The sequence below is a fragment of the Salvia miltiorrhiza genome, chromosome 3, assembly GCF_028751815.1.
Source record: "Salvia miltiorrhiza cultivar Shanhuang (shh) chromosome 3, IMPLAD_Smil_shh, whole genome shotgun sequence".
NCBI lineage: Eukaryota > Viridiplantae > Streptophyta > Magnoliopsida > Lamiales > Lamiaceae > Salvia > Salvia miltiorrhiza.
The window spans coordinates 14140726-14212135 of record NC_080389.1 but is presented as its reverse complement, the minus strand read 5'-3'; the positions used below and the strand labels follow the sequence as shown (position 1 = coordinate 14212135).

At 42.2% G+C, this 71410-nt stretch overlaps 5 protein-coding genes and 1 non-coding gene across 7 annotated transcripts; all 6 read right to left on the bottom strand.

Annotated features, from left to right (window-relative positions):
- Nucleotides 1-11349: 11349 nt before the first annotated feature.
- LOC131019282 (small nucleolar RNA R71) lies at nucleotides 11350-11456 on the bottom strand. The gene has a single exon (XR_009100201.1). It is a non-coding gene; the product is annotated as a small nucleolar RNA R71 (small nucleolar RNA).
- A 26958-nt stretch (nucleotides 11457-38414) lies between these two features.
- LOC131017745 (putative disease resistance protein At1g50180) lies at nucleotides 38415-42719 on the bottom strand. 2 transcript variants are annotated; one of them, XM_057946464.1, is made up of 3 exons: nucleotides 41479-42719; nucleotides 39263-41039; nucleotides 38415-38955 (listed from the first exon to the last, which is right to left on the bottom strand). In XM_057946464.1, the coding sequence occupies exons 1-2, from the start codon at nucleotides 42515-42517 to the stop codon at nucleotides 39274-39276; spliced, it is 2805 nt and encodes a 934-aa protein (XP_057802447.1). In that variant the 5' UTR covers nucleotides 42518-42719; the 3' UTR covers nucleotides 38415-38955; nucleotides 39263-39273. The 2 variants fall into 2 exon arrangements, with proteins under 2 accessions (XP_057802447.1, XP_057802446.1); XM_057946463.1 differs by having other exon boundaries at nucleotides 38415-38821.
- Nucleotides 42720-45585: 2866 nt separating this feature from the next.
- Nucleotides 45586-46710, bottom strand: LOC131017743 (F-box/kelch-repeat protein At3g23880-like). The gene has a single exon (XM_057946462.1). It carries the CDS (start codon nucleotides 46493-46495, stop codon nucleotides 45728-45730), a length of 768 nt encoding a protein of 255 aa, XP_057802445.1. The 5' UTR covers nucleotides 46496-46710; the 3' UTR covers nucleotides 45586-45727.
- A 3216-nt stretch (nucleotides 46711-49926) lies between these two features.
- Nucleotides 49927-51330, bottom strand: LOC131018413 (putative late blight resistance protein homolog R1B-17). Its single transcript, XM_057947137.1, has one exon. The coding sequence runs from the start codon at nucleotides 51328-51330 to the stop codon at nucleotides 49927-49929; it is 1404 nt and encodes a 467-aa protein (XP_057803120.1).
- Nucleotides 51331-59932: 8602 nt separating this feature from the next.
- Nucleotides 59933-63216, bottom strand: LOC131018411 (uncharacterized). Its single transcript, XM_057947136.1, has 3 exons — nucleotides 62284-63216; nucleotides 61284-62193; nucleotides 59933-61224 (listed from the first exon to the last, which is right to left on the bottom strand). Exons 1-3 carry the CDS (start codon nucleotides 63214-63216, stop codon nucleotides 59933-59935), a joined length of 3135 nt encoding a protein of 1044 aa, XP_057803119.1.
- Nucleotides 63217-63318: 102 nt separating this feature from the next.
- On the bottom strand, nucleotides 63319-64437 carry LOC131018410 (uncharacterized). Its single transcript, XM_057947135.1, has one exon. It carries the CDS (start codon nucleotides 64435-64437, stop codon nucleotides 63319-63321), a length of 1119 nt encoding a protein of 372 aa, XP_057803118.1.
- Nucleotides 64438-71410: the final 6973 nt, after the last annotated feature.

Genomic DNA, 71410 nt, shown 5'->3' with positions numbered 1-71410 from the left:
GGACCAGCTCAGTTGTGGTTTGGGACGCTTGCCCCGAATTCTATTCACTCCTTTGAGGATTTGCAGATTCGTTTCCTACGTCAGTTCGCAAGCTCGCGAAGGGTAGGGAAGTCAGCCCTTTCGCTGATGGATATCAAACAAGACCAAAATGAAACACTGAGGGAATACACCGCCAGGTTCAATCTCGCTGCTCTGGAGGTGCCAGAGGCGGAATCACAGATCAAAAATTGCGCCTATGTCAGAGGGCTCAAGCCGGGGCTCTTCTTTGACGAGCTACAGATCCGTCCTGCAAAGGATTTTGATGATATTATGGCAAGGTTGCCAGGCTACTTGCAGTTGGAGGACGCCAAGATGGCGAGAAAAGCGGAAAATGATAAACACAAGGCCAAGAGGGCTGAGGAAGCACCAGAAAGACAGCGACACCAGGATAGGGCCCCGTTCAGGGGGTTGCCTCCGAGAGTACTCCCACCCCAGGGAGAAATGTCGCCCCGGCAACAACGTACGGTGAACGAAGTCACGCGATTTACTGAATACACGCCTTTGAATAAACCACAAGAAGAAATTTTTCAGTTGATAAAAGATCAACTATTCTTTCGGGCACCAGGAACTTATCGGGTGGGGCCACCACAGGAGGGGCCCAACAACAAGCTTTGCGAATATCACAACTCTTATGGACATTACACCAAATATTGTGGACACCTCAAGCACCAGTTGGAACTACTAGTGCGTCAGGGAAATCTTGACCAGTTCATTGACAGAGGAAACGAGGGCCAGAGACGGAATGATCAGAGGGATCATAGGGATTAGAGGGATCATCGTGATCAGAGGGATCAGAGAAATAACCGGGATCAGCGACAAGAGTAGGGGAATAATAGGGATCGCAGACCCGATGAGAATCGGGATAACCGCAGAGAGGGGCCGGACAGACAAGCACCTCCTTTCCCGTATAGGAGGGAAGTTCATATGATCTGTGGAGAAAATGGGTTGCCCACGTCGAATAGGGCCAAGAAACAAGTTGTGCGGGCAGTCAAGTCGGGGTACTACCCTAAACGGGTCATGGAGATTACAAGCGTGGCAGAGGAGCCGGCTATCACTTTTGGGGCAGAGGATCTACGCACATTAATGTACCCACATGATGATGCGCTGGTTATTATGGCAGACATTGCTGGCTGCATTATTCACCGTGTCTTCATAGACTCGGGCAGCGCGATGAATATCTTGTATTGGGAGTGCCTTCAAAACATGGGAATCGAGGTACATATCGAGCCGACGAATGCCCCTTTATTTGGGTTCGGGGGAGAAATGGTCATGCCGTTGGGTTATGTGGAATTGCCATTAACTCTCGGCACTGCAGCTGCCAACAGCAAGACTAGAATGGTGCGATTCTTGGTGGTGGATATGCCAAAGCCATCCTACAATGTAATACTCGGATGGCCCGCTTTGATGGCGTTCCGGGCAGTAATCTCCATGTTCCATTTGAAGATGAAATTCTCCATCGACGGGGGAAGAGTGGGAGAAGTCTATGGGGACCAAACGACATCAAAAACATGCCATGTACAAATACTTACACACTCAGCAGGGCAGAAAAGGGAAAGAAAGACAGAGGGATTAGATGCACGAAAGAAAGGGAAAGTGGGCGAAATACATGCCCCGGCAGAGGAACGTCAGGAATTAGCGGACTTACTAAAAGACAGGGACAGTACAGAGAAGACCGCTCTGGTTTCTACAAGCGATGTGTGCAACATGATCGAATTGTTTCCGGGGAAGGAGGGTTTTCAGACCAAAGTCGGGTCTTCTATTAGCGACCAGGTCAGAGAGGAGCTCATAAGCTGCTTGCGAAGAAATGCGGATGTGTTCGCATTCAGCACGGCCGACTTAAAGGGAATTGACAGAGGGTTAGCAGAGTATTGCCTTAATGTGGATCCTAAAATCAAGCCAGTAAAGCAACGAACGAGGAATTTTGGAGCCGAGAAGGACGCTGCAATCAGGGAGCAAGTCTATGGGTTGTTGGAAGCAGGGCACATTGAGGAAGTGCAATACCCAGAGTGGATCTCAAATGCGGTGATGGTACCCAAGAAAACAAATACTTGGAGGATGTGTGTCGACTTCAAAGATCTGAACGCCGCCTGCCCAAAGGACCACTATCCTCTGCCGAGGATTGATAAGCTGGTGGATTCCACCTCGGGTTGCGCCTTATTATCCATGATGGACGCATATCAGGGATATCACCAGGTCAAAATGAATAAGGGAGACATTGCTAAAACGGCCTTTGCCGTCTGTTGTGGGGTTTATGGCTGGAGGAGTATGCCGTTTGGTTTGAAAAATGCGGGGGCCACGTATCAGCGGATGATGAAAAAAATCTTCAAAGAACAGCTCGCTAAAAATATCTCAGTGTATGTGGATGATATGCTCGTGTGGAGTGTCAGGGTAGAGGATTACGTCTCTGATCTGGAGGAGATCTTCACGGTGGTCAGAAATCACCGGCTCATGCTGAATCCAGCGAAATGCACTTTTGGGGTCACTACATGGAAGTTCTTGGGCTACAAAGTTACGCCCGCAGGGATTGAGGTCAATTCGGAAAAAGTAAAGGCCATCATGGAAATGACGCCACCCAGAGGAATCAAGGAAGTGCAGACTCTGAACGGGCGCATCACTGCTCTGAGCAGGTTTATCTCAAGATCGGCAGAGCGCAACATGCCGTTCTTCAAAATCTTACGAAAGGGAACCAAATTTCTATGGACAGATGAGTGCCGTGCGGCATTTGAGGATCTCAAAGTTTACTTGGTGAAGCTCCCGACTCTGACCAAGCCGGTCCTGGGAGAAACATTGTATCTCTACATAGCCGTGGGGGAGGAATCAGTCAGTTCTGTGCTCATCAGAGAAGAAGGAAGTCATCAGAGGCCAATTTACTTTGTCAGCAGAATCATCCAGGGTCCTGAGCTAAACTACACAGAGATTGAGAAGGCTGCTCTGGCAGTCATGGTCACGACGAGAAAATTAAGGCCATATTTTTTGTCACATCGGGTAGTGGTGCGCACTGCCCTGCCTTTTCGACAAGTGCTGGGGTGCCCGGATTTTTCGGGAAGAATGGTGAAGTGGGCTGTGGAGTTGGGAGAGTACGACGTGGAGTATGAGCCCAGGACAGCGATCAAAGCACAAGCTCTGGCGGATTTCATCCAAGAAACTACTCGCCGCCCTGTACCAGAATTTGGGTTGCTTTTGTGGACGGATCAGTAACGAAAGAAGGGTGCGGAATCGGGGTGTATATCACATCACCAGGGTATGGGACATATCAGTTTGCCATAAAATTCACTTGCCGAATGTCCAACAATGAGGCTGAGTATGAAGTCGTGGTCAGAGGGGCGCACATCCTGGCAGAGCTCAAGGCTGAATGCGTCATCATCAATACAGACTCCCAGTTAGTGGCCCAACAATATTCTGGGGGTTATAGTATCAAGGATCAGCGGATGAAAGCATACCACTGCAAAATCAGCGAAATGAAAGACAAGTTCATGGAATTCAAAATCGAGCAGATTTCTCGGGAGGAGAACACAAAGACAGACTTACTGGCACGCATGGCTAGCGCAGTGGAACAAACGTGGAGCGATGAGATCATTTTACTCTGTGATACCAGAGAAATGGGGACTTCACAGGTCTTCTCAGTGGAAATCAGAGACGACTGGCGGGCTCCGGTTGAACAAGGAATCTAATCAGAGGGCTCGATATGAAAATTATTGCTTGATCAACGACCAGCTCTACAAGAGATCTTTTACCCAACCCTTATTAAAATGCTTATCTCCAGATGAGGCTAATTTTACTTTGAAAGAAATTCATGCAGGTTGCTGTGGTGGGCACACGGGATTCCGGGATCTTGTACGCAAAATCATCCGGGCGGGTTTCTATTGGCCTAACATCAACAAGGATGCCAGGGAATTCGTTCGCAAGTGCGAAGCTTGTCAGAGACATGCCGGGAGAATCAACGTTCCAGGGGAAACTATGGAAGTCATGTACGCGGCATGCCCATTTGATAAGTGGGGCATAGACATCGTTGGGAAGTTGCCCACGGCACCAGGGGGCAAGTGCTTTCTTATTGTAGCGGTGGATTACTTCTCAAAGTGGGTTGAAGCTGAGGCAGTGGCTAAGATTGACGAGGTGACGGTGGAGCGATTTATCTGGCGAAATATATGTTGCCGGTATGGGGTCCCCAGGATTATTGTCTCAGATAATGGAACTCAGTTCACAGGGCAGCGGATTGCGGATTTCTGTGACAGGATGGACATCACCCAACGGTTCGTCTCGGTGGCTCACCCACAGGCAAATGAACAAGTGGAACTGGCTAACAGAACAATATGCGAAGGGATTAAGAAGAGGCTGAACCAGAGCAGAGGCAAATGGGTTGAGGAGCTGGATACTGTACTTTGGGCCTATCGCACTAGCCCAAAGACAGCCACGGGCGAAGCACCATTCACGCTAGTGTATGGATCTAACGCGGTGATACCAGCGGAGGCAAGGTTGGAGTCGTATCGGATTACCACTTACAACACTGAGCACAATGCTGAACTCCGCCGAGCAGAGTTGGATTTGGTGGAAGCACAGAGGGATGAGGCCCGGGTCAGAGCAGCCAAATACAAGAGCATCATCAAGGCAGGGTATGACAAGAGAGTCAGAGCGAGGAAATTAGCTAAAGGGGACCTGGTTCTCAAGCGAGCCGATGCATTAAAGGCAGTGGGCAAGTTCGAAGCTAATTGGGAAGGACCGTTCATCGTCACAGAGGTCTTAGGGGGCGGAGCGTACATATTATCGGATCCAGATGGCAGAGCTCTGCCCAGACCGTGGAATATTAATACCATCAAAAAGTTTTATGTATAACTGTTACTCAGCAGGACTGATGCCAATGTAGACCGGATACTCTTTTTCCCCACAGGGGTTTTAATGAGGTCCGGGGCCATAATATCAATAAGACAGATATGTGGTTCTAGAGAATTCCTTGGTGTTGTTTCATTTACTTTAATTATCGCTTTTTTACATTACACATGCTACTTAACATGTTCATGCAGAGCATTGCACATGTCACCAGAGGGGGGAGTAGGGTGTATACCCCTAGCCCACAATTTATAAATTCAAAATACAAATTGCTTCCTAGCAGGACAAGGGAGAAACAAATACAAAAACTGCTTCTTAGCAGGTCAAAGGGAAAGCAAACATCAGGGAATGATGACTTCTCTTCCATGCGCCAACACTTCGAGCTCTCCTTCTCCGTCGGGACATGCTCATTCCTCAGATCTACTCCAGATCTACCCCACGCCTGCAGAACATAAAAAAAAAACAACAAGTCAAAGTGCCAAAAAGAAAGAGTACAGAAGAAGAACAGGCCAACCAACATCCAGATCTTAGGAAGCTGATGATAATGCTCCCGATTGCCGGAAGCCTGCTCCTTGCAACCACAATACCGGAGATTTACCCCGGAAACACAAAGGGAAGGGCGAAGCCTTTAAAGATGTGAGTGCCCTGAACAGGACTTCCTGCAATTGGGTGCTTTATAACCAAGCTAGGGATGAATCCGGGAGGTCATTGGGAAGGAAGGCAAAACACCAAAATCAGAGGGGAGCAACGAGATGACTATCTTCAAGATTCCGGCGACAAAACACTCAATTGGGGGAAGTCCTGTCTCTAATACTGTGTAATTTCATACAGGACTTCTTCCCCCAATTGAGTGAATTATAACCAAAATAAGGAGGGATTCGAAAGGCAAAGGGTTGAGAGAGTTAGGGTTTGAGAGAAAATCAGATTGGGACGGTGGAAAGAAGATGAGGGATTTTAAGCTAGGTTGTAAAGGATAGAGGGTATATATAGAGAGAGGGGTTGGGCTTGAAAAGGGGTTCAGAGGTGATGGGCTCACGCGAGTTTATGGGCCTGAGCAGGAATAAAGAATATTGGGCCTACATGTTCATGCAAGGCATTGCACATGTTACCAGAGGGGGGAGTAGGGTGTATACCCGTAGTTCCCAATTTTCAAATTCAAAAATTCAAAAATTGCTTCTCAGCAAGTCAAGGAAAAAGCAGAGGAATTATGCTACCGCCAGAGCAGAAGGATTACGCTATCACCGGTGCAGAGGGAAGCTATCGTAAGCCGCGAAAGTTGGTTGCGCCATCCGGGCCCTCCATGCTCCGCGCAGAGGGATGCTATCGTAAGCCGCGAAAGTTGGTTGCACCCCCAGGGTCTTCCATGCTCCGCGCAGAGGGAAGCTATCGTAAGCCGCGAAAGTTGGTTGCACCCCCAAGGTCTTCCATGCTCCGCGCAGAGAGAAGCTATCGTAAGCCGCGAAAGTTGGTTGCGCCATCCGGGCCCTCCATGCTCCGCGCAGAGGTTGCACTTAATCATAAGCCGCGAAAGTTGGTTGCACCCCCCGGGTCCTCCATGCTCCGCGCAGAGGTTGCACTTAACCGTAAGTCACGAAAGCTGGTCGCACCCTCCGGGTTTTCCATGCTCCGTGCAGGGTGTTCGTTTAATCGTAAGCCGCGAAAGTTGGTTGTGCCACCCGGGCCCTCCATGCTCCGCGCAGAGGTTGCACTTAATCATAAGCCGCGAAAGTTGGTTGCACCCCCCGGATCCTCCATGCTCCGCGCAGAGGTTGCACTTAACCGTAAGTCACGAAAGTTGGTCGCACCCTCCGGGTTTTCCATGCTCCGTGCAGGGTGTTCGTTTAATCGTAAGCCGCGAAAGTTGGTTGCGCCACCCGGGCCCTCCATGCTCCGCGCAGAGATTGCACTTAATCATAAGCCGCGAAAGTTGTTTGCACCCCCCGGGTCCTCCATGCTCCGCGCAGAGGTTGCACTTAACCGTAAGTCACGAAAGCTGGTCGCACCCTCCGGGTTTTCCATGCTCCGTGTAGGGTGTTCGTTTAATCGTAAGCCGCGAAAGTTGGTTGCACCCCCCGGGTCCTCCATGCTCCGCGCAGAGGGTTACTATTTAATCGTAAGCCGCGAAAGTTGGTTGCACCCCCCGGGTCCTCCATGCTCCGCGCAGAGGGTTACTATTTAATCGTAAGCCGCAAAAGTTGGTTGCACCCCCCGGGTCTTCCATGCTCCGCGTAGAGTGTTCAAGCTTGGATGTGAAGCAGCAAAGGAATGCTTGGATGGGAAGCAGCAAAGGAATGCTTGGACGGGAAGCAACACCAAAACCCTCGCCAGAGGAGTCAGCAAAATCCTCGCCAGATGAGTCAGCAAAATCCTCGCCAGATGAGTCACCAAAATCCTCGTCAGAGGGGTCACTAAAATCCTCGCCAGAGGAGTTGTGGAAATACCCGAGAGGAAAATCAAAGAAACGAGAAAAGCTAGCACGGAGGGCTTAACTAAAGAAGTGCCCAGCAGATGAGTCACTCAAATTTCAACAAAGACAGACATCAACATCAACATCAAAAACACACATCACAGATCGAGATCTGGGAACGCAAGCTCAACATCAACAAACAACAAAATGACATAAAGCACGAAGGAAGGCAGGACCAGCGCAGAAATCTAAAGGCGAGTCAAGTGGTGAAGTAATTTCATTCAAAAAATACCAAGAGGGCAAGCTATACATCAAAATCCAAAAGTAAGTGCCAAGTTTTTACAAATTAAAAGGTTACAAGAATGTTTGTCAAGATAGAAGAGAGATCAGGGCCATCAAGAGGGCGGAGCAGAGGAAGCGGGAGCAGAGGCAGAGGAAACCAGAGGAGGGACACCACTTGCAGAGACCTGGCCAAAAGGAGCCCCCTCTGTAAACACCGGCAGCATGCCAGTTTCCTTCATCTTCGGGAGACGGGATTCCACGTCCAGCAGCTTCACAGCTTCTTGTACATATATTTTTTCGTCTCTATACAGGGTAAAAAGCTGGTCCACCGCGGAGGAGGAGGAAGCAGAGTCTTCAAAAGCTGAGGTCGCCAGGTCAGAGGGCAGGGGAGGCGCCATGCTATATTGAGAAAATGTCCGGGTGCTGCTGCCAGTGGGATCCCGTAGCCGGTTCACGAAGCCCACCAGGGAAGTAGAGAAGGCAGGCATATACATTGGAGCAGAGGGCAATGAGTCAGACCCGACCCCAAAGGCAAAATAGGGAAGGGCCTTCTCCAGCACAGGATACCACCACCCCGGCCTCCCCGGGGAATTCTCGGTGATCCCCATCACCTTGTTTATGTCCTCATCCTTGAGGTTCTCCATCAAGGCTCGTAAATCCAAGGTAGCAAGCTGCTCTGGGGTCGCCCCCGCCATCTCTAACGTCTTTGTGGCGGACTACTTTATTACGTAAGCGAAGAGGGGCCCGAAGTCCTCCAAATACTCTAGAGTTTGTTTGAAGGCCGCCAAGGTGCCCTCCAACATCACCCCCAGGAAGTGATGGCCTTGTGGAGATAAGAAATACTCCAGACGCTGATCTCGCGCTCCTAGGACATAAGCACGGTCCTGAGCCTCCACAAGTGTTCTCCTCCAGCCACGTCTGGCCTCCTTGTAGTCTCTTTCATACCCCGCCTTGAATCTGGCAAGGCTCACGTGACTCTCCTTAGTCACCCTCGTCAGTTCAGAGGTCAAGGAGTCCTTCTCCACCTCTGCGTGGGCCAGCTGAGCCTTTAGCTCGGCAATCTTCGCTTCAGCTTTACTGAGACGCTCCACCACCCCGGCGACGTCGTCATCACGCTTGGCAATATCCGCCTGCTCTTTCTCTCTCTCTTTCTCCATCACATCATAATCGTGGATACACTGGACGGCTCCCCAGAGCCGAGACTCCACCTGTAAGGAAATAAAATAGGTAATGTCAGAACAGAGAAATAATCCTCTCCAGAGGAAGGGTTTTCTTCAGAGAAATGGGCTCCACCAGAACAGTCAAGAGGTTAGTAATTTAAATTTTTAAAATAAAAATGTAAAATGCAAGGTACCTGAAGAGCCAACTGGCTAAGTGATTTATGCTTAAATTACTCTATTTTTAGGGGTTTGTTTGTGCGTGTTTTAAGATAATCTTCTGGAAATTGGTACGTTTATGGTGTATTTTATGCGTTGCAGGAGATTTAGGCTTTCGAGATGAAAGAATGCAATTTTGGAGAATTTTGGATGACTTAGGCGTTTTCTAAGTGTTCTGGAATGCCAGAGCAGATGAATCAAAAGCCAGTCCAGAGAAATCCGCGGAATATCGGAGAAGCGAAGCCGACATCTCCAGAGCAGAGAAATAACCCTTTCCTCTAGAGTCAGAGAAGTCAAAGTCTAGAGCAGAGAAGCGCCAGCGTCAGAATCATAAGGCGCCAGAGGAGTCGCCATTCCTCTGGTGATAGTCAGAGCAGAGGAGTCGCTGCCAGAGGAGTCCAGCGCAGCGGGATCGAGTCCTCGCTGCCAAGAGAAGTCAAGTCCTCAATTCCAGAGGAGTCACCATTCCTCTGGAGAAGGCCAGAGCGGAACTCATTCCGCTGGCGACCCATTCTGCTGATGAAGTACCAGAGATATCACCCATTCCTCTGGCGATACCATTCCTCGGGCGATAGCAGAGAATTCGTCATTTCTCGGGCGCGACCCGTTTCCCGAGAGATAATCGTTCCTCTGGCGAGAGCTGCGAAGTTGGCAAGAGTGGAAGTATTTTCCAGAAGCGCGCATCCAGCTGGAGAGTTGCCTTATCTCACACGATTCTATTACCTTTAGAATTCTACTTTGCATGGCAACTTCCATGTTGATCCGAAGGAAATCTGAAAACTATATATATAGGTCCTCTTTTGACCTATTGAGCATGACGAACACCATCGAACCCTAGTATTCATACTTTAGTTTTATAGCTTTAGAATTTTATTGCTTTCTAGTTTTTAAGGCTTGGATCAAGATTGAAGATTCAAGTCGCTACTTCAGTTTTATTTGGTTTTTATACAATTTAGTTTTTATAATTGCGTTCACTTTAATTATGCTTTTGTTTTATTTTGCTATGTCTGGCTAGTTTCTTTTAGCTGATTCTAGGGTTTGTAAATAGTTGATTGAATTTATGTGATTTATTTGTTAATACCTTTGTGCCTTCCAGTTTATGATTCATAATTCTTGGTGCTTAATTTCGTGTGAATTATTTGGCCAATAGTTTGCATGTTTAGCTATTCGGTTTGAGACCTAGCGGAGATGACTGTTTAGCGGATTCAGGAATGTATGATATGATTTTAACCTTGAGACCTAGCGGAGATAGGTGGATCATAGGGAGCTATTCTTAGGAGCTTTTGGGAGTTAGTAGATTTTGTTGAGACCTAGCGGAGATAGAGAATTTACTAATCTACAATCGTTGCTGCTCTAGCGAGAGTGATTGATTAATTAAGTGATCTCTCATCATAACTGGATTAAACTAGTACATAGAATTAATAGATTTATTGCGTAGATTTAGTTAATGAATTTACTACCCTAGGATCAGTTGTCTTTAATATTTGATTTTCATACGTATTTAGATTTATCGTTATTTGCGTTTTAGTTTAAGTAAATCAATCTCTACTTTCGTTTGCCCGAATATTACTAGAGTTTAATTAGGATTACTTAGAGTGATTCGTCATAATAGTCCCTGTGGATACGATATTCGGTTACTGATTGTTTGCTACAATTGCATCGTGTTAGTTGCGATATTTGTTGCTAAGAAATTAGTGATCAACTTTTTGGCGCCGTTGCCGGGGACTATTTAGAATTTACTTTAATATTTCTGATTAGAATTAAGCATTATTTCAGGCGTTATAAGTTTTTATTTTATTTTTATTTTTAGTTTTTAAATTTCTGTTTTGTTTGTTGTCTCAGGCGTGTATGAACACGAGATCCAAAGGAAAGGAACATCTTGTACCTTTGAATTTGGACATCGAAAAATAGTTTAAAAGAGACAACCGCGAGAAGAAGAAGCAAGCAATGGCAGAACAATAGAATAACATGGATCTTGAAACTCTTATACGAGCTGTGACACACCTTCAGAGGCAGCTAGACGAAGGGAGAGAGCGTAATCGGACTCCTCCACCAGAGCCACCACTGAATCATATGTATCAGCCTCGGGTTGATCAATTTCAAGGAGGCAGCTGGGGACCAACTGTGCAGGCTAACACGTTCGAGCTGAAGCCGGGATTGATAAACATGGTGCAAGCTGAACAGTTTAGTGGAATGGCTGATGAAAATCCGCATGTTCACATTACTCAGTTTTTAGATATTTGTGACACTATTAAGCAGAATGGAGTGCCACCGGATGCCATCAGAATGAAGATGTTTGGATTCTCTCTCAGGGACAGAGCGAAGGAGTGGTTCAAGAGTTTGGACAGAGGTGCTATTACTGGATGGAAGGATCTGTGTAGAGCTTTCCTAGCAAAATACTTTCCTGCCTCTAAAGCTCAGAAAATCATTGCAGAGATTTCTCACTTTTCCCAGCTAGGAGATGAGACTATTCATGATGCCTGGGAAAGATTTCGTGAACTGCTCAGGAAATGTCCACAACATGGTTTCACCGAGGATCAACAAATCATTCATTTTTACAATGGTTTGACTGGTCTGACAAAAAGTATGGTGGATGCTACTGCAGGTGGATGTCTGCTCCATAGAAATACAAAGGAGGCTTATCGTGTGATAGAAGAGATGGCCTCTAACAGTTACCAATGGCCGAATGACAGAAATTCCACCAGAAGAATTGCAGCTGTGAATGAGGAGAGAGATAATTTTAAGGAGAAATATGAAGCTCTTCAAAAACAGTATGAGTTGGAGAGAAAGGCACTGCTAGCTAAAATTCCTCAGCAGCCGAGTTTACCTGATGTGTCGCAGTTGGAAGATGCTAATTATGTCCAGCGGCAGTACCAATTCAATAGACCAAACTATCAAGGACATCAGGGCGGAAATCCACCGTATCATCCAAATAATAGGAATCATCCAAATTTCTCCTATTCAAATCCCAACAATGCTTTGCAGCCCCCACCTGGATTCTCTGTTTCTAGTGGGGGAGTCATCAATGAGCCAAAGAAAGATTCAATGGAGGAAATGATGAAGCAAGTATTGGTGAAGGTCACCGGAATGGAAACAAACTCGGCAAATTTGGGAACCAAAATGTTCAGCATGGAGCAAAATGTGTCAGCACTTTCTAAGCAGGTACAGATGTTAGAGAATCAAGTTGGTCAAATGGCCAACCAAGCAGCTGCACAGCACAAGCCGGGCCACTTTCCTAGCAACACTGAAATTAATCCTAAAAATCAGTGTAATGCGATTCATCTAAGGAGCGGAACTCAGTATCAAAATCATACAGAGCAGAGGAATCACCATTCCTCTGCAGAGCCGCAGAATGACAAAGAAAAAAGCAAAGTAGTGGAGGACGACGATGATGACTTGGAGGAGCTTGCAGAGAAACAGACACCTCCCCCTAAGCAAGATTCGAGCTCTTCTGCTGTTAAGGAGCCTGTTCCTATCCCGTCATTTCCCAGGCCAGAGTACAAGCCTGTAGCACCCTTCCCGAATAGCCTAGCAAAGCCGAAGATGGATCAGAAGTTAGCCAAGTTTATGGTTTTCAAAGCTTCACATCAACATTCCTTTACTTGATGCTTTGAGAGATATGCCAGGCTACGCCAAGTTCCTCAAGGATGCAGTCTCCAACAAGAGGAAGTTGGGGAAATATGAGATGATTAATCTCTCCGAGGAATGCAGTGCAGTGCTACAAAGGAAGCTACCTCTGAAGCAAAAGGATCCTGGCAGCTTTACTATAGCTTGTGTGATTGGAGGGCAGAATTTCTCCCGTGTTCTTTGCGATTTGGGGGCAATCATCAATTTGATGCCTTTCTCTATTTTCAACCGGTTGGAGATTGGAGAAATCAAGCCTACCTCTATTGCTTTGCAGATGGCAGATCGTTCCATCTCATATCCCAAGGGAGTTGTGGAGGATGTTCTAGTGCAGGTGGAGCAGTTCATCTTTCCTGCAGATTTCGTAGTCTTGGACATGCCGGAGGTCAAGAATACTCCATTAATCTTAGGACGTCCGTTTCTAGCTACGGGACGTGCGTTGATAGACGTGCAAGAGAGAGATCTCACTTTCCGCGTCAATGATGAAAAGATGACGCTATCCATCTATGATGCAATGAAGAAGCCAGCTGAACCACAAATCGAGGATTGCAATTCAATTGATTCTTTAGTGGATTTCCCTGCAGCCGTGAAGGAGCCTTTGGAGGAGTGCATCACACAATCATTATATCTTTACTCCAATCTAGACGAGGCGTGTGATGAGATTCTAGATTATATTGCAGAGTTGGAGGCCGTAGAGAGACATCCCATCGATCCTGTACCTTACATGGATATTCGCAAACCTGTTGATGGGGGAAGGAAGTCGGCGGAAAAAGAATTTCCTGAGCCAGAGGAGTCAGGGCCAGAGGGATCAGCGCAGCGGAACCATCCGGGTCAGAGGAATCATATGCACCAGCGGGATCCGCCAGAGCAGCGAATTCATCCAGAGCTGCAGCCGCACCCAAACTTGAGCTAAAACCGCTTCCTGAGCACTTAAAGTACCAATTCTTGGGTGCGAATGAAACTTTTCCGGTTATTGTATCTGCTTATTTATCTCCGTTGGAGTTGGAAAAGTTGATGCGAGTTTTAAGAAAATACAAGTCTGCTATAGGATGGTCTATTTCCGACATCAAAGGAATTAGTCCTTCTATTTGCATGCATCGTATCTTATTGGAGCAAGAATACAAGCCCAAGGTGCAGCCGCAGCGACGTTTGAATCCGGCGATGTAAGAAGTTGTGAGAAAGGAGGTGCTCAAGTGGTTGGATGCCGGCATTATTTATGCCATCTCTGATAGTGAGTGGGTGAGCCCCACTCAAGTTGTCTCTAAGAATGGAGGCATGACTGTGGTTAAGGATGAGAAAGATGAGCTCATAGCTACGAGGCTGGTCACAGGATGGCGCGTGTGCATTGATTATCGAGCTTTGAATGCAGCCACACGTAAGGATCACTTTCCTTTGCCGTTTATTGATCAGATGCTTGACCGATTGGCAGGATATGAGTACTACTGTTTCTTGGATGGGTACTCGGGCTACAATCAGATTATGATAGCCCCGGAGGATCAGCATAAGACCGCGTTTACTTGCCCCTATGGCATCTTTGCTTTTAGGAGGATTTCTTTTGGTCTTTGCAATGCTCCTGCCACTTTCCAGCGCTACATGATGGCGATTTTCCATGGGTTGATTGAAAACATCATGGAGGTATTTATGGACGATTTCTCCGTCTTTGGATCCTCCTTTGATAATTGTCTGGACAATCTTGCTCAAGTGTTGCAGCGTTGTGAGGAGATGGCACTCGTGCTCAATTGGGAAAAGTGCCACTTCATGGTTCGAGAGGGCATTGTTTTGGGGCATAGGGTCTCTGCCCAAGGATTGGAGGTGGATCGTGCTAAGATCGTGGCCATTGAAAAATTGCCACCGCCTACTTTTGTGAAATCAGTGCGGAGCTTTCTTGGGCATGCAGGATTTTATAGGCGCTTCATAAAAGACTTCTCCAAGCTGTCTAAACCACTCTATGCTTTACTAGAGAAGGATGTGAAGTTTGTCTTCACCGATGAATGCCGCGTTTCCTTTGAGAAGTTGAAAGCCGCGCTGATTTCTACGCCAGTGTTGATCACGCCGGATTGGAGTGCCCCGTTTGAGTTGATGTGCGATGCTAGCGATTGGGCCGTGGGAGCTGTGCTAGGGCAAAAGAGAGATAAGTTATTCAAGGTAATTTACTACACTAGTAAAACTTTGGATTCTGCCCAGAGGAATTACACAACCATGGAGAAGGAGTTGCTAGCGGTGGTATATGCCTTTGATAAGTTCCGTTCTTATTTGATTGGAACGCATTCAATTGTCTACACTGACCATGCCGCCATCCGCTACTTGTTCACGAAGAAGGATTCCAAGCCCCGCTTGATTCGTTGGATTTTATTGCTGCAAGAGTTTGATATGGAGATCCGAGATCGAAAGGGATGTGAGAATGTGGTAGCTGATCACTTGTCTCGATTGGAGAATCCGATCGAGGGAGATAATCCAAAGATGGCCATCAATGAGTCCTTTCCCGATGAGCAGATCTGGGCTCTGTTATTTAAGGATCCTTGGTATGCAAAGTATAGCAATTACTTGGTTATTGGAGCTCTTCCAGAGGGGTTGTCGCACTATCAAAAGAAGAAGTTCCTCCATGATGTCAAGTTTTATTATTGGGAGGATCCTTACCTATACCAGAGGTGCGCCGATGGCTTTATTCGGCGATGCGTTAGAGAGCATGAATGGCAGAAGATCATTGAGGAGTGCCATAACTCACCTAGTGGAGGCCACTTTGCTGCCAACCGCACTGCCATGAAGGTAAATCATAGTGGATTCTATTGGCCTTCAATTTTTGCAGATTGCCATGCCTTCGTGAAATCTTGTGATCGATGCCAGCGCATGGGCAACATTACAAAGAAGGATGAAATGCCACAGAATATCATTGTTGAGGTGGAGCTGTTTGATGTTTGGGGAATTGACTTCATGGGTCCTTTCCCTGCTTCTTGCGGTTTTTCCTACATATTGCTTGCGGTGGAGTATGTGTCTCGATGGGTGGAGGCGATCCCAACTACCACCAATGATTCCAAGGTAGTCATTAAATTCTTGCAAAAGAATATTTTGACTCGGTTCGGAGCACCGAGAGCGTTGCTTAGTGATGGGGGGTCGCACTTCAACAACAAGTTACTAGCAAGCATGTTGGCAAAGTATGGAGTAAAGCACAAGGTGACGACTCCATATCATCCTCAAGCTAATGGACAAGCAGAGTTGGCGAATCGAGAGATCAAACAGATTTTGGAGAAGAGTGTCGCCAACAAGAAGGATTGGGCGAAGCACCTAGATGATGCTCTTTGGGCGTATCGCACGGCCTACAAAACTCCGATTGGTATGTCTCCTTATCAACTTGTCTTCGGCAAGTCATGCCATTTACCTGTTGAGATTGAGCACAAGGCATATTGGGCGACGAGGAGAATCAATTTGGAGTTCAAGGAGGCTGGTCATACAAGGCGAGATATGTTGACAGAGTTGGATGAATGGAGGAATGAGGCCTATGAGAGTTCCCGCATCTACAAAGAGAGGGCCAAGAAATTCCATGATTTGAGCATCCGCACCAAGGAAATCAAGCCAGGGGATGAGGTACTTTTATATAATTCAAAATTACGATTATTTCCTGGCAAGCTGCAATCAAGATGGACAGGGCCATATGTGGTGCATAAGAGCAATTGGAATGGGACGTATGAATTGTTTGCCCATGATGGCACTACCTTCACTGTCAATGGTCATCGTCTCAAACCATACTTCAAGTCAAACGTGGATCGTGGTCTTGAAGTTGTCAAATTCAATGACCCATGAGTTTGAGGTATCGTCGAGCTCTAGACGTTAAATTAAGCACTTGTTGGGAGGTAACCCAATTGTTTTTCTTTGTTTTGTTTCCTTTCGTTCTGTTTTGTTTCGTTTCGTTTGGTTTTTCGTTGTTTCTTTGTTTAGTTTGGGGCAGGTGTTCCTCTGCCAGTTTTCGGGTGGCCTTCATGTTCCAGCACGGCCACTTTAGTCAGATCAGAGGAGTCGCTATTCCTCTGGTGATCTCCCCTCTGCCCAAGGCCACAAACCCACCTTTTCACCGCCTCTCACGATGCTTCAGTTTTTCAATGCCGATAATCAGGGACGTTTTCTCAACTCTTTTTATTTCTTTTGTGCCCTGAGGACATGGCATGCTTCAAGTGTGGGGGGGTGTTTTGTTACTTATTTTTTTTTTCAATTTTGGGCGAGATTAATTTTTCTATGCTTAGTTTTTGGACTCGAATCTTGCTAATTTTTATGAATTTGTGGAAGAGAAAATGGTTTTCGATGTGCATTTCGGGTTGTGTTTGTTTGGTGGTTATTCTTATTTTACTTTTAAATATGTGTTTCTTGATTGTGCAAAGAATTATGAGTTTTGTTGCAACAATTTTGTAAGTTAGTAAAACGTGATTTGTCCAGTAGATGCTAGAAGGAGTGTTGTCATTGTGATTGCCTACGATCGTATCTTATCTGTGAAAAATGTTGGACGAATTGCCAACTTCAAAAATTGCCAGCTCTGAAACATCTGGCCTGTTCTAAAAACGTGGCAGCTCTGAGTCTCTGCTCCTCTAGTTTAACTATGAGCATGGGAAACCACGTGAAAAGACTTTGGATTACATCCAAATGATTTTTATTTCATGAATTATGGCTCAACTGTCGAAATCTCAAGCACACAAAGTGTGAAAAATGGTGATATTGATTATAAAGGCGATCACATTAGAGAATTCACTTCTAGCGGAGAATTGGGTCTGATCGAATTACTTGCTTTACTCTTTTGTTGCTTCTTAAACTTTGAGTTACTTGCATGACCGAGAGATGTGTGTTGATGGTAAAGTTTTGAATTGACTTTGTGAATATTTGGATGGAAATGAACATTGTTGAAATCTATCTCTTCCTAGGATTCATATAGATTTTACTTGAGGACAAGCAAAAGGCTAAGTGTGGGGGAGTTGATTTATGCTTAAATTACTCTATTTTTAGGGGTTTGTTTGTGCGTGTTTTAAGATAATCTTCTGGAAATTGGTACGTTTATGGTGTATTTTATGCTTTGCAGGAGATTTAGGCTTTCGAGATGAAAGAATGCAATTTTGGAGAATTTTGGATGACTTAGGCGTTTTCTTAGTGTTCTGGAATGCCAGAGCAGAGGAATCAAAAGCCAGTCCAAAGAAATCCGCGGAATATCGGAGAAGCGAAGCCGACATCTCCAGAGCAGAGAAATAACCCTTTCCTCTAGAGTCAGAGAAGTCAAAGTCCAGAGCAGAGAAGCGCCAGCGTCAGAATCATAAGGCGCCAGAGGAGTCGCCATTCCTCTGGTGATAGTCAGAGCAGAGGAGTTGCTGCCAGAGGAGTCGCTGTCAGAGGAGTCCAGCGCAGCGGGATCGAGTCCTCGCTGCCAAGAGAAGTCAAGTCCTCAATTCCAGAGGAGTCACCATTCCTCTGGAGAAGGCCAGAGCGGAACTCATTCCGCTGGCGACCCATTCCGCTGACGAAGTACCAGAGATATCACCCATTCCTCTGGCGATACCATTCCTCGGGCGATAGCAGAGAATCCGTCATTTCTCCGGCGCGACCCGTTTCCCGAGAGACAATCGTTCCTCTGGCGAGAGCTGCGAAGTTGGCAAGAGTGGAAGTATTTTCCAGAAGCGCGCATCCAGCTGGAGAGTTGCCTTATCTCACACGATTCTATTACATTTAGAATTCTACTTTGCATGGCAACTTCCATGTTGATCCGAAGGAAATCTGAAAACTATATATATAGGTCATCTTTTGACCTATTGAGCATGACGAACACCATCGAACCCTAGTATTCATACTTTAGTTTTATAGCTTTAGAATTTTATTGCTTTCTAGTTTTTAAGGCTTGGATCAAAATTGAAGATTCAAGTCGCTACTTTAGTTTTATTTGGTTTTTATACAATTTAGTTTTTATAATTGCGTTCACTTTAATTATGCTTTTGTTTTATTTTGCTATGTCTGGCTAGTTTCTTTTAGCTGATTCTAGGGTTTGTAAATAGTTGATTGAATTTATGTGATTTATTTGTTAATACCTTTGTGCCTTCCAGTTTATGATTCATAATTCTTGGTGCTTAATTTCGTGTGAATTATTTGGCCAATAGTTTGCATGTTTAGCTATTCGGTTTGAGACCTAGCGGAGATGACTGTTTAGCGGATTCAGGAATGTATGATATGATTTTAACCTTGAGACCTAGCGGAGATAGGTGGATCATAGGGAGCTATTCTTAGGAGCTTTTGGGAGTTAGTAGATTTTCTTGAGACCAAGCGGAGATAGAGAATTTACTAATCTACAATCGTTGCTGCTCTAGCGAGAGTGATTGATTAATTAAGTGATCTCTCATCATAACTGGATTAAACTGGTACATAGGATTAATAGATTTATTGCGTAGATTTAGTTAATGAATTTACTACCCTAGGATCAGTTGTCTTTAATATTTGATTTTCATACGTATTTAGATTTATCGTTATTTGCGTTTTAGTTTAAGTAAATCAATCTCTACTTTCGTTTGCCCGAATATTACTAGAGTTTAATTAGGATTACTTAGAGTGATTCGTCATAATAGTCCCTGTGGATACGATATTCGGTTACTGATTGTTTGCTACAATTGCATCGTGTTAGTTGCGATATTTGTTGCTAAGAAATTAGTGATCACTAAGCTGACTGGCCAATGTCCCTCGTGACAAGTTCCCTACTTTCTCCTTGTCCTTCGAGTGAACACGGGCAGACAAGGCATCAATAAATCCCTACCCCGATAAACTTGAAATCGGGCCAGGAATTGTATCCTCTAACTCCTCAACAGGAGGGGCCACAGCTTTGCCTTTGCCCTTTCTGGCGGCAGAGCAGAGAGTCTTCGTACTACCAGCAGATTTCCTCGCTGGCTCCACGGACTTGCCGGCCTTCTTTAGGCCCTCTTGCTTCTCCTTCTCACCCACAGAGATCAGAGAGCGCCTCTTCCTCTTCTTCGAGAGCTCGGGAGTGGCGATGTCCTGGGCTGAGTTGGGAGAAGGAACTTCGTCAGTAATGTCCACAATCTGGACATCTTCTGCACCAGCGCCGGATACCCCACCGGTGCCAGAACGTCTGCGCCTATGAACAAGGCCACTGACGTCAACCTCCGGGTCCTCTGAGCTGAATGTGCGCAGGGCTTACACACTCTGCCCTTTGCCAGAAGCCTCTGTCACTGGGCGAGATACCTCCGCCTCGGGCATGGTGGGTTGTTCTGAGGGGCCCGTTCGGGAAGCAGAGCCCCCCGAGCTATGTTCCCCGCTGCGAATGGGAGAAGCAGCGTCATCCAAATTGACCCCACACTTTGCCCTCCAAGACATGTCTGCAGATAAAAAATCTACACCGTTAGAATCAGGGTAACAAAAGTTAATCTATTTTCTAACTCATATTTTTACCTATTGATTTCTTTGGATATAGGGGAAATAAGCCATTGTATGCCAAAGCCGAATTGTTCTCGGCGAGATATCTACAGGATAGGGGCTCGGCCTCATTTATGGCATTGAGTTGGGCTATAACACCCAGGTCAAAGGCAGAAGGAGCAGCCTGAGAGGCTGGTTTATAGGTGGTCCGTGGATTATGCCACTCCAGCTCCAAGGCGCCGTGATCACGCCAGGAACCAACAAGGGTGCGCACGTAACAGTAATTAAATAAAAAGTTTTTGTCAAAGGAATTTAAGGAAGAAAGGAAGGTGGTAGGATATTTCTGAAGACCGGCAAAGCTATACAGGGGACTGCTCTGCATACGAAGGGACTGGGTTTGACAGAACAATTTGGCGGTGTCTCCGACACCGTGAGCGCGGCATAAAATGTGGAAGGCGTATAGTCTCCGGATGGCAGAGGGGGTGATTTGGTAAAAGGGGATGCGGAAATGATTACAAACGTCAACCAGGAGAGCACGAGGAGAAAGCCTTAGGCCAGCATCTATCTGGGCTTGCCAGATGGCCACTGTTTTGTGATCACGAAGTTTTTCGGGGGGCGTGGAGGCTTTAGAGAAGGCCATGAATTTTAAGCCTTCAGGGCTGCAACACTTGCTCCTTATCTTTTCCACCGCCGCGACGCTAAGGCGAGACTCGGGAACAGGCTTAGGGGGTTGGGGGGCTTTTTTAGTTCTCTTTTTAGGACGGGAGGGACTGGGAGTAGCCTGAGAATCATGTGAGGCGGAGGGGGAAGGAAGGTTTTCGAGAACTTGGGGCTGGGGCGAGGAAGATGAAGAATCTCGGGGAGAGGGAGTGGGCGATCGCGAGGGTTGGAGAACGGAAGTGGAGGCCATTGTCGGAAATTTTAATCCTAGGGTTTCTAGCACGCTCAATCAGAGCACCAACAATTACACCACTACGCTACAACTAATTACAAATATTGGGAGAGGAGGGTACGCGAGTTACCTAGGTCAGAGAAAGATTGACTGTAAATACCGAAACGGAAGGGTCGCTGGAAGTACACCGGAATAGAGGGGAGGATCGCCGGAAATCGCAAATGAGGGAATTCGGAAAAACTGAGGAAGATGAATAGTGGAAAGTAAAGATTCGAAACGGCTAAGTAAGGTGTACGCGGGCAACTACCAACGTGCGGGATGAGCAACACGTGGCATACGGAAATTAATCAACGGCTGAAAATTTCTACGGGGAGGCGAAAGGACGCAAAGGCTGAAAAAGTAACCTCGAGATACGGAAAAAGCACTGTAGAAGGGGTGGGCATTTAATGCAGATGACGTCACTTGCGAGGGGCGAGTCCTCTGACTAGTTGCACCTTTCCAGAGCGAACTAGTCAGACCAGAGGGGGGAGTAGCAAAAATGCCAGAGAACAATTTACAAGGCTTACCTTTGTTTTCTTACAATATTAGAACTCTTATGTCTTCATGATTTACAGGGATCGAGGAAAACAACACAGCGCTGGCTTTAACAATACTTTGCTGGTTGAACACGAAAAATACCCGGTTCAACCAGACTAGAGGGGGGAGTGGTTGATGAGGAGTGATATGTGCAGAGTAGGGAAATGATATAAATCAGAGGAATCAGCCCCACCACCTGAATGAACATGCCAGAGAAGTCATCTTCGCCAGAAGAGTCACTCCTGCCAGAGGAATCATCCTTGCCAGAGGAATCACACTCGCCAGAAGAACCAGCTTTACCAGAGGAATGGCTCTTGCCAGAGGAAGCATGTTCGCCAGATAAGCCACCTTTGCCAGAGAGGTCACCTTCGCCAGAGGAGCCACCTTCGCCAGAGAAGTCATCTTCACCAGAGAAGGCGCTTTCGCCAGAGGAACGGTCTTCATCAGCAGAGTCGCCAGAAACGCGGGAGATTTCCCGCGTGAAGGCAAATTTACCGAAATACCCCTCGATCACGCCGAATGCATGCCTTAGCATTGATTTTACTATTTTGCCCTCCTATGTAATCTATAAATAGGCCTCGAGCTCGTGCATTGTATTTTTCACTCTAATTCTTGTTTTTGAATACAACAGCTACTTTTCTCTCTCGTGCTAAGATTTCCGATTATTTACTTTGCCTTCTCCGATCATTCACACTAGGTATAGTTTATGATTTCTGCTTTGTAGTTTAGGTGTTGGTTCCTTGATTCACCAGTTACCATGACGGGAGCTTCAAGAGAGTAGCTTGCGGTTGAATGCTCCTCTCTTCCAATTGCCTAGCTTTGCCTCGCGTGATAATACCAACATCTTTTGAAGTGATTTTTGTGGCAGCACTTGAAGCTTTGTTCTCCATTTGAATTTGCTTGAGTTGTTGTTGGTGAAGAGGAGAGATGAGAGGTAGAGAGGTACCACCGGGCGTGCCAAAATTTGTAAACACAAATTTTATTGTATTCAATAAATAAAATACAAAAATGTGTACAAATCCAAAATATATGGATTGAAATGAATTTGTTGCGGGTTTTGATTCTCTACTTTAATCATCTGATTCTCCTCTTCAAACTTCTTCCAATCCTTGGAGTGAAATATAATTTCTTGATCTCCTCGAACTTGAATGTTGACTTGAATTTGATAACGTCAATCCAGAGGGCTTCCACCTTATTTCTGAATCAAACGTTGACTTGGATGAATTTGATGAAGAACTCTTTGATCTTCTTTGCAGAACGCCTTGATTGTTGGAGATGACTTCGTCGTAGAGAATTACTCCTTCAATGCTTGAGCTCTCAAATGATTTCTGTCCCCCTTGACTCCACAAATGACCCATATTTATAGGTGAAGAATGGAGTGGGCTGTGGGCTTTGGCCTGTCATATTGGGCTTTTAGGGCTGAGGTGGCGCGATTTGATTGGCTCCTCAATATTTGTATTTATCTACATAAAATATTAAATATTTTATGTAGATTTTCCACATGTTAATTTCTGATTGGTCAATAAATCTACTTAATCAAATATGAATTATATATTTGTAGGGGGTGAATCCGACAATTACGGAAGTGACGTCAGTAACGTCTGGATCGATGGGCACTAGCAACCTGAAACCACAAGCAACGTTAGAGCCCTCCGAAGAGCACCGGTGGGGGTGTCGATGGAAGGGCCTCTGACGCTCAAGTCAGTGAATTGATATGAATAATAACGTAAGTAACGTAATGACAATAATTAAACGATGGAGAGAAAATAGAAAAAGGATAGTAATGATGGAGTTCTCCGACTGATCCGGATGATCCAATAGTCAGAGGTAGAGCTAATGAGTGGTATGGATGAAGGGGCGTCGGACGTCGGGGCTAACGGGGCCAGCCGAACGATCGAAACCCTAGAAAGTTGTGAGCGTGGAGACGGAACGGAAGAGCGAGGATAGCAGGCGTAAGAGATCGTAAGTATAAGAATGAGTGTCAATCACGGCGTGCCCCCTTTGTGTTAGTGAAGTAGTATATATAGGTTATGGGCCTGCAGGGAGACGACTAGGGTTAGGGCTCTATGGAATGTTCTTTGAAACCCTAGCGGTTCCGATTTTTTAGGAAACGATCTTCCGCGACTTTCGTTTGACCTAGTCACCCATGTTTGATTAGGTTTTCGTAGGCTTATAATCCAGTTTGTATACTTTCGTGTTGAAATGTTTACTATGGCACTGCTGCCGGAGCAGAGGGATCGCGCCGCTGCCAGAGCAGAGGGATCGCGCCTCTGCCAGAGAAATCATGCCGCTGCCAGAGCGAAGGGATCGCGCCTCTGCCAGAGCAGAGAAATCATTCCGCTGCCAGAGCAGAGGGATCGCGTCTCTGCCAGAGCAGAGAAATCATGCCGCTGCTGGAGCAGAGGGATCGCTGACTCCTCTGGCGAGGATTTCACTGATTCCTCTGGCAAGGGTTTCGCTGATTCCTCTGGCGAGGACTTCGCTGATTCCTCTGGCGAGGGTTTCGCTGATTCCTCTGGCGAGGATTTCGCTGATTCCTCTGGCGAGGACTTCGCTGATTCATCTGGCGAGGGTTTCACTGATTTCTCTGGCGAGGGTTTCGCTGATTCCTCTGGCGAGGATTTCGCTGATTCCTCTGGCGAGGACTTCGCTGATTCCTCTGGCGAGGATTTCGCTGACTCCTCTGGTCAGTCGGATTTTATCCACTACAATATTTATTTAATCTTGAAATAATATTTAATTTAATTCCAAAATATAAAATAAAATATATAATTTCATATTTAATTTATAATTTCCACATGGCAGGATTTAATAGGCTATAAATTTAATTGCCTACAACCTCCATGTATGATAAAATTACGATTGATCATGCTTCTAAAGACAATGTACATTATAGGGGTTAATGCCGCTAAATACCCTAATTTCATTTTCGTGTTTTGCATCAGTTTCAGAAAATCTGCCACAGGATATTTCAACTAAGCCTTGAAGCGATTTTTGCACTCTATGAAAATTTCCGACAAAATTGAAGCTGACTTGGCAACCGGAAATGTCTACATGTAAATAACTTCTGATAGTCAAAACGTCGTCATTTTGCTTTACGTTTCTTTTAAATAATTAAGCACAAAATGACGTTGTTTTGCTGAAATTCAATATTAGAGAATTATATATTTAAATTTTGTACAAGGAAATCTTAATTTCAAAAATTATAAGAATTTAATTTTTATTTGCAAAGGTTTAAAATTGAGGTGGAATTTTAAAAATAAGTATAAATACGTGATTTATTTATTAGTTACCATTATAATGCACTATTTATATGTTTAGAATTATTTTTGTTAAATAAAATATTTTTATTTTATATGGCATGTTTTCTATATCAGAATAATTATCTTGATGGGTATAAATATTAATTTTAAAATTTAATATTATTATATTAAAATAATAATTAAAAAGTGTTTAATATATACTATGTGAAGTATCGTGATAATCCCTTTGTAATTTTTTATAAAAGCAAATGATACTTTGTATAAAAAATAATGATACATTACAAATAATAATTTTTATGCATATTACAAAAAAATTAATATTTTTCTTTAATGCAAATGATACTTTGGAAATTATATTTTTATACAAATAAATGATATTTTGTATAAAAAAATAATGATACATTACAAATGATAATTTTATGCATGCAAATGACCTTTTCTATACATACATACATATGAGAATGAAAGTACCATGCAACCAAAGAAAGACAATACAAATTTAGAATGGATCGAGCTTTATTAAAACCTTAACAAGGTACCAATCTTGTAGAGAAAAATTACAATTGATACAAAAGAATACGGAATTGAGAATGAGAATGGTGCAAGCATTACCTGGGTGAAGACTAGACTACACATCGCCTTGGATGATAATTGAAGGGACATGGCTGACTTTGTGGAAATCCTCTCCGAATGGCGATACCCTTTTCCCCAATTTCGACATTTTAATTATTGTCAGTTTTTGAAGAGTAGCAATGTCAGTCAATCCATCTGGAATCATTCCTAGAGTAGAACAATAATAGAACTCTAATTCTGATATGGGCTCCTGCCTCCACTCTCCACTCCCTCAACTTTGGTAAATGTGATGTACAAAGATTCTTGAGCGAGGAATACTGTTTGATGGACACTTCATCTCCTCGCCGGCAAATGATTTCCTCCCTAAAAATAAATCTCTCGAGCAAGGAAGCAATACTGTGCAATTTTAATAAAATAAAAATATTAAATATGTAAGTAGTGTAAGAATCTCGAGAAATTGGAAATATAAAATCTAAGATAAATCGAGTTGAGACTGAGAGGAGTAAGAATTATGAAATACTCCATCCGTCCATGGAAGAACTTTCTAAGAAGGAGTTGCACGAGTTTTAAGAAAAAATATTGTTGAGTGTATTGAGAGTGGATAAAAGGTGGTTGAGTAAATTGAGAGTAGTGAAAAGATGTTATAATTAATATTGGGAGTTGTGAAAAGTGAAAAATAAGATGATTATAAGTGGTGGGGTATAGTCCAAAAATAGGTAGAAAGTTCTTTTGTGAACGTCTCAAAAATGAAAGATAGAATTAGTTTCCTTATTTTTAGGATTGTGATTACTTTTCTTGTTTCCCAAGAATAAAATCCAAATTAATATTCGAAGATTCCTTGACAAGCAAACATGCGCCATTAATTAACATTATTATAGGTGGGTCTTTTCCTCTCAAAAGACCTAAGCGCAGGCTTTTATTATCACTAGCAGGAAGAACGTGCGATGCACGTTGAACACGTATGATTTTTACTATGTAAATAAAATTCATAGATATTTTTATATAGTTTTGAATATTTGTATTAATCCATTTGACTATAATTGTAATTTAAAAAAGGAACCAATGCAACTATTAACGAATAAATTTATATGTAATAAAGTAATATTCATAATATACCTCTAAATAAAAATGCAAAAAAATCTATGAAAAACATCCTAAATTATCTATTTATGGAGCAAGACGAATTTTAAACCTTTTCTTATTTGATTTTGACGATTGAGGATCTTTTGTTCTTATTTTTGGTCAGCGGCAGATCATCGTCACTTGTAATCTCAATGTAGTCATCGAACTTTTTCTTGGTTACCCTTATTTTTTTCTTTTGCGATTCTGTGGGCTGCATCTCCATCGTAGATTTTTTCTTTCTAGACGTGATTTTCTTTTTTGATTTCTCGGGTGAATGTTTCTTTTCCTCCACTTGAGTCGGCTCTTCTTCAATATCTCCAACATGCTTTTCATTGGTTGCATTTTTTGGATTGCATTTGCTACGATATTGAGATTTCCTCGTTGAAAGAATTTTATATACTTGAGCATCGTCATGAAGCGCATTTCCGTGTACGCTTGTGTGCTTAATCCTCTATAGTATGTGGAGTCTGTTTCACCATGTGAAAATATATAATTGTTATAATTACGTAATATCGAATTTTGTAATATTAACAATTTAAATTATAGTAAGTGTTTAAGTAAGAAATCTTAATTTACCTCTTTGATTGAAGAAAAATATTCATCCACAGAGCATCCTACATATACCTCTACCGCTTGATCGAATAGTGTAACATGTGCATTGCAGTCGCCTTGTATAACATTTATTGTGAATTTGTATCTAGAATTATATAAAATGATAAAAATTATTATATTTTTGTTATTGTGTCATTAACTAATTTTCAATTGGTAGTAGTTTTTAATTTGATAATTACGTGGGCGACGTCTCAAAAACTTCTTCATTGCATTTTTTGCATATTGCACTCTCATCAATTTTGGAGAAAGATGTGTTGCAATTTTACAAGAATACCTCTTTTTCTGTGTGGTTTCTTTGAATGTTGTGCATTCTATATCATTAACCGTCAATAAATATTGGAAAGAGGTTGGTCCCCTAACATGATTCAACAATAATTTTCCATAGTACATTTCTCCTTCAGTCGGACTTACAACATTTATGGTCCAACCCATTGGTTGTCTAAGTCTGCATTCTGAACACGTACAATTGATCCATTTTTTCTTCTTCTGTGAATTGGATTTCCATCTTTACTTTGTTGTGTGCTTTTACAATATGGTCGTGGATAATGGCATTTACATTTTCCTTTCACCATACAAGGATTATTTAGATTTTTCTCTCCACAAGGTCCATGTATCATATATTTTTTCACCAATTCAAACAATTCGGAATTTTTTTCTTCATCGGGAAGTTCGGCACTTACAAACTTATCTATTTCACTTGTTGTATTCAACTTATACTCAGACTTGAAAATTATCAGCATGTGGACATGTGGTAACCCTCTTTTTTGAAATTCAACTACATCATGTGCAGCTACATGTCCAAAAATTTTCCTCTTGAATAATTGATTTTTCAAGTCTTGCAGTTTTGCTTGAAATACTCGTGTAGTTAAGTCTGGACGATCTTGAGCTGTTTGACCATCATATAATGCTTCTTGTATTTCTTTCCACTCTCGATTGCAAGTCATTGTAATGAATAGATATGGTTTTCCAATTTTTTGTACTAATGTCAATGCATCAAGATATCTACGGCGCATATCTCTTGGTCCTCCTATAAATGTTGCTAGTAGAACAATTCTTTTGCCAACTTCTTTTTTTTTTTCTTTTTTTTTTTGATGAAATTACATTATAAATAATACAAACCACACACACACCCCACCTAGTGGTTATTGTGGCCGAGAGTACTCGAACCTGTGACCTCTTTTGCCAACTTCTTAATCCTCCATTGAAGACACTATCCACAATTCCATAATACAATTCTGCTCTAATACTTGATTGGTTTTGGCGAAAAAAAAATCAGTCTTTTTGTCTCCAACTTTATATAAATATCCACTATATATTGTTGTAATAATCTTCCAGCTAATAAAAGTATGGATTGTCTTGGATTTATAATTTGTATCTTATAGCAAATATATTCTCTGCACGATACATTCTTAACGTTTTCTCTTCTAACACCTAAAAACATAGAAAAATACATTATAAAAATTTAAAAAGTTATATTATAGTGTTTAGTGAAATAAAATAAATATAAAAATATACAAAATAAATATATATGTCAACAATTGCTTAATTATATAAAACAATCTCAAACCAATTAACAACTAAAAGATTTTCCATTCAATCTATGTTTAGAAATTTAATTAAATGTATTCATTATTACCTAAATACTCTAAATACAAATCAACACTTTATCAATTCAGCTCATTCATAGGTAGGATATACAGATTATAATTAAGTAGGGATTTCATTAAGACATATGCATAATGAGAGAAGTAAATAGCCTTAAGCTAAGGTGGAGCATAAATATTTGCAATTTGTAATTGTAAAATTCTGAAAATCAATTTATATAATTGTTTATATGATTAGCATGCTACAATTAATTAATGGGTGGGAATGAAAAGAATGTTATCTACTCATAGCGAATTATAATCTCATGATTGGAATAATATAACTTTAGAAGAATAAAATTATCCAAAAGTTTAATACTACAATTTATCAAATTAGTAAAATCAATTATAAACATTATAAAAATATAAAATATGATACTTAACTAATTTAATCATCAATTAATTTATAAAAAGTTAATAGAGATACCTTGTTATTCATTGGAGATAATATCGCCTGCAGTTATGGTTCTTGCTAATAAAGTAGAAGTAGAAACAGAATTTGCGTTACGAACCAAAGACGCTGGATCAATCTTTCTAATGTTTTGATGCCAACGTGTTTCGCCCATTAGAAAAAGAAGTGGATATTGCAATGGATCATAACATCCATAATAATGCTTTATTCTATGTCTGTCGCCAGAATGAGCATGAACTACAATATCACGCTTCAATGGGATATTTTCATTATTTCCCTCAATCCATATAGCCGCAACTTGTCTGCATGTGGAGAATTATATACTCATTGATCTAAGTTGACATCTTTAGAAATATGAAGCTGAACATTGTCCATTGAAGGATAATCTTTCAATCTTCGAAAGAATTTTGCATACGGATTAATTTCTAAAATTTTCATGAGCATTTGTACATTTGCCTCTGACAAAACTTGATTTTGAATTATGTTAATTCTGTTCTCAACCTCACTTTGTGTGTCATAAAAGTATAGCTGAAAGAATATTGGAGACTTATATTGTGGGATCAATCAAGGAAGATCATGATAAACCATACCTTGTGCTCGAAAAGAATAAACTCCATGTCTTGCAGATGCCAATTCTTTATCTAATTTTACACCGAACGAAGTAAATGAGAATATACTATTATAAGCACGAATATTCCTTCTGAAATTAATAGCTTCTTGTGACTGGGTTGTAAACAATTCATCCAACTTCGGAGGAACTTCAGAAAATGCAAGTTTAATTTTTCCATTATCACAACAAAAAGTAGAAGGTTCATAGTCAAATCTTCTTGCACCATGCAATCAGACACATTTTTCAATTCATATAGCAATGAACCTAAATAGATAAACAATATAATTAAAAAAATATTGATAGTTTATCATAATGTATTAAACGTATTTTTATCTTAAAAGAATGTAATACTTACAATTCAAATCACTTGCATTTCGTTTACGTTTCTTTTGCCTTTGTAGATTTTTTCTTTGTCTATATACCTCATTAGCTGCAATATATAAATATAAATATATTAATTAAAAAAATATTTTGATTTGTGCTTATGTTGTGTGATATGTGGTGATTATAACATAGACAATTAATATATTATACATATATAGATTTATATTGTTCGCTCATGCTATAGAAAATAACTAAAGATGAGCTTGTTTTGCGCAATGTAACTTCCATGCTCATAATTAGTGTATATAAATTTTAAAATTCTACAAATAAATTAATATTTATTTTGTAATGCGACAATAATAAATAATAATAAACAAACAACAACAAAAAGGAATGTTAATAATAATTATAAGTATAACTCTAATCAAATAAATGTAAACATATTGATATGGCAACTACAACTTCATAAAATGTTACCCAAACAACAGATATCTTTTTTATGTAAAAGAAACGAAACTCGAAGCCAATCCACACCAGTCTACTTTCCGAAAAAAAAAATCTTGAGAATTCAGAAATATATATATATATTTAGTATAAAATGGGTCGCAATCCAGACTATAAGAGAAAAAAGGTTGTCCAAGTGCAGAAAAAATCAAGAAAGAATTCAAAGATTTACCTGCAAACAAATCAAGACTCATTAAAATGAAGGGTTTTGCAGTAAAATTCCAATCAATTTGTGGATATTAATTATGCTTTTCGAAGTCCAGCTGATTTTAAAATTGTCTCTTTCTAGGTGATCATGGAATATTATTGATATGACAGATTAGTTTTTCATTGTTCATGTCCACCTTTTTTCATATATGAAAATTATTGTTTTTGTTTCTATTTCTACTTTGTCCATGTATCGAACTGTCAAAGGAACTACTCAAATTCTAAAGGATGAAACTTGAAAAATTTTACACTAAACTTCGAACGGAGAGAAATACAATATGCAGAAAGAGGCTAGCTGGTAATGCTTTTGTTAAGGCTACAAATAACTTGTATCAGAGCACAAGAAGCTTAATTTTTTTTGTTGTACCCATCAGAACTACATACATTCTTTCTCCGATTTGAACCCGAATAAGAAAGGTTAGATTTAGTTTACCAGAAATAATTATCAACATGCGGAAGGATTTACATAATAGATTCAAGGAAATAATTCATAAAAGGACAAAAACATTACGGAGAAAATCTTCAAATATGAAGAAGCTTTAAGATGCCATACCTAATTTATTTCATCCTTGTTATTATTGTAACTTTCAAGTTGCTTCCACGAAGTTGTCCGACAAATTGCAGAGGACTGTTAGTAATGGCTTTATGACATTAATTATGCATCAGAAAATAAAAATAAAGTATAGATTATCAGAAAAGTGGTAAGGAACTTTCATGCTAAATCTAAAAGAATAGGGATTGTGGTGATTGGTTTCTGACAAACAAATAAACGATGGGAACCATCGACATGACAAAAGGTGATCAAACAAAAAAACGCATATCTCAATGTGTGAAAATCTACATCCAAATTTCAGTTATGAATCGGTACCAATGATCGCCGGCAGTGAAAGATGGTGGGCGGGCACGACTTCATATGCTCACAGACTCAATTATTGCCGTCAGCGAGGATGGAGGGAAGATCACGGACCGATCTTGTCACACCCCAATTCTTGAACAATAACTATAACTGGGGTACGACTCATCATTTAAAATGGAACAAGGGAAAAACCTTGTGAAATCCGAATAAAAGGGATAACAATCGGGCTAAGCCCCTTTGGATGAAGAAGGACAGGTATTCAAGTGGTACGAATCCATCAACAAACATAATAACTTCAGGATCACAAGTTTAGTGTCATGCTTCAGATAACCAACATTCATCGAGTGAAATACTTGAGAGTCAATAGTCTAGGCTCAACAAACGATATTGTTTAGAGTCACAACATAATAGGTCTTAAGTTAAAGAACAAAAGACAGATACTGGTTAGTTCTGCAGCGGAAATCTAAATAAGGAGTTGAACTCTAGCCTCAGCTCTGCCCCGTCATCACCAGCTATTAACCTGAAAACATTTGAAAGTATTTTTGGGCTAAGTACTAATGTACTTAGTGGGCTGCAACTTTTAAAGCATTTCATAATCTGAAGAACAGTTTATCCAATCTTACTGACATGACATAGAAGGTTTTTAAAGAGAAATAACTTCTATGCATGTTAAAACATTTCATATATATATACTTAATTATTTTGCGCGCGTTTGCACACTCCATTCTGTTACTCGCTGTGATCCCTAACCTCTAGCCACCGACGGATCTCTGTCTCCCGCTGACTTGAACTGAGGGCGTAACCCAGACAAGTTTACTTTGACCTCGGGATGCTACCCAGACAGGCCTCTGATTTCTCATGCTCCGGAACACATCCAGCCGAGCACCCTTATAACGCCTCTGGTTAGAGCCCGATGGAGATCAACCCACCGAGTCAACTAACAAGTGTACACAATTCTCAAACAACGTATTAGGTCATAAGAGAACCTCAATTGATTAACTGTGCGAGCCTTAAACATGGTAGAGTGTACAAAAATATTTATTGGATAAACAGTTTGTATATAATGAAACATTTAAGCTCATTAGCTCAATCATACATTTGGAAAATAAGCCCACCTGTATAGGCAAAGCCTGTCGTTTAACGATATCTCTGAATCGGAATAGCAGTGCTAATCCTCCTGATGCTCAAAGCCTACAAGAAATCTATTCTCAATATGTCTCCTTGAATCTTAATCTTAGGTCTTGGTGAAGTGCTTAACATTCTATGATTCACTTAGCCGGGTTTTCAAAATTTAATGAATAAATAATTGAAAACACTTTTCTTGAGTTAAGAACACCCACAATATTCTTACTCATCTTTCTTTAATAATTGGAATTATAAATAAAACCAATTAAATACTTGAATACTCTTATTGCAAAATAAAATGCAATATCATGTCATGCTTAGCATATAATAAGTAATTACTTAAAATATGCACATAATAATAATTTAATATTATTATGAAAACTATTCTTTGAAAATAATTAATTAAACTAATTAATAGTTCAATTAATAAAACATAAGACAGCCCAATTAAATTAATTGAAGGCAGTCCAAAGTCTTTAAATAAAATAAGGGCCCAAACATTTATTCAAAACAAATGGAAAATTGGCCCAACTGACTCAAAAAAAAAAAAAGAACTCGGCCCAATACTCGGCCCGACACCCCAAGCCCAACCCTACCCTTCTTTTTCCCCCTTTCATCAGTCACGTTTCCCCCTTCCCCTCATCAGTCGCCTCTCTCTCTCCAATTTCTCAACTGCTCGAAAAACTCCCCCCCCCCTCTCTTTCAGCCATCAGTCAGCCAACTCCCGCCGCCGCAGCTTCCTCCGGCGAGGCAGCCGTCGACCGGCCTCCTTCCTTGGCAACGACGATAGTTACCGCCGCCGCCTCCCTCCGTTCTCACTCTCAGTCCGCTCCCGGCGACTGCAGCAGCAAGGCCGCCGCCGACCGCGACTCCCTCACTCTTCCTCTGTCCGTGGCCGAGCGACAGCGGCAGGGCCGCCGCGCCCTGGCCTCCCTCTGGAACATCCGGCGACAGCAGCCATGGCTGCCGCCGTCGACTCTCCCCTTCGCCTGACTCCCTATTTCTCCCCCATCACGGACGCTCACACACACAGACCATGACTCCCTCCCCCTCAGTTTTTCGCCCTTGGCCGGACAGCAGCGGCACCGCCGCCGTGCCCTGCCTCCCTCCACTCTCTCATCCGCCTCAGTCAGCTTCTCCCTCAACTCGCCGGCCGACCGACAGTGGCGCCGAGCCACCGCCCCCGACCAGAGCCCAGACTCGACAAACATGGAAACAAAATCAAAGCTTCAAAATTAAAACTTTTCTCTTTCTTCTTTTCTTTGAAAACAGAATGCTTGTATGTAAACACAGATTGAATGCTCAATGTATGTGACTGTCATTTGCTTCAAAAACTGATGCACGAAAACTGGATGTGCTATGGGGAAATCAGTTGCTGGGAATGCACAGTGTGTGATTCAATTAAACGGTTTACATGACATGAATTTGGGTTGCTCAATTGAAATTTGAAATAAGCAACAGGGAGTTAAAGTTCGAACCTTTAAAAGTTCACTTCAAAAACTGAAATGGTTGGCTGCTGAGTTTGCTTGGTTGCTCTGCACTTGAACTTTGTTTGGGGTGATGGAACGAGGTGAGTGTGTGAGATGAGAGAAGGGAACTTGGCTGTTATAATTGAATTGCAGAGGAGTAGGAGTTGATTGCTCCTGCAAAGGCATGGCTAAAAGTTGGATAGCATAGTGTAGGGTGGCTGATGGGATGCTTGCTTTTAGCTAACTTTTGGGGATGATTGGACAAATAAAATCCCTCAGGATAAAATTGTCGAAACTGTGGAAATTCTTCAGGGTTGGCTAATTAGAAACTCGTGAAAATGCTCGAATGCTAAATTAAATAAATATGAAATGCATAAAAATTTAATAACTAAATTTACAAATGTTTTTGTAAATCACTTTTGTTGGAATTAAAATAAATTCATTTTCTTTATCCGGCGTGAATCATCTTAAATCTAAGTTCGAAAATTATTCTAAACTTAGCTCGAGGAAACGGGGTATTACAGATCTTCAGAACGCGGCGAGGGACAACCATGGACAGACTTCAGAACGTGGCGAGGGAGGTCAGCGACACGGAGCGCAGATATGGAGGCTTGCGAATTGCGGGCGAGCAGAAGACGAAGATGATCAGGAGTTAGTGAATCAGGCTTATGTTGAAGGAATTGTAGCTATCGTGGACTCCTAATTCAATTCAAATATTAATTCTTAGTTAACAAAAATGCAAAGAGTGATCGACATATCTATCCTAATTATCAGATAAACTTGGAAACAATAAATATATATATAATAATCTAATTCTGATCCTGAATTTATAGCTATGATCTAAATAGAATAATAAAATCTTAAACTTCAAATATCACATATCTCGACAAGATATCCAAATTAAAGGTTATAATAAATATATATTAAATAGATTATAACCATGTATAATATAAAATATGTAGAGGGGTAAAATAGGCAATCCACAAGTTGTCCCATAGAATGCTTAGGCTCTTTTTCTATTAGTATATATAGATATCATATACTAACATAACAAGCAGCGTAACATCTTTTAATTAGGTCAAAATGTGGGTGTCATCAAAATTGCTGCGTGTGATTTCCCACCACCAATCGAGAAGACTCTCCACCAGCAGCGGCGGAGGGCCGTGGTTGATGCTTCCGCCGGCGCGGTCAGGGAATACGGCGGCGTACAACTTATACTCCGCCGTGAAGGGACAAGTAGTGAGCTTCAACAACATCAACGGCGGCAACGACGAGGCAGTAGAGGTAATGCAGGACCCCACAACTAGGTTGGTGGGGTCGTCTCACGGCTGGCTAGCTCTATTCAACAAGCGCCGCAACGCCTTTTTCCTCTCGAATCCCCTCTCCGGCCGCCGCATAGGCCTCCCTCCCCCGCCCGACGGTAACGGTCCTCCTAAAAAGGTGATCGTCTCGTCCTCCCCCGACGACGACGGCGACGACTGCCGCGCCTTGATGCTGTCTTCCCTTGAAAACCTCGCAGCTGCGCATGGACTCCCGTCGGCGGTGATTATCGTTACGCCGATATCGTCTACCAAGGAAACGATTTCTGTTTGCGCTGGACCATACAAAATTTATGTGGGATTCCGACGACGAGGACGAGGGGAAGGTGGAGCGCTGGGACTTGGAGTGCTGGAATGTTCTAGAAGAACCAACCATGGACTGGAAGGCCGAGGCTTTGAATTTTGAGTATTGTAAGCAAACGAACTCAGCCATGAGACAGAAGACCATGACCATGAGATACCTGGTAGCCGACGACCGCCGCCGCCAAATCTACCTCGTCTTGCGCTATTTCAATAGCAATATGGGGGCGCCGCCGACAATGTACAGACCTTTTTATGGCTGGAATGACATTTATCCTGACAAAACGATTGAATTTGATGTGCAAAAAATCGGCGAGGGAGTAGCGCCGCGTTACATGGAGGGGAGCTTGGATGGGCTGGTGATGTTTGTGGGAGCCAACCACTCGTTTGCGCTGCCGGCGTCGGAGTTCCCGGAGCTGCAGCCGGATTCCATTTACTACACACATGACACCTTCTACCACGATGATGGTGTGTATGGCGGTCACGATCTTGGCATATTTGATTATCGTAACAAGACTTGGTCTCCTTGCTATTATCCCTGCGACTTTCCAAGTTTCAAAAAGATTCATCCTCCACCTATATGGTATACTCCCACCGCCATGGCCACCACTACATAATATGGTGGTGTTTTTAGTATCGATTCAATACTATGATGTTTTCTAGTATTTTGTGTTTTGAGTATCGATTCTATACTATGATGTTTTCTAGTATTTTTATAATATGGTGGTGTTTTCAGTATCATGATCACTCTTGGATCACAACTATTGGATTAGTACTCTCGGATCACAACTATTACTATTGGATTAGTCGAGTGCAATCTTTAGGTGTCGCTTGTGCCAATCAATTAAAAGATAAGTTTTCCTTTGAACTTATCGTCGAATTAATCTTCTTTTTGAGCTCAAGTCGCTCTGCAACTTGCCTTAGTCTTTCTCCTTTGCAATATCACATCACGTCTTACGTCTTAATGACCCCTTCTTTTCCCGGACAAACCAAATCAATTCATGTCACATTAAGCTTGATTAATTTAAATTAGTGTTTGAGGTTGTCCATACATTAAGCTTGATTAATATAAATTAGTGTTTGAGGTTGTCCATCTAATTTTCAGGCAAATGAGAGAGCCACATTAAGCTTGATTAATTTAAATTAGTGTTTGAGGTTGTCCATAGGCAAATGAGCGAGCCACATTTGTTGAGATGCGATTCCTGTTGAGTTGGGAGTAGTTTGTTATCTTGTGTTGAGTTGGGATACGCCACAATTAAGACATATTCAGTTTCACAGCACAATCTATTTTGAGGATCCAAATGAAACAACTATCTCTCTAGAGAGGCTTCAAACACTTTCCTATGTATCACATTTGAGTTGTACTGAAAAGATCTTGAAAAAGATCCCAAACCTTAAAAAGTCGAAGATTGATTGTACTGGGGGTTGTCATCATGAAGATGCAGCTTGTTTGAATGATCTAGCTATTACATCTGCACCGGCTCTAGAATTTGAAAGTATATGCTGGTACTTGGTTTCACTCTCGGCCAAGCACTACCCGATTACTTATCCTATAGCATGCTGAAAAGGTTGAGTTTGATAGATTTGAGACTTCCTTGGAGCCACATGATTCTTGTTGGTTCATTGCCAAATCTACAAGTACTTAAACTAAAGCGTTTTACCTTGGGTCGATGGTAACACATGGGAAACAATCGAAGGAGGATTTCTAGTGTTGAAAGTTCTTCTAATTGAAGATTCAAGGTCGAAGAAGTGGATAACTGAAAGTAGCTATTTCCCGATTCTCAGACGCCTGTTGCTTCATTTTTGTCGTGATCTCAATAGGATTCCAAATGATATTGGAGAAATCCCAACTCTTCAACTCATTGAGGTTACTAGCAAAGTGAAAAAGTCTCTAATTGAAGTCGGCTGAATTGATACGTGATCAGGAACAAGAAGAATTAGGAATTGAAACAACATCCTTCAAGTTGTCCTAAAGATGTGATTTTGATAAGGTACTCCCTTGTATGTACTATACATAAACAATAATTACATCGATCACAACTTTCCAAAATTAGTCTTTATATGATAAGATGCATGTAGTAATTACTTTACACTAACTATTCTTTGCTACATACATCTTTATCATATTTTTATTCATTTTTGGTTATTTCACAGCCGGATGTGTGTTTTGTTTGCCGATTATCTGGTTTCAGCTTTTAGAGTTTTGAGTGATGACAATGACGACAGAAACATGAAGGGATGGGAATGTGTTCACATATTGAAGAGGTCCTCTTAAGCAATGGAGTTTTTGGAATTTGTTTTGATTTGTTAGAAGTTTGTTTCGCATGTGAGTGATGATGTGTTGAAGAGTGATAACATTGTGTGCTTAATTTATCAGCTTATAAGCTTCTAGACAGGTTATAAGTTATTTTGAAGAACTTATAAGCAAAGCCAAATAACCTCTTAATCTAGGATTTCAATAAAAGCAATTCAAATTGGCCATGCTTAGATAGCAAATAACTACAAGGATGCATTCTTTATTATATAAATTCAGCGTGAGAAAATGAGGATAAGAAAAGAAGGGAAACTTTTATTATTCTCGTCTTTTATACCCATGTTCTCTGAAGTAGAAAATGTAGTTTATCACCTTAAATACACTATGATAATATCATTATGATTCTGAGTGAAAATGAGAGAAAATATCATAATAGCATTATCATAAATTTGAGTGAAAATAATGTAACATATGCCGTCCAACAAATTACCCAACTCGCATAAAATTATCTACTCTACAGAACACGTGAAAATAATCGAAAAATTGTGAAAATATCAAAGAAAACACACTCTTAGAGGAATAAAAACACAATGAGTTCAAAAAAAATTTAGGCCACTATTTTTAGGCAGTATACAAAAATAGACCAATCTTTTGATTCAATGAGAAAATGATCCAGTAGCTCACCACGCTAAACTCAACGATTCGCGTCAGGAACCGGTGAGACTAGACTTTCAACGTAGAAATGCGTGGTGTAACGACGAGTAACCTTACAACAAGTTAACCTTGTCGGGCGACGAAATCAGCACAGCAACATCATCACGACTGCAAACCAAGAAAGACGATCCATATATCAGAAAAACTAATCCTTCCGATACTATCTCCAACACGGCTGAGAATGGGCTGTCATGTTGCCGCGGACAAGCAAGAGACCCATTCAACACTTTCAAACAAGACTCCTTCAAAATCCAAATAGTTTATTTAGGTGTTCGTAATTGTTTAAAGCATGTTCAAAATGTTTTATGTTAAAAAAATGAAAAAAATCAGATTTCATAGCAGAAACGAAAATAAAAGCGATTCGCAGAGAACAGAAATGAACATAAGACAATTTCTAAATTAACAGAACACAATTTCCAAATGAACACATATATAATGTACAGTTTAGAATGGCCTAACATTATTAAAACCTTATCGAGGTACCAAAGAAAAATCACATACTGCAACATACTGCAAAAGAATTGAGAATGAGATTGGTGCAAGGATTACCCGGCTGGAGACTAGACGACATCGCCTTTGATGATAATTGAAGGAACATAGCTGACTTTGTGGAAATCTTCTCCTAATGGCGATACTCTTTTTCCCAATTCTGGCATTTTAATAATTGTCAGTTTTTGAAGAGTAGAAATGCCACTCAATCCCTCTGGAATCATCTCCAGACTAGAACAATAATAGATCTCTAATTGAGAGAGAAGGGGCATGGCTCCCGCCTCCACTCTCCACTCCCTCAAATTTGGTAACTCTGATAGCACAAGCTTCTTGAGGTGAAGAAAATTGTTCGATGGACACGTCATATCCTCCCCGACAAATGATTTCAAGAACAAACGCAAGTCTATCAAGCAAGGAAGCTTCCCCAGTATCCCCATTGGATCATCCTCAATCTCACATTTATATAGGAACAATTTCGTAAGTTTTGAGCTCATGAAGTCATGCCCACACTCTGACAAAGCCTTCCCTAACTTAACTTCAATCCACAACTCATGAAGATTGGGACATGTGATTGCCTTCTTCAACACTCCCTCGTTTGTTCCTAACTCGCAACCCTCTTTGATTTCAACCGCACCAAACACTAACTTGTCCATGATGGCAATGGCGTCTAAGATGGTTGACAAGCTTTCATTGTCGTGTATTTTTGTTGAGAAACGTAGCAGATTCTTCATTCTGTTCATACATTTTAATTCATGCACTCTACTATCCAAACGCCATAGGGTCTCCAACTCAGAGACTCCCTCGTCCAATGTTAATCGATAACTTCCAATATTTTTCTCTTTATAATTGGGAAGAAGCAAATGTTTTAAACGTAGCATCTCCTTAAAAACATTTGGAACTTTGACATCATTCAAACCAAATAAATCAAGGGTATCCATGTATAGCAAATTCCTTATGGATAACGGTAGCTTATCAAATTCACAATCTTCTAAACGCAAACATCTAAGGTGAACAAGATAAGTGATTCCTTTCGGTAACTTTCTTCTTGCAAATTTGAATCCCACCATAAATAGGTCTCTGAGAAATTTGAATTTTTGAAAATCAACTATACTTCGTGGAGGAAACTCAACAGAATTACTGCGACTGAATATATGCAGAGACCTTAAATGTTTGCTACTACCTTCTCCAAGTTCATGTTCATCAGGTTCCAGTGCGACTTTTGTTGCTTTAAAATGGATAGCCAAATGTCGTATTTCCATATGTAGGAAAGCTTGTCGTAGTAAGGTACTAAGTTTCCCACTTTGATATTCCAAACTACGCACACCAAAATCCTCCCTTCTCCCCAATTTCAAACATAGTTCTCGGACTACATCATGAAGTTTACATCTCCAATATTTCCTTCCAGGTGTGACACCATAGTTAATTTGAACTTGGACGATGGACCTGGAGGCCAACTCACCCAAGTAGAGCTCGGCGATTTCAGTCAAAGTTTTGTCCCTGTCTCGAATATTCTCATATGAAATTAGGCCTTGTGCTATCCACATCCTATATAGATACCAAACATGTATATCTTCGTCCTCTTCAAATAAACCCATATAGAGAAAGCAAGGCTTCAAATAATATGGTAGACTTTCATAGCTTAAATTTAGCACTCCGTCAATCTCCTTTTCATCTCTATAAATAAATTCTTTGATATCCTCATTTACTAACTCCCACTCCTTCATCGAATTTTTCGTTCTCAAGACCCCGCCAAGTAAAGAAATTGCCAACGGCAAATACCCACATTTTCGCACCATTTCGTTCCCAATTTTCTCAAATTTTTCTTCGGATGCAAAATCTGTGTTGAATTAACAAATGACAATTAATTGACTAGCTAGTACTACAACTTTATAACTTAATTAGACTTTGTAATCTAATTTAAAATCAATGATGCAACAAAAGAATACACCAAGATAGATAATATAATGAGATATAAATTTATCACTTAAAGTGGGGACCACATTTTTAATATCTTATTTTTGAATGATAATATATTTATCCATTCCTTATAAGGTGGTATAAAATTATACCACTCTCTCTTAAGTATAAAATTATCCCTTTCCCAAGGGAAAAGGTGCTGCCCGAAAATTTATACCATCTTTTATTACGTCAAATCAAAGAAGGTATAAGGTAGTAAATGAAGCTTATACCTTAAAGCAAACATGCCCTAGAAGTCAAATTCAACTAACTGCCATATATAATCTAAAGCACAATATATTATACATACCACAACTGACGTGGAATGTTGGTTTGGGGAAATGCTTTCTTCTTGAGTAGTTCCAAAGCATCTTCCATATTTAGAAGCCCAAGTTTTACGGGGCATCCAACCTCTGCAACTTCCTCTTCGCGCGTGGTGATCAAGATTTTGCTCAGCAAATCATGGATGAGGAAGGGATGCTTCAACTCATTCCAATCAGAAACTTTCCAAAGATCGTCCACAACAATGAGGCATCGCTTCTCTCTTTGTATCTTGCATAGTCGCTCCTTCAACTCCGAATCGCTCAGACTTTGAACAACGTCCTCCCTTATTTGTGGCCCATCGCTCACACCCTTCCTGCTTTGATGCTCTAGCTGCTTCAGAACATCCTCCCAGACTGATTGAAAACTCTGACATTGCTGAGTGATGCAAACCCATGCGGAAAGATCAAAGCTGGTCTCGTTGTAGAGCTTCTTGGCGATGGTGGTCTTGCCTGAACCGCCCATTCCCCACACTGAAATAACTCGATCCTCTTTGTCTTGACTTAGGAGATTACGAAGCCGATTGAGCTCATCCGCCATCCCCACAAAACAGTCTCCGACCTCATAATCGGGGAAGGTCTTCCTTCTACCGTTGTTGGCCCCTCCATCTGGATTGTTGATGATGCTCTTCTTTATGCCATTTTCTATCATTTCCTTGTTTATCCTTTCAAGACGGGATTTGATTGGTGAAATCTCGGAGCCTAATTGGTAGAGAGAGTTGTATCTTTCCAAACTACAAGAACATCTGCGGACGAGCTTCCTAAGGCCTCGTCTTCTCCTTGACAACGATTCATAAGCTGCGTGTCTTTCAATGGCCGCTTCCGCTCTGTAGACAAGATCTCTGATCTCTGAGATCCAATTGAAAATGGTTCTGCTCTCATGTCGCCTTCTGTCAGCATCTTCGAGGAGACACTTCATCTCTTTGAGCTGCCACTCGAGCTCCTTCACTTCATCGCCCACACCGGATAAAAACCTTCCTTCTTCTAATAACAAATCGCGCAAGGTTTCTAGAGCAATTGACACCACTGCTTCTGCCATTGCAACAATTCCAAACTCAAATTTCTTCGGTCAAATTGATTTACTACTGGTAAGAGTGTATATGGATGAAGAAGGATAAAGAGCTTGTTGTTGTGAATACGAATTCTTCGATCGAGATTGCGAAGGATTTGGATTCTGGAACAGAGACTAGACTATCCATCGTGGGAAAAGCACATTATCTTTATGAATTCCACTTGTTTTGTTTAGTAGGGACCACACCACCTAAAAGCTGTATATTAAGCACCTGTTCACACTAAATTTTCTACATTGTCTTCTTCTTCATTGAATAATTCTCCCTCATTATTCCACTCATTCAAAGGGAATATGTAAAAAGAAATACTTATCCAGAGCATTTGTCAACTACTTTGACAACGAAAACTCAATAATATGATTTAAAAAAGGATAAGATGATCCATCATTAGCTGGCACATTGAAATGTTCTGAGAAAGGGTGCTTTAAGCCAATAAGAGTTCATAAATGTTATTGATAGAGATAATATTCTAGTGTATGACATGAACAATTAAATAAAAAAATTTAAAGACAGCGCAACGGTGGACTCGAACCTAAAACTTTTGATCTTAGACATTAAGCACTTTGCCGCTAAACCAACACATATCTGTTGCAGTAGCTGTAATTAACCATCACACTCAATATATTCATGTAGCGCAGATAAGATATCACGAGAGCCGATAGCATTTTGCGGTTTGAATGTGAATTAAATTGGGCATTTGAGTTTGATTTTTTGTAAAATGAAATTGAAGTGCTGTTAGGCATGGTAATTTGTGGGCTGAATTTATGTTTGTTGGATCTTTTAATTAATGTATGGGTTCATTTCTTTTAGTTGACTGAAGATGGAAATTGGGGATATTGTTTTTTAAGAGGATGTTTATTGTCAAGGATTAGCCTTGATAGATTGAAAAAGTATCAATTTTTGTTTGTTTTAATGTATTGAAATTTTGGGATACGCCAAGACTCTTGATTATTATTTCTATTATTTGAGCTAATTTTACTTTATTTGTGGCACATAAAAAACGTGGGATTAGAGAAATTCCATTCTTCAAAATAAAATTAGTAAATCATGCTAAGTAAATGCCCTTAAAATAATTTTTAGGTGACATAAAATAGATGGAGTGAAAGAGAAAGAAATTTGGTTAGGCCCATCTTTCCAATTGGGCTGATAAATAGAAGTATATATAATTGGGCTTCATCAAAAAATTAATGGTCGAAGAAGATAATAAGGTGATCACTTGGGCTTATGTAAATTACTAATTGGGCCCTAATTAAAATTTAGCTTAAAATTTTAATTAAAACTTATTTTGTACTCAATTAATTTGTATGGTGACAAGATTGCTTAATAATGATTATTATGTACATATATTAAATATAAATTAGAACTTGATTAGGTATTTTGAATATGAAAAGAGTTGATAAAATTTGGTATGCTTTCGATAGAAAAACATTTTGGTTAATTGGTTTTATCAGAGCATGTGCAGCGGGGCGCGCTGGGCATGCTCGAGCCGCACTCCAGCGAGCCCCGTCCCCATTTGCGAGTTTGGGGGGCTCAAATGGCAGCGCGATTTTAAGAGCAGAGTATGATGAGTTCTTGTAAGGTGTGTGCGCCACTTTAAAAAAATACTACTATATTTTTAAAATTTGAATTTTCAGCCGTTGATTTTTTAAAACAATTTGTTTACTAAATAGTCGTTGTTGCGACGAATTTTTATTTTTATCTAATATATATCTCGTATAAATAACTTCTACTTTCATTCATTTTTTACATCACAATGTAGGAGGAGATCACGAAACGTCAAAGATGGAACCTCTAGTTTTAATTTTAATTTTTTATTTCTAATTTTTTTTCTATTCTAATTATTATAATTTTAGAATTTAAATTTACTGAAATTTTTTATTTTAAAATTCAATATTTATTTTAAATTAAGAATTCAATTTTACAAAAATAAAATTAAAATCTATAGAGTCCCCATTGTGGATGGGGTGGCTCTAAAGAGAAGTCCACCTCTATAGAGCCCCTTTGTAAATACTCTAACAAAGTTAAGTTTCTAAAAAACAAAGTTAGGTTTCCAAAGTAAAAAGTGGCGCAAATGTGTTGTTGGTATCCTTCACTGAGAATTTGTTTTCAAGACTTGTTTAGAATTTTGAACTCGAGTGTGTCGAATCTAGTTAAGAAATTAATGACGAAATTAAAAGTGAGACATGGTGGAACACAATAAGTTGTGTGATAGACGATCCCATCCCGATGAGGAGGGGCATCATCTATTAGATATAGTTAGTGATAAGATTTCACAACAAAGAATGAAAAGTTGTTTCTTACTATCAAACTTTGTTTGTTGGATCTTTTAGAGGATGTTTGGCTAAGTTCATATTAGATAGCTTATAAGTGCCAATAACTTATAAAATTGTTTCAAAAGCTATCAGATATAATGTTTGAAGAGTTTATTTTGTCAAAGTACGAATAGCCAATATTATAAATTTATAAGTTAGATAGAATTCTAAGTTAAAGAGAAAATTGAGGAGAAGTGATATTGCAAGCTTATATATTGAAAATAACAAACCATAGTAGAGTTATTTTTTTTTTTCAAATTTTATAAGTTGGTATAAGCTTATAATTGCCAAAACTAGTTCTAGTGTGTATAAGCTTCTAAATAGTTTATAAGTTATTTTGAAGAACTTATAAGCCAAGCCAAATAACCTCTTAATATAGGATTTCCATAAAAGCAATTCAAATTGGCCATTCTTAGATAGCAAATAGCTATAAGGATGCATTCTTTTTTATATAAATTTAGATTCAGAAAATGAGGATATGAAAAGAAGATAAACTTGTATTATTCTCGTCTATTATACCCATGTTCTCTGAAGTAGAAAATATAGTTTATCACATTAAATACACTACGATAATATTATCATGAATCTGAGTGAAAATGAGAGAAAATACTCATATTAGTATTATCATAAATTTGAGTGAAAATAATGGAAAATAGCTATCCAACAAATTACCCAACTCACATAAATACAGAACATGCGAAAATAATGGAAAAATTGTGAAAATATCAAACAAAACACACTATTAGAGGAATAAAACACAATGAGTTCAAAAAAAATTTAGGCCACTATTTTTTAGGCGGTATGCAAAAATAGGCCAATTTTTTTGATTCCGTGAAAAAAATGATACAGTAGCTCACCAAACTGAACTCAACGATTCGCGTCAGGAACCGGTGAGACTAAACTTTCAACGTAGAAATGCGTGGTGTAACGGCGGGTAACCTTACAACAAGTGCTAACCTTGTCAGGCGACGAAATAAGCACAGCAACATCGTCACGACTGCAAACCAAGAAAGCCGATCCATATATCAGCAAAACCACTCCTTCCGATGCTATCTCCAACACGGCTGAGAACGGGCCGTTGTGTTGCTGCGGACAAGCAAGAGACGCATTCAACACTTTCAACCAAGATTCCTTCACTCCATACTCCTTCATAATCCAAACACCTAACGTTGTTCCGTCGCTATCATCACAAACCAAGCTAAGGCATCCCTTGATCTCTCCCAACCACAGCTGCATCCCAAACTCTAGATCAAAGGGATGCTCGATCTCTCCAAACACCTCGGTGTTCAAGTCGAATGATTCAGTATGACGATGAGTGGGCCAGTGAATCTTTCCGCATACAAACTGCGCGTTTTTATGTTTCATGGGAAGACGCCGCCCGTGCATACATACTCTTCTCCATGAATTTGTGTTCGAGCTATAGATTTGACCAAATCCACCAGACGAAACAACAAACACCTTGTATGCACCACTCGCCGCGTCCCAACCAAACCCACATTTACTAATTGGAGGGATTTGAAGGTCTAGTTTGGGTAGTTTGGTGGAGTTCCTCGTCGCTGGGTTCCACAAGAAGAAAACCTCTTGCTTGAGAATGCATACCACCCCATTGCAGCAACCCACAACATAACCTGCCATCGCCTCGTAATTTGCCGTTGGATCATCGATGACTCTGTGGTGGGTTAAACTCGTGTTTTCTGTTGAATTTTGGAGATGGGATTTGATGAATTGTTCGCGGGCAATTAAAGAACGCCATGATTTGGAAACGCACCTGAATCGCAAGAGCGATTTCACCGAAAGTCTTGACAGTATTTCTTCGATGATATCTTCGAGAAGATGGATAGATCGTTTGGTGTTTCTGCTATCCATGAAGGCGGTTACGATTTGATTCCAGTTTGCAGATTTATAGGTTAACAATTTGAAGGATTATAAATTTATAATGTTTGTAATCGTGGGTCGTGTGGGCCGGATCAACTTTGGGCTGAACTATTTATCTTCTTTTGCCTCATTAATTACTTCTTTTAGTTACTTAATTCTATGTGATTTAATTCTGAATTTATATAATTTTACGTACGATGAAAAATTGAGCTCGTCTTGTTTAGGTAAAAGAAATGGATATTTGCAGTAAAATACACAAACTTTTAATAAATTAGGATTTCTTCATAATCTTTAAATTTTGAAAAAAAAAATCACCTTTCAATTTTTATTTTTATTTTTATTTTTCCTACGAGTATGAAATACCGCAAATAGAAGTTGAGTTGGACACCTGAATTTTCAACCTGGCATAATTGTTGGCGAACTAAAACAGCGTCGTCGTTCTCAATTGCATGAAATGACGTCGCTTTCTTATGAAATACTCCCTCCGTCCCAATAAAAATGACCACTTTTTTTTGGGCACGGAGATTAAGAAAGGGATTGTTATGTTTTAATTGAGTATGACCCACCAAAATTAGTGAGTAATTTTTAGAAAGTGGCCTACAATTGTTGACCAAATTAATGAGTAATTTTGGCATTTTTAGAAAGTGGCTACAATTGTTGACCAAATTAGTGAGTAATTGTTGACTTAATTAAAGTAAACTTTTGCCATTTTTAGAAAGTAGCCACTTTTCATGGGACACCCAAAAAGGAAATGTGGCCACTTTTATTGGGACGGAGGGAGTAACATATGAGCATCTTCAAATACAAAATTAGGGCTCCCGAAATCCAATAATGAATTTGCTCATCCTCAAAACACCTGAGCATCTTCAGCAATTTAAGGCTCCCAATCGTGATAGTCATGTCCATAATTAAGCAGCAACTCATGCTAATTCTCAAATTCCTTAAGCGTGAGAGACGAGCAGGTTTAGGACTTTTGACTTAGATTTTTTATACCTAATTTCATAGATACATCACCTTTAATTATTGTGCCACCTCAATTCGTAGAGAGTGATTTTCACTTAGGTTATTTTTCATGTTGGCATTATTATGTCACATCAACTTTAATTTTATTGGAAAGAGTCGCCGTGGGAAAAATCAGAAAAAATCGAAAGGTGATGTATTTTTTTTTTCCAAATTTTAAAGGTCACGAGAAAAGCTAGAATTTTTTGAAAGTTCGTGTATTTTATGGCAAATATCGCTAAAAAAAATTGGGCCAATCTTGTTTAGGGTTTGAATCAAATGATGAGGTGAGAAGGATGATTTTGGGAGTTTCGGAGTTGGTGTTTCGATGCCTCCGAATTGGGAGGGATTTGAGACCAAATATGCTAGATGTTGTCGATGTTTTGAAGGACATTCAAAGCGAGGATTGCAACGCAGATGTAATGGATATTCTTGTAGATTATGCACAAATGTTTGAAGATGGGTAGTTATCTAAATATCTGGCACCCATTCTTGTTTTATGTCAAAGAAATAGGAATTACAAACATCATTTGATAAAAGCATTTACGTTTTCCATCATGTCATTATTTGTGGTCGACATGGCATAAGTGAGCAGCAATTGATGATCTATTAAGAAAGTTTAAGCACATAAATAAATTTTCCCAAAAGAAAGAGATAAACTAATGCAGTTATTTAAGTAGAATCAAAGCAACAATACAAAGACTCGTGGACCTTAATGTAATAAAGCAACAAAAACTCAAAATTTAATAAGGTTACAAAAAATTAAGTCTAGTTTATTCTTCTAACTAACTAGTTCAACCTCTAGCTCACTATAACTTCAAAGTTGGCACTTGCCAAGCTCTGCAGTGCTTCATCTTCCTTCCAAACCAGAGCTTGAACACGAAGGTCTACTTGGTCTCCATATAAATCCTCTTGTTCCTCTACTATCTTTTTAGCTGACACCACCACTGATTCGCTGCAATACACCAAAGAAATTGATTTCAGCGTTAGTATTTCTCCAACCTCGGAAGGGATCTCCTCCAATTCTCTCAAACGTTCAAGACGAAGCTCTTGGAGAACCGGAAAGTGGGAGCTCTCCGCCATCGCCCAATTTTCTAGGCCACAACACCTGTTCAACGCTAGTATCTTGAGTTTCCGAAACTGGCCTTCAATTGTTTCCCACTTGCCTGTTTTGAAGGAACCACCTCTTATTAGCAACTTCTGGAGAAGGGGCAACAAACCTATGTTTTGCAATATCTCTTCCAACTCTATATCAGTATAGAATTTGAGATTCAACTTCTTGAGAGAGTGTGGGAACCTAATCTTCTCCAAATTCACATAACTTTCTTCGAAGATGCATTGGAGATTTTCCAATTTACTCAAACACTCAAGATAGCTGAGACAGTTTTCTCCATCCTTTCGTTTCAATTTACTCAAACATTCAAGATAGCTCAAACAACCCTTCATTTGCATCTCCCAGCTGTAACTTAGACACAATTTCTTCACATTGGGAATCCTTTTAACCACCTCTTCATTCAAATACAAATTCAACGCTCCTCTCAGCGTTTGTAGATTCTCCATGATAACAATCTCGTCGTTGCTCCTCGGAGGATCCGGCAGAATAAACCATGCTCCAGCAAACTCGAGATGCCTAAGTTGATGCAATTTCCAAATCTCAATCGGTGCGATAAGATAATGAAAACTACGATCAATAGTACATGTACTCGTAACCCACCACTTATCACCTTCAAACTGATGAACAATCAACGTATTTAGATTCCAAAGCAACACGATTGAAGCCGGGATTTTGGAGCGCCAATGAGCTCTAACAGCAAGGTGCCGCGAGTTCACCAATTGTAAAAGATCGTCGAGCAAATGAACACCACGTCGGTTACTATAAGACGATCGATACGTATCTTTATCATATGTTTTCAATATCCTCAAAAATCTAAGATTGTGAAGCTGCATTGCAACTTCCTCTCTATACTCCTCATATATTATGGAACGAGCATGTGACAAAGATCCCATCACTTCACTTATTATCCTACTTCCACCATTTTGAAAAACAACGCGACGCTCACTATTTACGGCTAGAGGAGTATCTTCTATGACACGATAAAACCTCATCTTTCCAACTTCTTTCAAGCACAAATCCCTCAACAAATCATGAATTTTACAGTACTTAACATTTCCCCCAAACCCTAACTTATCAACTATAATGAGATTTCTGCAGCCAACTCTTCAAAGCACTCTTGCGCAATTGTTTCCAAAGATTTACCACTCATTGGTTTTAAAAATCCTTCAGAAACCCATACCTTCGCGACTGTTGAGACACGAAATGTATGATCTTCTCTAAAAACACCCATATACAAAAAACATGGCTTCAAATAATTGGGCAAATGGATGTAGCTCATCCTCAATATCTTTAAGCAAAATTCATCATTATTTGTGATCACAATTGAATTTAAATTTTGCTCTATACGCCCCCAATATTCTCTCGTGCGCTCAGATTTCGCCAAAAGACCTCCTATTGTAGCAATTGATAAAGGAAGCCCTTTACAATTTGCTACAATTTTCTTTCCAATATTCTCCAACTCATGAGGGAAACATTCTCCCCCAAACACAGTCTTGCAGAACAAATCCCAACTACTAGACTCATCTAGAAATTTCATACCAACTCCATAAGACTCACTCAACTGCAAATTCAAGTTAGACATCCTAGTTGTTACGATTATTCGACTCCCATTATTGTAATCGGGGAAGAAAAATCTCATCTTATCCCATACCTCTATACTCCACATATCATCCATTATTATCATATATCTCCTACCTGCCAAATATTTATGTAAATTTTCTCCCAATTCATTTTCACTCAGATCCCTTGAATCTCCACTTGCTCGAAAAAGAACTTCTTTAAGTGTTTCTCTCACATTATATGTCTGAGAAATTGTAGTCCAAGCGCAAATATCAAAATGCTCCTTAACAAGCGCATGCTCAAATATGTTTCGGGCAAGAGTGGTCTTACCAATGCCGCCCATCCCCATAATTGGGATGATTTGGCGACTGAGTTCACCTCCAGTGAGATTATCCAGCACTTCAAGTAACACCTCGTCGAAGCCCACCATCATGCTTTCCTTCACAATGGAAGAGGACGTCGAGGAGCTAGCATGAGTTGGGGAGACCTTTCTCTGCAGTTGAGCTTCGGCTGCAATCTCCATGGCTTCTTTCTTGATCAGATTCATTTCTTCTATCACTTGTTGTAGATCATGATAGAAGTCCTCCTCAATTGTTGCGCATTTACACAGAGCTCGAAACAAGTTGATAAATCTGATCATCTTCCCAACAATTGTGGACCGGTTATCAATTTGGACCACAATTTGGGATTCGATAACATCCTCAGCTGCATAAACTGCATCAGCAATGCGACGCTCCAATGGATCAGCTTCATGGTCATCGACAACTGGTGAAATATAACCATCAAGAAAATCTTGCAAGAAGGTAACATTTTCAATGAGAGATTCAACTTGTTGTTTGTTGATAGAAATTGGAGGGGAAGGATGATTCTCGATGCGATCTATGATATGCATAAGAGAAACTAGAGCTCCATAAGCAGCCATGATTAACTCTTTGAATGCAAACTTAGAATGTGTATATTTATGGGAAGTGTGAACGAAAATATATGAGATAATATTTGAGAAGTAAAAGAAGACAACCAATCTTTTATTCAAAGATGAAAATATGGTATTCCACAATTGAGATTTCAAACTTTTTATAGCAAAAATAGATGAACAAGTCATGTGCAGCATTATCGAAACCAATAGAACAAGCTGTAGTTTTTTATACAGACTTGTTTATGTGGCTAGATTATAGATCTGCACATGATAATGAAATTCTTTTATCAGAAAAATGAAGAAGCCATGTGCAGCATTAATTTAAATATGCTGCAATTGTCGGAATCAGCAATATATATGGATCTGATTTCACTTCTACCACAATGTTTAAGCACGTCGCTCTTAAAATAATATAACCACTGTCATTAATTTAATTAATTACATGTTTGTTGCTAAACTTATTGCTCGTGATTGATGTTGACTTTCATGAGCATCTATGAATTATGATTATCGATGATTGAATTAGTTTGTGTTTGTTGGGAAATTATGTGCAATTTCCCTCTAACCAGATATGCGAGAGCGAAATAAATGCGGAAAAATAAAGACACAAATTTGATAACGGAGTTCGGCCAATTATACCTACGTCTCCGGAGCTGCTGCAGATCTATTTAATATAGGGAGAAAATATACAGTGTTTACAACACTCACAACACTCAACTCACAACCAGTTATACCCCGAGAAAATTACTATCTAATTTTCTCACACCAAAAGCTTCTAACTAAGCTTTTGTCTCAAACCCTCAAACTCTCGTATTTGAGATTTCCCTTCAACTCACTCTTGCTCTCTCTACAGAAAGAAGTATTTTCTGCTTTTTGGTGTGTCCTCAAGCTGCTGCGAATCCTAGCAATTTATAGGCAAAACTGAAATAGTGTTAGCCTCCATAGGAATAGTGTTGCGTAGCAAAGGTTGAAAAAATCATGGTATTGCCGCAATGCTTGAAGGAAAACTTGTGGAAGCATTAAATGCTTGGTAGAGCTATACACTAGCTTATTTGACTAACAATCTCCCACTTGAAGACTGATTTCAATCTGTCTTCACACCCCGATCAATGGAACAGCTCCTCTGGTCTTGTTACTCAAGCAGACCAACTGAAGTTGAACACAACCTCAGTTTATCAATGGTTACCGTCTTCGTTAGCATGTCTGCTGGATTTTGAGCTCCACTTATCTTCTCGAGTTTCAAAATCCCATCTTCCAGAAGTGACCGGATAAAATGATACCGCAACTTGTAGGGGGTGAATCCGACAATTACGGAAGCGACGTCAGTCACGTCTGGATCGACGGGCACTAGCAACCTGAGACCACAAATAACGTTAGAGCCCTCCGAAGAGCACCGGTGGGGGTGTCGATGGAAGGGCCTCCGACGCTCAAGTCAGCGAATTGATATAAAAATAGTAACGTAAACAACGTAACGAAAATAAGTAGATGATAAAGGAAAAGGCAATAGTAAATGGAGTATCCGGAAGATCGGGGTGTCCCGGAAGTTAGATCAAAGCTGGTGAACGACGATGAACAAGGGGCAACGAACGTCCGGGCTAGCAGGGCTAATCAAGCAATCGGAACCCTTGAAGTTGTGAGCGTGGAGGCGGAACGGAAGAGCGGGGAGAACGAGGAATCAATGGAGTGTGAGATTGACAGTATGAGTATCAATGACGGTGTGTCTTGATTGTGTTAGTGAAGTAGTATATATAGGTTATGGGCCTGCAGGGAGGCGATTAGGGTTAGGGCTTTCTGGAATGTTCTTTGAAACCCTAGCGGTTCCGATTTTTTAGGAAACGATCTTCCGCGACCTTCGTTTGACCTAGTCACCCATGTTTGACTAGGTTTTCTTAAGCTTATAATCCAGTTTGTATACTTTCGCGTTGAAATGTTTACTATGGCGCTACTGCCAGAGCAGAGGGATCGCGCCTCTGCCGGAGTAGAGAAATCATGCCGTTGCCAGAGCAGAGGGATCGCGTCTCTGCCGGAGCAGAGAAATTATGCCGTTGCCAGAGCAGAGGGATCGCTCCTCTGCCAGAGCAGAGAGATCATGCTGTTGCCAGAGCAGAGGGATCGCGCCTCTGCCAGAGCAGAGAGATCATGCTGTTGCCAGAGCAGAGGGATCGCGCCTCTGCCAGAGCAGAGAGATCATGCTGTTGCCAGAGCAGAGGGATCGCGCCTCTGCCAGAGAAGAGAGATCATGCTGTTGCCAGAGCAGAGGGATCGCGCCTCTGCCAGAGCAGAGAGATCATGCCGTCGCCAGAGCAGAGGGATCGTGCCTCTGCCAGAGCAGAGAAATCATGCCGCTGCCAGAGCAGAGGGATCGCGCCTCTGCCAGAGCAGAGAGATCATGCTGTTGCCAGAGCAGAGGGATCGCGCTTCTGCCAGAGCAGAGAAATCATGCCGCTGCCAGAGCAGAGGGATCGCGCCTCTGCCAGAGCAGAGAAAGCATGCCGCTGCCAGAGCAGAGAGGTCGCGCCTCTGCCAGAGCGTGTTTGCTCTGCTCTGTCTGCCGAGACAGGCTAGGCTGGTCCGTTATTGGAGTGTAGTTTTGGTTCATACGAATTTTACCATTACAGTTTGTCCCCCATTCCCTAGTTGGAATTTTTTCAACTAGGGAGTGAAATTTGATAGATGTCTCTTACGTTTCTTCATCTTACTTTTCCCTCTATTTCAACTTTGTAGTGTGACCTTCCGGAGCTCGTGCTGCCTATGGAGCTTATGTTCTTTTATCTTTTACGGATGGGGGGCTAAGAAGTTATATGTGGTGCTTACGGTTCTTTTGCGACTAGGTAGAGTGGGGAGTTCTTGGATCCTACGGGACTAACGGCTCTTCTAAAGTGAAAAAGAGTTGAAGAGTGTTGGGCTTTACGGGAGTCACGGCTCTTCTTAAAGTGGAAAAGAGTTGAAGGGTGTTGGGTTTTACGGGAGTCACGGCTCTTCTAAAGTGGAAGTTTCTTGGGTCTTACGGGACCGTTGGCTCTTCCATGGTGAGGCAGAGCTAAAATAGTTGGGTCTTTATGGCTCTTGAGCTTCCCTTGTTTCAATAAGTAGAATTAACATTCATATATTCGCTACGCCTGATACGGAGTTTACGCGTCACGTCCCAATTTCGAGGAGAGTGGCTGGGTGAAAATTTATGGCGAACCATTATGAGAGATGACGATTGTTGTACTATTGTGGACGTGTGTCTTCTTATTAATTATAGTGCAGCGAAAATTTGAAGTCCGTCCTTTCTTGAGCTCTGCCCTACTTTCGGACTTTCGTTCTCCTATATAGTGGGAGCTTGTTCCTAATTCTCCCACACCAAATAGTCTAGAGCTTTGGGATCATTGGAATTTTTGGAGTCCGTTGAGAAAATGAAGTAGAGAGAAGATATTTGGAGAGCTTTAGAGGTTGGTTTTTTCCTTTCTACCTTCTCCGAATGTTCTTTACGAGTTCTAAGCATGGATACTCATAATTTGTATTATGCTTTTGAATGACTTTGATTATTCGTTCGTAGGAATAGTGTTTGATCCATGCGAGCAATTTCACACGAATTCTTTTATGTTTGTAGACTCATGTAGAAATTTTTCTAAGTATAATTGATAGTGTAGAGCTTGCTCATGCGGGTGCTTCGGGTTGATACAGTTGAACTCTTTAGTGCGGAGATGACGTTCCTTGAAATGTTTTATGTAATTACTTCGCATATTTTTGGCGTTATGGGTGTCGGTCCTTTATATGAATTGCTAAAATATGCACGTAGCTAAGTGGGTAGCTTGCGATCGGGCTAATCGGTCTATTGAACTTTGTATCATTTGTATTTTACAACTATGTCGCCGGGTGATCGAGGTAATACGTCTATTTGAATTTTTAGAATTTATCCTGTTCTAGGATACCCGCATGCTATGTTGGGTAATCGGGGAGGTTCGGTTGGTTCAACAAGTATGACTCAGCACCTGTCTGAGGATATAGATTGTTGTGTTGATGAACACACGGACGTCCCGGATCGAGAGATAGAAGTTTGGCAAGGTAATTACGGTAGTTACGATGATGGAGGTGGTTTTGGAGTTCACAGTGAAGGGCTTATCCCAGGGGCGGTGCCAATGATGACGTTCCTCACTAACGGTAATCCCGAGTCATTCTTTAAAGACACGCGGAAACTACACGTCCTTCGAAAGTCCTACAGTATTCCGGATCATGTCGCTCTTCATGCCCCGGGTAGGCAAATGCGAGCAAATTTCCATGCTCCAGGATGGGTGTGCTTGTATCAAGCACCGTTCGAACAGGGAATGCGGCTTCCTCTACCCCGCTTAGTTGTCGATTTTTGCCATTATCATTGCCTCTCGCCCGGGCAACTTGCGCCAAACTCTTGGCGTTTGTTATTGAGTTTACAGGTGTTCAGTGAGTTACATGGCTTCGACATCTCCATCGCTGATGTAAAAAATACTTATGATCTTCTGAATGTTCCAAAGGACAAAGGTCGTTACAAGTTATGTAAGAAGAAAGGTTGTGAGCCTTTGATTACGGACATGGACGATGGTGAAAGGGCTTGGAAGAGTAAATATTTTTTCATTGAATACGGTGCTTTGTGTATTCCGGAAGAGAAGAGAGTTCCTTCTGTTTGGTCTAATCCTAGTGAGTGTTAGAATTAGTGGAGTCTTTCATGCTTCTCATTCTCCTCTTTATGCTATTCTTTCTAACACTTTGATCATCTTTGTGTGCAGGTTGTTTGAAAACTATTCCTGTAGTGTTGAACTTGGTTGAAAGAAACAACCGGTTTCTTCAATACCCTCCTCCATATCGGAGTTGGAGGGTTATTCTTCACGATTCGAACATTAAGCAGTCGTCAATTTGGGCTCAAGTTCCTGCTCCTCCGGAAGGTACATTCATCCCTAAAACTCTTGCTGAAACTAGTGTCGTGGTAGGTCTCCGCTCTTTGGAAATTTTGCGGGTGAAACAGGCTTATAAAAATTTGACTGAACTGACCCCGGAGCAACGAGTATATGCAGACGGTTGGATGGCTGAATTGAAGTTCCACTATAATCCGAATGAGGTCGATACTGACGCCTTCGTGGCGAGACAACTGAAGAGGAAGAAGAAGAAGCAGGCATCAAGCTCGAGTGTGCCAACAGAGCTGCCTATTGTGACTGATGCTCCGCGGTCTGACGTCTCTTCCAGTCGCTCTTCACGGAAACGGACTCCCACGCCTGATGATGGTTGCTTATCCGATGGTTCTGTTTGCGTAGTTCTGCCTGCTGGTGCCTCGGCTCATACCGAGTACAACGCGTTGTCAGGTCAGCTCGAAAAGCTTTTACTTGAGGAGGACCGAGCTGTTTTGAATAACTATGGGGAGGATGAAGCCTATGACGTGTTCGCCTCTTCGGCTTTCGCGGTAATAAAACTTGTCTTTTGTTTTTATTTTCCCTTTGACATGTTATGCTTTTTTGACTAACTTGTGGTCTTTTGATTCCTTCTTGTAGCATTATCAACATGCTGTCTTTATGAAGCAGGCTAGGCTTGAGCACAAACGGCAATTACAGGATGTTCGTCCTGCTAAGGCTAAGATAGAGAGTGAGCTTGTGGAAGCTCAGGAGTTGGTCAAGCGAGGCCAGGCAGACCTGGAGTCTTTGGAAGCGTCTCTTCGGGCTCAATTAGCTTTGAAAGATGAGGAAATCAGCCGTCTGAAGGCTGAACTATCGGAGATGGAGGCGAATCGCGATCTAGAGCTTTTCGACGCTTGCCATGAGGCTGTGCTCAAGTCCCAGGCTGATATGAGTCAGGAGGTCTTGGATGGGACTTACAAGACTTGGGACAATGCGGATAACATTCGACAGTGGAAAGCTTATCAAGACAAACTCAATGGGGTGGCCAACGTTGTGAGCGACGATTGATGTTGTTCATTCCTTTATTTCTGCTTTGGATGGGCGTATGTGCCCTTACTATTTGATGTGCAATTTAGGCATTCGTGCCTTCAGACTTTGTTAATTTTGCATAGGGCGTATGTATCCTTGGATTCTTATTAGTTTAAGTCTACGCCATTGAGCTGGACTTAAACTTTTTATTGTATTTACGAGGATGATTTTTTCGGAGTGTCCGGATCGTCGGGGGATTTGCCTCCTGGATCGGCTATATATGATTGTTTTATATTCGAGTGTTTGTACATTTACCTATTCGGACTTAGCTGCTGAACCAAGACGAGTAGATGTGATGCAAGTCTCAGGGCTGCGCAGTTGTGCGCTTTCCGAGCAGGGCTGCGTTGGGCAATCGAGCACTGTCGGGGTAGGGCCGAGCTGGACAAGAATATTTTTCCCCCTATGTTTCCCCCCATTTAGACTTAGTTATTTAAACTTAAGGCTAAATTTGGGACGTTCAGGGTAAGACGGGTGTGCGCCTTTGACCTGAAAATTTTTCTCCCCCATTTAGACTTAGTTGTTTAAACTTAAGGCTAAATTCAGGATGTTCAGGGTAAGACGGGTGTGCGCCTTTGACCTGGAAATTTTTCTCCCCCATTTAGACTTAGTTGTTTGAACTTAAGGCTAAATTCAGGACGTTCAGGGTAAGACGGGTGTGCGCCTTTGACCTGGAAATTTTTCTCCCCCATTTAGACTTAGTTGATTGAACTTAAGGCTAAATTCAGGACGTTCAGGGTAAGACGGGTGTGCGCCTTTGACCTGAAAATTTTTCTCCCCCATTTAGACTTAGTTGTTTAATCTTAAGGCTAAATTCAGGACGTTCAGGGTAAGACGGGTGTGCGCCTTTGACCTGGAAAATTTTCTCCCCCATTTAGACTTAGTTGTTTGAACTTAAGGCTAAATTCAGGACGTTCAGGGTAAGACGGGTGTGCGCCTTTGACCTGAAAAGTTTTCTCCCCCATTTAGACTTAGTTATTTGAACTTAAGGCTAAATTCAGGACGTTCAGGGTAAGACGGGTGTGCGCCTTTGACCTGGAAATTTTTCTCCCCCATTTAGACTTAGTTGTTTGAACTTAAGGCTAAATTCAGGACGTTCAGGGTAAGACGGGTGTGCGCCTTTGACCTGAAAATTTTTCTCCCCCATTTAGACTTAGTTCTTTAATCTTAAGGCTAAATTCAGGACGTTCAGGGTAAGACGGGTGTGCGCCTTTGACCTGGAAATTTTTCTCCCCCATTTAGACTTAGTTGATTGAACTTAAGGCTAAATTCAGGACGTTCAGGGTAAGACGGGTGTGCGCCTTTGACCTGAAAAGTTTTCTCCCCCGGGTGTGGAGGGAGTGAGGGGTGTAAATTTGCCCCTAGGTGGGAGATTTCTCCGCTTTTTTGGTGATCTCTCCGGCGGAGGCCATTCCACTGGCAAGAGCCATTTCTCTGGCGAGAGCCATTTCTCTGGCGAAGGCCAATTCTCTGGCGAGGGCCATTTCTCTTAGCAAGAGCCATTTATCTGGCAAAGGCCATTTCTCTGGCGATGGTCATTTCTCTGGCGAGAGCCATTTTTCTGGCGAGAACCACTTCTCTGGCGAAGGCCATTTCTCTTGGCAAAAGCCATTTCTCTGGCGAAGGCCATTTCTCTGGCGGAGGCCAATTCTCTGGCGAGGGCCATTCCTCTGGCAAGAGCCATTTCTCTGGCGAAGGCCATTCTTCTGGCGAGAGCCATTTCTCTGGCGAAGGCCATTTCTCTGGCGAGAGCCGCTTCTCTGGCGAAGGCTATTTCTCTGACGGAAGCCAATTCTCTGGCGAGGGCCATTTCTCTGGCGAGAGCCATTTCTCTGGCGAAGGCCATTCTTCTGGCGAGAGCCATTTCTCTGGCGAAAGCTATTTCTCTGGCGAAGCGAAAATTTTTCAGTTTGGAAGAGGCGCACTTTGCGCTGATGGACACGACGGGTCTTTACCTCAGGTTTTGCGTGAAACGGGCTTGTGCCTTGTATATGTAAGTTCTTCCCCCCATTTAGACTTAGTTGTTAAAACTTAAGTCTAAATTCAGGACGTTCGGGGTGGGACGGGCTTGCGTCTTTTACATGAAGTTTTCTTCCCCCCATTTAGACTTAGTTGTTTAAACTTAAGTCTAAATTCAAGAAGTTCGGGGTGAGATGGGCGTGAGCCTTTGACATGAAAATTTTCTCCCCCCCATTTAAACTTAGTTGTTTAAACTTAAGGCTAGATGCAGTATATGCGGGGTGATACGGGCTTGCGCCTTTTATATTTAAAGTTTTTTCCCCCATTTAGACTTAGTTGATGAACTTAAGGCTAAATTCAGGGTGTTCGGGGCGAGATGGGGCTTGCGCCTTGTATGTGAAAAAATTTCCCCCCATTTAGACTTAGTTGATAAACTTAAGGCTAAATTCAGGGTGTTCGGGGCGAGACGGGGCTTGCGCCTTTTGTGTGATAAATTTTTCCCCCCCTTTAGACTTAGTTGATAAACTTAAGGCTAAACTGTCGTCGTGGTCAGACAAGTGTGGAGGGGGAGGGGGGGCTGCGCTCCTTAGAGCTGCCTACATACCCAATTAAGGGATCAAGCCCGAATGTAGTTCTGACCTGCATGCAAAGGTCAGTAAACGTGTAGTAGATTGAGTTGGTCTCGGAAGACCTTATGAAATAAAGTAGAAGCGTAGGGATCAAGCGTGATACTGTTTGAGATGGATGGCGTTCCAACTGTTGTTGATGTCACGTCCGTCTGTCGATTGCAATCTGTATGCTCCATGTCCAACCACTTTGGTGATCAGGTATGGTCCTTCCCAATTCGGGGCTAATTTGCCCGCACCTATTTCCTTGGTATTCTGGAACACCTTTCGAAATACCCAGTCACCCGGCTTGAACGTGCGAGTACAGATATGCTTATTGTAGTGCCTGGCAATGCTTTGTTGATACGATGCTAATCGAATATTTGCTGTGTTTCGTTTCTCGTCGAGGAGATCTAATTCATGGCACATAGCTTCTTGATTCTCGTTGTCTGTCGTGAGCTCGTATCTGGCGGTGGGTACTTCACTTTCTGTTGGGATTACTGCCTCCATCCCATAGGCAAGGGAGAACGGTGTTTCCCCTGTCGATGTTCTTGTAGTTGTTCGGTAGGACCATAATACGCCTGGTAACTCATCTGCCCATTTGCCTTTGGCCTTTTCTAGCCGTTTCTTCAGGGTGTTCATGATGGTTTTGTTGGAAAACGCCGCTTGTCCATTTGCCTGAGGATATCTTGGTGTTGAGAAGCTCAGCTTTATATTCCAGAACTTACAAAAGTCCTGGAAGTCCGCGCTGATGAATTGTGATCCGTTATCCGTGACAATCTCTTTGGGCACTCCATACCGGCAGATCACGTTCTTCCATATGAATCCCTTGACTTCTTTGTCACGGACTTGGTGAAAGGAGTCTGCTTCTATCCATTTGCTAAAATAGTCAGTTACCGCTAACATATATACCTTCTGACCGGGTGCAGTGGGCAATTTGCCTACAATGTCCATCCCCCATTTCATGAATGGCCATGGTGAAGTGATAGCAGTCATCGGCTCTGGGGGCAGATGTGATATCTGGGCGAACCGTTGACACTTGTCGCATTTTCTGGCGTAATCCGCCGCGTCTGCTTTCATGGTGGGCCAGTAGTAGCCATTGGTTATTGCGCGGTGCGCGAGGCTTCTTCCTCCTGAGTGGTTGTCACATTCCCCTTCGTGTAACTCGGACAAGACGTATCTTGCTTCTGCAGGGTTAATGCATTTCAAGTAGGGACCAGTAAATGAACGTTTATACAGTTTACCTCGGATGATGCAGAACCATGCTGCTTGAGCTTTAAGCCGTCGTGCCTCGTTTCGATCATCCGGGAGTATATCTTTCTCAAGATATTCCATTATGGGGGTCATCCATGTTCGTTCGACTGATACTTCGGTCACCTGTTCTTTGGCCTCATCCTTTTGGATTGCTGGATATCGAAGACAAGTGATCGTTATAGTTTTAGGTTGTGCGGTTTGAATTGCTGACCCCAGGTTGGCCAAAGCATCAGCATGACCATTCTCCCCCTAGGCACTTGGTTGATGGTGAATTCCTCGAAGCAAGATTGGAGCTCTTTCGTCTTGCCCAGATAAGCCGTCATCTTAGTGTCTTTGGCTTGAAAAGTTCCCTGCATTTGGTTAACTACAAGCTGAGAATCACTAAATACGTTAATACGTTTTACCCCAATTTCCTTGGCTAGTCCGAGTCCGGATAGCATGGCTTCGTACTCAGCTTCATTGTTGGTTGTTTTGAAATTACATCGGATTGATCGCTCGATGTTGTCACCTCGTGGTGATGAAAGGACGATTCCAAGTCCACTCCCTCGTACGTTGCTGGATCCATCAACATATAGTTTCCAAGTTCCAGTTTGGTCGGGTTCTTCCGTCAGACAGCATAACTCTTTGTCGGCCTGTATAGTAAGGTTAGGTGCAAAGTCAACAACAAAATCGGCTAATACCTGAGATTTAAGTGCGGTCCGTGGTTTGTATGTGATGTCGTATTCACTCAACTCCACTGCCCACTTTGTCAGTCGATCGGATAATTCCGGCTTATGGAGTATGGCCTTTAAGGGATACGTGGTGGCAACTATGATCGGATGACACTGGAAGTACGGACGTAACTTTCTTGCTGCGTGGACCAATGCGAGGGCCAACTTCTCTAGCTGGCTGTATCGGGTCTCTGCATCAAGTAGTGATTTGCTCACATAGTAGATTGGTGATTGTTTCCCATCTTCCTCTCTGACCAGCACGACACTGACGGCTGTATCAGAGACGGCTAGATATACCAATAAGGTCTCGTGGTCTTTCAGTTTTGCGAGTAAAGGTGGGCTAGTCAAGTATTGCTTGAGTTGCTTTAGCGCTTCCTCACATTCTTCTGTCCACTCAAACGTTCTTGACTTCTTCAAGGTGTTGAAGAAGAGGTGTCATTTTTCGGATGATCTTGAGATAAAGCGGCTTAGTGCGGCTATCCTTCCTGTCAATTTCTGAACGTCCTTCACGCAAGTGGGGGAAGGGATTCCCTGGATTGACTCAATCTGAGCCGGGTTTGCCTCTATTCCCCGCTGAGTAACCATGTAACCTAAGAACTTCCCTGCATTGACACCAAAAGAACATTTAGTGGGATTTAGCTTCATATTGTATTTTCTAAGAATTTCAAACGTCTCCCTCAAGTGATCAATGTGATCCTTCGCGTGGATGGACTTTACCAACATGTCGTCGATGTAGACTTCCATTGTTTGCCTCAACAAACTTGCAAACATCTGATTGACCAGGCGCTGATAAGTTGCTCCCGCGTTCTTCAACCCGAATGGCATATACTTGTAGCAATATAATGCTATGTTGGTCATGAAGGTCGTCTTCTCCTCGTCGTCAGGGTGCATCCGTATCTGATGGTATCCTGAATATGCGTCCATGAAACTCATCAGTTCATGGCCTGCTGTCGCATCCACTAGCATGTCGATGTGTGGCAGTGGGAACGAGTCTTTCGGGCATGCCTTGTTGAGGTCAGTGAAATCAATGCATACCCGCCACTTGTTATTCTTTTTCTTGACTACCACCACGTTTGCGAGCCATTCAGGATAGTGGACTTCCCGGATCAGTCCATTCTTAAGGAGCTTCGTGAATTCATCATTCACCACTTGATTCCTTTCTGGCGCAAACTTTCTCCGTTTCTGTTTTCTCGGCGGGTATTCCGGGGCGACCTGCAACCTGTGAACAATAATTTTAGGGTCAATCCCCGTCATGTCCTCATGGGACCAAGCGAAACAATCGTAATAATCAGATAGGAAGTTGATAAGCTTCTCTCTGAGCTCTGGTTCGAGTTGTGCTCCAATCCGGACTCTGTGGTCTGGAAAGCTCGCATTAATTTGGACTTCATCTATCTCCACCATCTCCTCCTCTATCAGGCTGCGTGGTCTCTTCATTCGTGCAGCTTGATTATAATGCTCCGCCTGTTGATTCACGTCTTGAGTGCACTGTAGAGTATCATTCGCCTTTGAATGGGACGGAGCTTCTTGCTGTAATTGCTATAAAGACGGGCTTTTCGCTTTCATAGTAGTTTGGTAGCACGCCCTGGAGTCCTTCTGCTCTCCCTTGATCTCCTTGACTCCCCACTTGGTTGGGAATCGTATGACTTGATGATAGGTGGATGGTACTGCTTCCATTCCGTGGATCCATGGACGGCCTAGGATGACGTTGTATGCTGACGGGGCGTCTACCACGAGAAACCTAGTGGAAAAGTTGACTCCTTCTGCATAAACGGGAAGGTCGATCTCCCCTATAGTAGTCGTACTCTCGCCACTGAAGCCGACGAGTACGGCAACTTTCTTGATTAGTTTGGACTCGTCCAAACCCATCTCCCTGTATGCACTGTAAAACAGAATATTGGCAGAGCTACCATTGTCTATTAGCACACGATTTGTTAAGCAGTTAGCAATATAAATGAAAATAACTAAAGCATCATGATGAGGGTGTAGAAGCTTGTCTGATTCGGATGTTGCAAAGCTGATTGTTAAAGTTGGATCCGTTGGTCCAGCTTTGCCGAAAGGCGGAACTCCTGATTTGCTTGATCTAGCCTGTCTGGTATGTCTCTTGGCGGCTGAGTGGGTGATTCCGCTAACTTCGGAACCTCCGGATATCACGTTTACAGTCCTCTCGTGATGTGGCGGGTCCAGTGGGCTGGCATCTCTGTGTTTCTCTTGTCTATCCCTCGCCTGCTGCAGGGTCTGCTTGCCTTTGTCAGTCAAGTAATTGGTGAGGTGCCCTTTTTTCAATAAGTTCGCCACTTCCAATCTGAGTGCGATGCATTCGTCCGTGCGGTGACCGTGGTCACTATGAAAATCACACCATTTTGATCTGTCTCTTTGGTCGGGTGGAGCCCTCATTTTCTCTGGCCAGCTGGCCTTATCGCCAAGGTTCATCAAAGTTGTTACAGCTTCTACGGGTGAAATGGACAGGAGGTACTCTGGGAGTTTCGCTCTTTCGCGCGGGCGCATAGTTGGTGCTTGATCGTAATCTCGCTTCCCTTTGTTCCCTCTCTGAGATGGCGGGTAGGGTTCACTTCGTCTGTCAGGATTGTCTCGACCGGATCTCCTGTCGACCCTGTAGTCTCTCTCGGGTCTCTCTGGCGGGAAGACTCTTTGCATATTGTACTAGTCCTCTTCCCATTTGATTTGAGCCCAAGCCTGGATCAACACGTCTTCCATGGTTTTGCATGGATACTTGGTGAGAGTCTTGTATAAGTCTGATCCTGGCAAAAGGCCTTTACGGAAGGCCGTGACAACGGTCTATTCGCTGCAATTGGTGATTGACACTTTCTCTTTGTTGAAGCATCCGATGTAGTCCCGAAGAGGTTCGCCATGCCTTTGGACAACTGCATACAAGTCTTCTGAGATTTTTTCCAATTTCCTGCTGCTTGCATACTGTTGAACAAAAACATCCGTTAGTTGAGCAAAAGATCTAATTGAATTATTAGGAAGGTTCGTATACCACTGGAAGGCCGGTCCTATTAAGCTAGAACCGAACCCCTTACACATGCACGCCTCCCTCATGTCACGAGGAATAGCAATGGTGAACATTCTTTGACGGTACTGAGCTATATGGTCGTCCGGGTCGGATGCGCCGTCAAACATCTTCATGTGTGGAAAGCTGAATTTCCTGGGCATCTCCACCAAAGCTATCTCATCCACGAAGGGGGAGTCGACGTAACAACTCTCTGCGCTTTTCTTTATCGGAGCCGGAACTTCCGGGATTCGTTGAATGATGGCCTCCATATCTGCCAACCTTCTAGCCAAGGCGGGATCCAAGTTCTGGGTGGCGCTGAACATGCCATGTCGGCTCTGATCACCAAGAGGTGGTTGATCCGGCGTGTTGCCATTCTGACCGATTGGAATCGCTCGCCTTGGTCCATCTAGTTGACTTGTTAGGGCGTCACACATGAGAGCATCTTCGTGTGGTCGTGTCGGCACTACGTGACCACGGGCGATATCGGTCCGGCCGGTTGGGGTGGATTGGTCCATTCCCCCAGTCGCTAAGTTGGCCTGTGTGAGAGCACCTGTGACGTTTGTCCCGGTTGCTCCGGGCGTCCGATCTAGGGTGCGCGTTTCACCTGCATTCACAAGAAGGGTATCCAGGTCAGGATGGATAGTCTCCGATCTATTGTTCCTTACCGATGATGAAGGGTCATCTGGGTTGATTTCAGTTCCATGGGGTGTGAGCGGGACATCCTCTATGTCCACCATGGAGTTGACGGGAACTCGGAATCGGTTAGTACGGAGTGTTTGGATTTGAGGAGGCGTCTGGATCTGGGCGAAAGCATTCAACCGAGCGAGTAGTTCCGCATTCTGTTTTTCCAGTAAGAGCCTACTCTCTCGTTCTTGCATAATTTGGTCGGCCAAAGCAGAGATCCGGGCATTCACCTCCACTTGAGCAAGCAACTCCGATTGGGTTGAACCCAATTGGTTTGAGGCATTGTTCGGGTCGTTAGCGTCGTTCGGAGCACTCATGTTGTAGCTTGAGATTGCTAGGGCCCCACGGTGGGCGCCAAATTGTAGGGGGTGAATCCGATAATTACGGAAGCGACATCAGTCACGTCTGGATTGACAGGCACTAGCAACCTGAGACCACAAATAACGTTAGAGCTCTCCGAAGAGCACCGGTGGGGGTGTCGATGGAAGGGCCTCCGACGCTCAAGTCAGCGAATTGATATAAAAATAGTAACGTAAACAACGTAATGAAAATAAGTAGATGATAAAGGAAAATGCAATAGTAAATGGAGTATCCGGAAGATCGGGGTGTCCCTGAAGTTAGATCAAAGCTGGTGAACGACGATGAACAAGGGGCAACGAACGTCCGGGCTAGCAGGGCTAATCAAGCAATCAGAACCCTTGAAGTTGTGAGCGTGGAGGCGGAACGGAAGAGCGGGGAGAACGAGGAATCAATGGAGTGTGAGATTGACAGTATGAGTATCAATGACGGCGTGCCTTGATTGTGTTAGTGAAGTAGTATATATAGGTTATGGGCCTGCAGGGAGGCGATTAGGGTTAGGGCTTTCTGGAATGTTCTTTGAAACCCTAGCGGTTCCGATTTTTTAGGAAACGATCTTCCGCGACCTTCGTTTGACCTAGTCACCCATGTTTGACTAGGTTTTCTTAAGCTTATAATCCAGTTTGTATACTTTCGCGTTGAAATGTTTACTATGGCGCTACTGCCAGAGCAGAGGGATCGCGCCTCTGCCGGAGCAGAGAAATCATGCCGTTGCCAGAGCAGAGGGATCGCGTCTCTGCCGGAGCAGAGAAATTATGCCGTTGCCAGAGCAGAGGGATCGCTCCTCTGCCAGAGCAGAGAGATCATGCTGTTGCCAGAGAAGAGGGATCGCGCCTCTGCCAGAGCAGAGAGATCATGTTGTTGCCAGAGCAGAGGGATCGCGCCTCTGCCAGAGCAGGGAGATCATGCTGTTGCCAGAGCAGAGGGATCGCGCCTCTGCCAGAGCAGGGAGATCATGCTGTTGCCAGAGCAGAGGGATCGCGCCTCTGCCAGAGCAGAGAGATCATGCTGTGGCCAGAGCAGAGGGATCGCGCCTCTGCCAGAGCAGAGAGATCATGCCGTCGCCAGAGCAGAGGGATCGCGCCTCTGCCAGAGCAGAGAGATCATGCCGTCGCCAGAGCAGAGGGATCGTGCCTCTGCCAGAGCAGAGAAATCATGCCGCTGCCAGAGCAGAGGGATCGCGCCTCTGCCAGAGCAGAGAGATCATGCTGTTGCCAGAGCAGAGGGATCGCGCCTCTGCCAGAGCAAAGAAATCATGCCGCTGCCAGAGCAGAGGGATCGCGCCTCTGCCAGAGCAGAGAAAACATGCCGCTGCCAGAGCAGAGAGGTCGCGCCTCTGCCAGAGCGTGTTTGCTCTGCTCTGTCTGCCGAGACAAGCTAGGCTGGTCCGTTATTGGAGTGTAGTTTTGGTTCATACGAATTTTACCCATTACACAACTGAATATGCTTTGTTCTGGAATGGAAAAACGGATTTTTTGCTAGATGGATTGCACTCTGACTGTCACAATACAAGACATTGTCTTGTTGTTTCTTGCCCAATTCCTCCAAGAAACCTTGTAGCCAGACCATTTCCTTGCTGGCTTCTGTGACTGCAACATATTCTGCTTCTGTTGTGGAGAGAGCAACTATCTTCTGCAGCTGAGAAACCCAACTCACGGCTGTTCCGCCCAAAGTATAGATATACCCTGTAGTGCTCTTTCTGACGTCAACATTTCCAGCTAAATCAGCATCCACATAGCCTGTCAATGTCGTATCTCCACCTTTGAAACATAGTGCTTTGTTAGTGGTACCCCGTAGATGTCTGAGGATCCATTTGACTGATTCCCAATGAACCTTGCCTGGATTATTCATGTACCTGCTCACTGCTCCCACTGCTTGAGCAATATCTGGTCTGGTACAAAGCATGGCATATATCAGACTTCCAATTGCTGAAGCATATGCACCTTAGCCATATGTGCACGTTCTTCCTCCGTCTTCGCTGATTGTTCCTTGGAAAGCCTGAAATGAACACCTAAAGGTGTACTTACTGGTTTAGCATCTTGCATGTTAAACCTGGAGAGTACTTTGTTGATGTACTCAGCCTGCGACAACACCAAAGTCCCCAACTTTGTGTCCCTCTTGATCCTCATGCCAAGAATTTGCTTCGCAGCACCCAGATCTTTCATTGCGAACTGCTTTGACAATTTATGCTTCAAATTATCAATCTCTTGCATGTCTGAACCTGCAATGAGCATGTCATCTACGTATAACAATAAGATAATGAAGCTATTGTCAAACTTCTTAATATAACAACAATGATCTGCTTGGCATCTAGTGAAACCGATGTCACCCATAAAGCTATCAAATTTGTTGTACCACTGCCTCAGAGCTTGTTTTAAACCGTACAAGCTCTTCTTCAACCTGCACACCAGGCTTTTCTTGTCTGCTTTTATGAAGCCTTCTGGTTGCTTCATATAGATTTCCTCCTCCAAGTCACCATGAAGGAAAGCTGTTTTTACATCCAGTTGCGCAAGATGTGAATTCTTCGCAGCTACAATTTTCAACACCAGTCTTATTGTAGTCAACTTCACGACTGGGGAGAAAAATTCGTTGTACTCAACACCTTCTTTCTGCTGAAAGCCTTTGACAACCAATCTCGCTTTGTAGCGTTTGCTCCAGTCATGCTCTTCTTTGATCCTGAAAACCCACTTGTTATGAAGTACTTTCTTACCAGGTGGTAATTCAGCTAATTCCCATGTCTGATTTGACATGAGTGAGTCCATCTCATCTTTCATGGCAAACTCCCACTTGGCTGAATTCTCCACTTGCATGGCTTCATCATAACACTCTGGTTCTCCACTATCAGTTAACAACAGATAGTGCAAAGAAGGTGAATAGCGTTGGGTTGGCTTGGGAACTCTGGAGGAGCGTCTTAGTACTGGCGTGCTTGGTTCGCCATCGACTGCTTCAGGACTGACCTGAACATCTTTTTCAGAAATCTCCTCAAACTCAACGAATTCCTCCTTTGTTTCAGCATCATTGTTTGGGCTTCTTGATTCTGCTGTCATCCGGTCTTTGTACATCACATTCTCATTGAATATGACGTCCCTGCGTCGGATGATCTTCCGATTTTCATAGTCCCAAAATCGGTAGCCAAACTCGTCTCCGCCATATCTAACAAAAACATATTTGTTAGATTTTGCATCGAGTTTACTTCTTTGAGCAGAATCAATGTGTATGTACGAAATACAACCAAACACTCTTAAATGTGAAAGGTTTACCTCATTTTTGCTCCAAACTTCCTCTGGTATTCTCCCGTCCAACGGGACTGATGGCCCACGATTGATCAAGTAGGTCGCAGTGTTGACAGCTTCAGCCCACAACATATTGGGCAAGCCGGCATGTATCCTCATGCTCCTGGCACGTTCATTCAGAGTTCTGTTCATGCGCTCTGCCACGCCATTTTGCTGCGGCAATATGGGAATTATTTTCTCCATCTTAATTCCATTTTCTGCACAAAATTCTCTGAATCCGCTATCTCTGTATTCTCCTCCATTATCAAACCTCAACCGTTTGACTTTCAACCCAGTTTCATTTTCCACCATCGCTTTCCATTTTCTGAAGGTATCAAAGACTTCTGATTTCTTCTTCAGAAAATAAACCCACACCTTCCGTGTGGAATCATCAATGAAGGTGACGTAATACACTGAGCCTGAAAGAGATGAAAGTGGTGATGGTCCCCATACATCTGTATGAACCAATTCCAACTTCTCCGTCTTGGGTTCCTTGCCAATCTTTGCAAAGCTAACTTTCTTTTGTTTGCCAAAGATGCAATCTTCACAAAGCCCGACATCTACTTTCTTCAGATGCGGCAGCTTCCCTTTTGACAGCAATGTCTTCATCCCTTTCTCACTCATACGGCCAAGCCGTTGGTGCCACAAACTGGATTTCCTTTCAGCGTCTGCTACTGCAATGATATTCTCTAAGTTTGAGGTTACATAGAGAGTACCATTCATTTTACCACGAGCAATGATGAGTGCTCCTTTGGTAATCTTCCATTCATGATCTGAGAAGGTTGTACAATAACCTTCTCCATCAAGTTGACCCACCGAGATCAAATTCCTTTTAAGACCGGGAATGTGTCTTACATTTTGCAGCTTCCAAATAGTTTGATTTGGCAGCTTCAAACGTATATCACCTTTTCCCACGATCTTTAAAGCTTCATCATCAGCTAGATGAACCTTCCCGAAATCACCAGTGACGTAGTTCTCCGTGATTTCTCGGCATGGGGTAGCATGGAATTATGCCCCTGAATCCAAAATCCATGATTCAATCGGGTTGTTGACGCTTAGAATCATAGCATCACCTGCTTCCTCGGCTACGTTGGCAGATTCTTGAGCACCACCGTTCTTTTTTGGTGCTCGACAATCCTTCTTGAAGTGACCCGGCTTGCCACAATTATAGCAGCTAAGATCTTTCTTTCTCGATCTAGATTTGCCTCTTCTAGATTTGGATCTACAGCGATTTGTATTTCTTTCTGAAGTTCTTCCTCTAGACTCGGTGTGTAGAGCCGAAAAGGTTGATGATTCACCCGATTCCTTCCGCCGAATTTCTTCACTCAATACCAGATCCCGAACATCATTGAACTTTAATTTGTTGTTTCCCGATGAACTGCTAACTGCTGTAACAATAGCATTCCAACTGTCTGGTAGAGATGATAAGAGAATCAAAGCTCGAACTTCATCATCAAACTCAATCTCCACAGAACTCAATTGGGTTGTTATTGTGTTGAGTTCATTGAGATGTTGAGCCACCGATGCACCTTCTGCCATCCGTAAGTTGAATAACCGCCTCATCAGGTGGACTTTATTTGAGGCCGATGGTTTTTCATACATGCTGGAGAGAGCCGTCATAAGACCCGCCGTGGTCTTTTCTTTTGCTATGTTGAAGGCAACATTACGGGATAATGTCAGTCGAATGACTTCGAGGGCTTGTCTGTCGAGAAGGATCCAGTCCTCATCCTTCATGCCCTCTGGTTGTTTTCCTGAGAGAGGTTGATATAACTTCTTCTGGTACAGATAATCTTCAATCTGCATTTTCCAGAAGCCAAAGTCCGCACCATCGAACTTCTCGATCTGAACTCCTTGGATCGTTTCTGATTTTTTTTTCAGCTAACCACATGTGTTTAGAACACCTTTTTATCGACAAACTGGAACTGCCGACAAATTTCACTATTCACATGAATAGTAACAGCAAAAAAAAAGTATCAGAAAGTATCTGCCACCAACGTGGCTCTGATACCAGTTGTTGGGAAATTATGTGCAATTTCCCTCTAACCAGATATGCGAGAGCAAAATAAATGCGGAAAAATAAAGACACAAATTTGATAACGGAGTTCGGCCAATTATGCCTACGTCTCCGGAGCTGCTGCAGATCTATTTAATAAAAGGAGAAAATATACAGTGTTTGCAACACTCACAACACTCAACTCACAACCCGTTATACCCCGAGAAAATTACTATCTAATTTTCTCTCACCAAAAGCTTCTAACTAAGCTTTTGTCTCAAACCCTCAAACTCTCGTATTTGAGATTTC

What these genes read in the sequence shown, in the direction of transcription:
- LOC131017745 (XM_057946464.1), bottom strand. Translation starts at nt 42,517, where the DNA reads ATGGCAGAAGCAGTGGTGTCAATTGCTCTAGAAACCTTGCGCGATTTG. An exon ending in TCCCCAAACCAACATTCCAC is followed by an intron (nt 41,040 to 41,478) that starts GTCAGTTGTGGT and finishes AATTCAACACAG; the next exon opens with ATTTTGCATCCGAAGAAAAA.
- LOC131018410 (XM_057947135.1), bottom strand. Translation starts at nt 64,437, where the DNA reads ATGCAAAGAGTCTTCCCGCCAGAGAGACCCGAGAGAGACTACAGGGTC.
- LOC131018413 (XM_057947137.1), bottom strand. Translation starts at nt 51,330, where the DNA reads ATGGCTGCTTATGGAGCTCTAGTTTCTCTTATGCATATCATAGATCGC.
- LOC131017743 (XM_057946462.1), bottom strand. Translation starts at nt 46,495, where the DNA reads ATGGCAGGTTATGTTGTGGGTTGCTGCAATGGGGTGGTATGCATTCTC.
- LOC131018411 (XM_057947136.1), bottom strand. Translation starts at nt 63,216, where the DNA reads ATGAAGAGACCACGCAGCCTGATAGAGGAGGAGATGGTGGAGATAGAT. An exon ending in CCCCCACTTGCGTGAAGGAC is followed by an intron (nt 62,194 to 62,283) that starts GTTCAGAAATTG and finishes AACACCTTGAAG; the next exon opens with AAGTCAAGAACGTTTGAGTG. An exon ending in GATGCTTTGGCCAACCTGGG is followed by an intron (nt 61,225 to 61,283) that starts GTCAGCAATTCA and finishes TTCGATATCCAG; the next exon opens with CAATCCAAAAGGATGAGGCC.